The 71,414-nt window shown below is 40.8% G+C and overlaps 7 protein-coding genes and 1 non-coding gene across 8 annotated transcripts; 6 read left to right on the top strand and 2 right to left on the bottom strand.

The window, feature by feature from the left end:
- The first annotated feature begins 5,461 nt into the window (after positions 1-5,461).
- Positions 5,462-8,645, top strand: LOC122654730 (protein SIEVE ELEMENT OCCLUSION B-like). Its single transcript, XM_043848952.1, has 7 exons — positions 5,462-6,001; positions 6,099-6,209; positions 6,309-6,757; positions 6,893-7,002; positions 7,105-7,247; positions 7,354-7,845; positions 7,967-8,645. The coding sequence occupies exons 1-7, from the start codon at positions 5,480-5,482 to the stop codon at positions 8,582-8,584; spliced, it is 2,445 nt and encodes an 814-aa protein (XP_043704887.1). The 5' UTR covers positions 5,462-5,479; the 3' UTR covers positions 8,585-8,645.
- Positions 8,646-15,759: 7,114 nt separating this feature from the next.
- LOC122654024 (protein SIEVE ELEMENT OCCLUSION A-like) lies at positions 15,760-22,891 on the top strand. The gene is made up of 6 exons (XM_043847996.1): positions 15,760-15,984; positions 16,102-16,212; positions 16,394-16,972; positions 17,491-17,982; positions 20,400-20,861; positions 22,733-22,891. Exons 1-6 carry the CDS (start codon positions 15,760-15,762, stop codon positions 22,889-22,891), a joined length of 2,028 nt encoding a protein of 675 aa, XP_043703931.1.
- Positions 22,892-28,166: 5,275 nt separating this feature from the next.
- On the top strand, positions 28,167-30,184 carry LOC122654731 (leucine-rich repeat receptor-like serine/threonine/tyrosine-protein kinase SOBIR1). Its single transcript, XM_043848953.1, has one exon. It carries the CDS (start codon positions 28,193-28,195, stop codon positions 30,173-30,175), a length of 1,983 nt encoding a protein of 660 aa, XP_043704888.1. The 5' UTR covers positions 28,167-28,192; the 3' UTR covers positions 30,176-30,184.
- A 3,077-nt stretch (positions 30,185-33,261) lies between these two features.
- LOC122654020 (leucine-rich repeat receptor-like serine/threonine/tyrosine-protein kinase SOBIR1) lies at positions 33,262-35,283 on the top strand. The gene has a single exon (XM_043847993.1). It carries the CDS (start codon positions 33,262-33,264, stop codon positions 35,245-35,247), a length of 1,986 nt encoding a protein of 661 aa, XP_043703928.1. The 3' UTR covers positions 35,248-35,283.
- An 11,027-nt stretch (positions 35,284-46,310) lies between these two features.
- TRNAT-UGU lies at positions 46,311-46,382 on the top strand. Its single transcript has one exon. It is a non-coding gene; the product is annotated as a tRNA-Thr (tRNA).
- A 1,481-nt stretch (positions 46,383-47,863) lies between these two features.
- On the top strand, positions 47,864-48,277 carry LOC122654017. The gene has a single exon (XM_043847990.1). It carries the CDS (start codon positions 47,864-47,866, stop codon positions 48,275-48,277), a length of 414 nt encoding a protein of 137 aa, XP_043703925.1.
- A 5,962-nt stretch (positions 48,278-54,239) lies between these two features.
- LOC122654016 (protein JINGUBANG-like) lies at positions 54,240-55,553 on the bottom strand. The gene has a single exon (XM_043847989.1). The coding sequence runs from the start codon at positions 55,551-55,553 to the stop codon at positions 54,240-54,242; it is 1,314 nt and encodes a 437-aa protein (XP_043703924.1).
- Positions 55,554-58,119: 2,566 nt separating this feature from the next.
- Positions 58,120-65,589, bottom strand: LOC122656078 (alpha/beta hydrolase domain-containing protein 17C-like). Its single transcript, XM_043850513.1, has 5 exons — positions 65,177-65,589; positions 64,287-64,323; positions 63,939-64,175; positions 63,794-63,841; positions 58,120-58,796 (listed from the first exon to the last, which is right to left on the bottom strand). The coding sequence occupies exons 1-5, from the start codon at positions 65,476-65,478 to the stop codon at positions 58,308-58,310; spliced, it is 1,113 nt and encodes a 370-aa protein (XP_043706448.1). The 5' UTR covers positions 65,479-65,589; the 3' UTR covers positions 58,120-58,307.
- Positions 65,590-71,414: the final 5,825 nt, after the last annotated feature.

Here is a 71,414-nt window from a genome sequence, read left to right as displayed (position 1 = left end):
AAAGAACACCGAGGGCGCCGAGTTCAAATACTTAGACAAATTTTGACAAAAATAAGTTGTTTTATTCATTGTAAGTATGATCGGCACGGTTACAAAAAGAGGCACTCGGCCCCACACATACAAAAAAAAAAATAAAAATAAAAAATTTTTACATCTCCGCCTCCTCGGCGTGGACTTGGAGGCACCCTCGGGCGTCCACGGTGTTGAGCTCGGGCGAGGTCTTGAGGTCCGGCTCCCGAGGGACGACGGCGTCGGGCTGAAGCGAGTGCTTCCGGGGCGAGATTGGGTGACCTCGGCTCCCTCCTCATCTCCCATCTCCCCTGCAAAGTAGTCGCATCATCGTCAAAGCGGAGAGATTGAGATCGAGATCTGTGCCTTGATCTCGGCCAAAGCTCGGCTCGGCTGCTTCAAAACCTTCGGCGAAGGGAGGCTTCCGGATCTCGTGGCGGGATATCGGCGTACTCCTCCGATTGGAGATACTCGCTAATCGCCGCGCTCCAGAGCCGTGGCCAGATCTTCCTTGGCCTTCTCCTTCACCTCGGCGAGCCGAGCTCGCAACCCGGACCTTCTCTCTTTGCCAGCCACCTCGGCACGAGAGCTCTCCACTCGGCCTCGGCGGTGAGCTTCTCTTGGTCTCCCGACACCTCGAACGGCATCTCGGGCGTCCCGATAAGCCTTCTTGCCTGGACGTCCAAGGAATAGTTCTCGGTCGAGCCGCTCGGCGGAGCATGGTCTCCACTGCTTGGCGAACCCCTACAAAAAGCATGAGAACAAAAAATCGGGATAAACTACACATATCGGATCATAGGCAAGAGCCGACAAGGAAACTTACCATGTTGAAGTCTTGAAATAGGGTGGAGAGGAGCTCGGGGTCGGACAGCGCCTCAGGCTTCTCCTTGTCGGGGGAGCCGACCTGCATCCACCATTCCTTGGCGTGAGCGGCCGACGTCAAGGCCGAGTCCCCGGGAAGAGACGCCGGTCGGCCTCACAGGACGTTGTTGGCCGAAGCCCTCCCCGGATGTATCGGGAGATGTTGGTGGGAGAGGCCACGGGCGGAAGGCCACCACTCGTCAGGTTAACCGAGAGCTTTTGGCGTTTGAGGTCTCTCGGCGGCTCCTCTCGCCTTTCGGCCTTTCCCCTTCCTCGGAGACCGGCTTGACCGTGTTCTTCTCGGCCTCCGGACCGACCACCGCGTCCGATGGTCCCGCATCACCCCCTTTCCCTTGGAGGCCTTGGAGGACTCGCCCCGGGTCTCTTCTCGGCATTCTTCTTCTTCCTATCCGCGAGATTCTTGGCTCTCAAGCCGTGTCCATTGGAGGAATGTGGCCGACCACCGCAAGAGAAACCGAAAACATGGGAAACAAGTCGAAAAGGAAAAGAAAACTAAGTTAAGGGGTCGGCTCGGATAATCGAGATAAGCTCGGCAAGGGTTCTGCCCGGGGTCATATGCCAACTCAAAGAAACCCCTCGTCCCGAGCCGAGAACATCGAAGGGCGGACGGGGGGATCGAGTCGAGCGAGGTCATCTCGTTCTCGGTCGGGGTAGTACCCTATTTACATAGTTCGAGTTCATCTCCTTCCACTCGGTTTGGAGAGGGCTGTTGGGAATGGAAGCGAAGAAAAAGCGGGGCTTCCAAGTACTTGTTGAAGGTCGGCGTGCCACCGAAACTTGTGACCGCCTAGAGCCGCGCTCTTCCCGATCGGCGCGGAATAATACCACCCCTTCTCGGGAGACTTCTTCGGAAGAAGAGCCGAGAAAAAGCGCCACGCTAGCACCTCGGCCCATCTCGCAGCAGGCGTAGAAACCATAGACGGCCAGCCAGAGTTCGGCACCACGTGACCAGAGACAGTGGAAGTGGTCCGGATCCGTCCACCAGCCGAGAACGGGGCAGAACGCATACTGAAGGGCGTCTCGTCAGAGCCACCTCGCCGGGCCTGATGAAGCGGGCCATCTCCCGGGATTAGGAACTCGGGCGAATGTCCTCGGGGATGGCGTAGGTCGTCCTCGGATAGTCGAGGTCGGCCTCCGTGATTGTGCTCGGGGCGGTGCCGACACTGCCTTCCTCGGGCTCGGGCGTCGGTGGACGAGCTTACGAGCCAACCCCATCTCGGACGAATCTCCCTCACTTGATTCCTCATCGGATGAGGGCGACCGGAGTTCTCGGCCCGGTCTGCGGCTATGGATTGGGCCGCGTGGTCGAACTCCATGGGTAGCGGGGCTCGGCCACCTCGGCTGAGCTCCACCACATCGGGCTCGTCGAGGTCGAGCCCAACAGTCTATGGTGGGAGAGCGGACGGGGAGTTCTCGGCTCGGACTTGCGCCCTCTGCCGCACAGCGCGGTTCGCCCATAGGACTACTACCAACCGACATATTGGGCGGAGAAGACTTCTTGTTGAAGAAGAGTTGAGCGGAGGCAACGCGGCCGAGTCGATCACGAACGAAGCTTCACCGAGTCGATCACGAGCGGAGACAAGCGACGAGATCTATCGAGTTGACGGTTCCAAATCGGCGAGAAGTCAATAACTTAGAGTAGTGAAGAATGAATAGTTAGGAGTCGCCTATTTATAATCCTTGGGTTTCACGATCCAACGCGACCAGGAGCTCGGATGATCCAACGGCCCGGATCAAAGGGCGTTTAATTCCCGAGCCCGCCATAATGACTCTGGCGCGTGGCACGGACACCCAACCGTCGATCGTGCGCGTGAAATCCGCGGCAATAAATAATCTCGGCCCAACCGCAAGAATCTTCCCGACAAGCGCCCGAGAAATTTCACTCATCGTGCGAGCCGACACCGATGAGTGGGGGCTGTGATGAGGCATAAAACACCCCACCTATCGAGGCTGCCACGTGGCCGACCCGACCTCAATCCGAGAACCGAGTTGGGCCGAGCAGGAAATTGGGCCGACCCCATATCCGATAAGTCACCGACAAAGCCTCGGTTTGAGCGAGCGGCCGGTGGCTGCGGCCGAGATTATACGGGTCAGCCCGGGGACTCCTAGCCGACCTCATGGCCGAGACCAACCTCCTCTAGGGCTGACCTCGTAGGCCGAGCCCTCCTCCATTGAGGCTCCCATAGCACCCCAGGGATCTCAGACCACGTCGGCACATCCCGAGAATCACGGGATAAGGAGCGAGCCACGATCCCGAAGACAACACGAATCACACTCTACATGGACTCTTACCTTAATAAGAGTCCGACCAAAAAATAACTCTCCACTCCGCTCTACGCGAGAGAACCTTCCGAAAGAAGGACTCCTACCATACTAGGACTCTCCCAACCGTCTCATCTCCTCCTTACTCTATAAATACCCAGGTATGGAGCTCTATTCCACATCTTGCTTTTTAATACGCAGTTACGCTGTCGCGTTGAAGACCTGACTTGAGCATCGGAGAGTCCTAGGCCGGAGCCACACCGGCCCTCTTGCGCTCATCGCTTGGTTTTTGCAGGTTCATCCACGGGCGAACCACTACCGGAGGTTTTCACACGCAACAGTCATAAAGGAGAGATTTGTTTGACTTCCAATAGACCCTTTATCAGGTTGTTACCAATTCGATTTTGGAATTTTTTTATTTTTGTAGGTTGGCCAGTTTAGGGCTTTCTATTTCTCCAATTTTCTTCCCCCACCCATGCATTTCTCTTTCCTTCTCATGACCTTAATTGAAAAAATTATGGTTCCTACCATTTATGTCTCTGTCGATGCATGGAAATATTGAATTAAACACAAGCCATAAGTATAACCTGGTGGCCTAGTCTGACTTTAGGTTGACATTATCCAACCTAGAACCAGCCCATTGCGCTTAAAAGTGAAAATCCCAGTCCATCACTGAGGAACATCAGGTTTAACAGGGAACCAGCCCATACCACTAGGATGTTATACTTATACCTAAACTTCCTTGCAAGGGGTGGGGTCTACAAAAAGCTTTGAGAATAGAAAAATTCGCTTCGGCTTTACTTTGTTGCCAGATATACCTATCTTTGCTTTAATAAGGCAAATATGGTTGTTTGGTTGGTCCCGATGAATATCGGTTGCTTATGGAATTTTCTTAGGCCAAAGCAAGCTTGGTCCCACTTGTTCTTTCCTTGCTACTACAATGGTTTACCGGAGGCTGAAGAATGGATTCTCCTCCAACAGTTAACTTTCTGTACACAAAGGCATGGAAAATCATTCTTTAAAAAAAAAAAGAATAAAAAAAAAATCAGCAATTCTTCTTAATGAGAACACAATTTGGATCCCGTTTTAGTTGTAAGAAGAATCTAACCTTAAAACCGGACCAGATGGTTTTTCAAGGATCCGACTCTATTTCTGCCTGTCTAGTACTGCTGTGTGCCCCTATATACAAATGCGGTGGAAAGTACCATTTTACCCCCACTTGGATAAGGGTAAAGCAATACATTCTCCCTTGTTTGAGTGTTGTACGCAAACGGCAGTAGGGACAGGCGAAACTGCCACTACCTACTGTTTTGATGCATGGATTAATGTACCGAGAGTATCAAATGTTTCAATATCGCTAGCATCTGATATGATACTAATACAGATTAGGACTATTGACAAAAAATGGAGGCATTTTGCTGATACGACCTGATCCATATCATAACAGTATTGATATCGGCAATGACTGACTGATACATCCATTGCTACTGACACCTATAAGGCTATAACCTTGGTTTGGTTGTACATTGCACCCCATTTAAGCTGATGCTAGGCTTGCTAGCTAGCTAGACTGCTAATATGGTAAATGAGCTTTCTACCACCTATAGGAATTTAAGGTGCTAATTGAATTATATTAAGGAAACTTATTGGCCATGTGCTGGTGCAGGGCCACACAGCCTGGCAGCGATCCCCTCCTATATGATCATCGGTAAGAGACTAATAATAAAAGATCAATAACTGAAATCAATAACAAACCAAAACCGGTTTATCAGTTTCAATTTCCATTTTAAGGACCAATACATTATCGGTTGGATTTTGATCTAGACCAAATAGTACTAAGGGCCTAGTTCACTGTGACCAAAACTGAAGCAACCAGATCGTTGACACCCCATTGGCCCATTTGAAGCATATGTGTGGGACAGAAATAAAACCATCGACAGTGGGTACATCTTTCTTACTTGGTATTAGAATCTTTTGTGCATCAAATCTTCTTTACCACGAGATTATTAAATTCGGAAACGTTGCTTAGGGCCCCAATATTGAGACTTGACATTATACTTTTTAGATCAGCAAAGAGAACAATATATTTGCTTTGTGGGACCAGGGACCACTGACTAGCCCTACATAGACGTAAAGAAGTGGATTCACCCTTTGCTTTATTCCAAAATTTTCCTCTTCGAACCCGTCACCACGAGATGCATGGGGAAATCTTATTCTTTTTATGGCTATATAAGCTGGGGTACTTGGCTTGGGCAAAGTACCGAACAATTCATCCTCACCTTCATTCTTCTTGCATCAAGACAAAGAAGAAAACAAGTTTAGGACGATGGCAAGCACTCCTATTTCAAAGATGCCGCAGCAGCAACAGCAACAGCAGCCAATGTATCCTCAGCAACAACAGCAACAGCAACCAATGTATCCTCAGCCACAACAGCAACTGATGGTGCCGGCACCGCAGCCGCAACAACAACTGATGACGCCGCAGCCGCAACAACAACTGATAGCACCGGCGCCACAGCAGCAACTGCTGATGCCGCAGCAGCCGCAACAGCAGCAACTGATGGTGCCGCAGCAGCAGCGCCAACCACAGGTGAGGTTTAGTGATATGATGCAAGCGCCGGCGGCTCTTCTTCCCCCTCCTCCTGTATATGCCCCAAAGATGCAGCCGCAGAGGATGGTGAGGGGTGAGCGCCACATGTTCACCACCTCAGACGACAATGTGATGATGAAGCAGATCCATGCCACCCATGCTTATGATGGCCGCCAGGTAGAAGTCAGGCCCCTTCTCCAACTCATCGAGGAAATCCTCCAGCGCTCCACCACCACCACTCTCGATCGCGCTGTTCAAGTATTATCATCTTTTCTTGTCTCAATCTTTTTCTTTCATTCTTCCTTATGTTTTTAACGTTTGTACTCAACTTTGTATCATGAAAAAATGTCCTTAGGCCCCACTAGTTTCTTCACACATGGAGAGCTTGGACGAAAGGAGCCACCAGGACGCCTTCGTAGGCATGCTTGAAGCATTGGCTTACACCATACATAAGATCTCCTGCGAGGTTAGATAGAGCAAGCAATATATATACTCTCATGTAAAACATTCACTTGCACGGAGGCACTCACATTCGTGTTCTTCTTTTCCTTGTTTACCATGGCAGATATCGTGCAAGTGCTCTGGGGGTGGGGATGCTCACTCGACAACAGTGGCACTGTTCAGTACCCTATCAAGCTTCTCCTGGGATGCGAAGGTAGTGCTAGCTTTGGCTGCCTTTGCCGTCAATTATGGGGAGTTCTGGCTGGTGGCGGAACTCTATGGGACTCACCCGTTAGCCAAGTCCATAGCGCTGCTGAAGCAATTACCTGACGTATTTGAGCAGTCGAACTTGTTAAGGCCCAAGTTTGAAGCGCTGAGGGATCTTATCAAGGCCATGCTTGACGTGACCAAGTGCATCGTTCAGTTCAACGAGCTGCCATCTCAGTACATCTCCGCCGACCAACCTCTCATGTCGGTGGCCGCCACCCACATCCCCACTGCTGTTTACTGGACCATTAGGAGCGTCGTCGCCTGTGCATCTCAGATCATTGGCCTTATTGGTTTGGGTCACGAGTATGTCATTTTCTTCTCCCTTTCTTCCGCCTTCATTGTCCATATATATATATATATATCCCCTCTTTTAGAGGTTTTTCCCCCCCCCCCCCCTTCAATCTGATTCTCTGCTACGATCGACCACTACAATTACAGATATATTCCTTCGACCTCTGAAGCTTGGGAGCTGTCCAGCTTAGCACACAAGATGAAAAACATACATGAACACCTTACCAAGCAACTAGCTCTTTGCTATCAGTACATTGGTAAGTGAATCAACAATAAAGATTTAATAAGAACCAGGTTTAGTTGATTGAATTGATGATGTTCTAATTTTTCATTTTTTCGATATTGTCGTGGTGGTGCAGATGAGAAGAAACACGTCGAAGCTTTTAACACGCTTATACGACTCTTCGAAACTATCCATATTGACAACCATAAGATTCTCAAGGCATTGATTTACGCCAAGGATGATATGCAACCACTTCTTGAAGGCTCCACTAAGAGAAGGGTACGTTTGAGTTCTGTTCCTTTGCTAGTTTCACCTTATTGCTCCTGTGTTTGCTTTGTATGTAAATGTTTTTTGTTTTTTTTTTTTTTTTTTATGACACAAGCAGGTTGGCGTTGAAGTACTGAGAAGGAAGAATGTGTTACTGCTGATATCGGACCTAGACATCTCCCAAGAAGAACTCTCGATTATGGAACAGATGTATAAGGAGTCCCGTGAGCAGCCATCTAGGCCAGAGTCTCAATACGAAGTGGTGTGGCTCCCCATAGTGGACAGGACTCTCCCATGGACCGACGCCAAGCAGAGAGATTTTGATCGATTGCAGGTGAATATGCCGTGGTACTCGGTGCATCACCCTTCCTTGATCGATCCAGCAGTGGTCAAGTACATCAAGGAGATGTGGAACTTCAACAAGAAACCAATCTTGGTTGTGTTGGACATACAAGGCAGGGTTGTGAACCCCAACGCTCTCCACATGTTGTGGATCTGGGGAAGCCTTGCCTTCCCTTTCACCAGCATGAGGGAGGAAGCCCTATGGAGGGAAGAAACCTGGAGACTTGAACTCTTGGTTGATGGCATTGACCCACACATATTCAATTGGGTAAACACCAAACCTAATAACAAACATCATATCATAATTATAACAACACTTTCTTTTCTTCTTCTTCTTCTTCTTCTTACACAATTGGGTTTCATTGATTCTTGACGTTTGTACGTAACAGATAGTGGAAGAGCGATTCATTTGCCTGTATGGAGGAGAAGACATAGATTGGATAAAGAAATTCACGACGACGGCAAGAGCGGTGGCACAGGCAGCACGTATCCCATTGGAGATGGTTTACGTGGGGAAGAGCAACCCAAAGGACCGAGTGAAGAGGAACATCAACATCATCACTACAGAGAAGCTAAGCCATTGCTGGCCAGACCTCACATCCATCTGGTTCTTCTGGATTCGACTGGAGAGCATGTGGCACTCCAAGATGCAGCATGGCAAGACCATCGATAATGACCGCATAATGCAGGGTATCATGACAATGCTCACCTTCGATGGCAGCGAGCAAGGATGGGCATTGATCAGTAAGGGATCGGCAAACATGGTCAAAGCCAAGGGGGAAATGATGTTGAACTGCTTCCAGAAGTACGATGCGTGGAAGGAAAACGTTGACAGTAAGGGTTTCATTCAGGCACTTGATGATCACCTGCAACAGCTGCACACTCCGCATCACTGCAGTCGCCTCATCCTGCCGGGGTCCGTCGGAAGGATCCCCGAGGTGGTGGTCTGTACCGAGTGTGGCCGCCCCATGGAGAAGTTCCTCATGTACAGCTGCTGCACTGATTAGCTGCGCGCCTCTCCATCATCACCGCTACTGCCACTCCTACCTCTACCATACGATTACTACTCTATGCGACTACGGCTATACAGCAACACCCTATAACATGAATGTTGGGTGAGCAAAACCCTCTGTGTGAATTTTTTTTTCTTTTTTGGGGGAACAACCTCTGTGTGCTTTTTTTTTTTCCGGGTGAGACAACCTCTGTGTGCTTTAATAAATAATAACATGATATAAAAATAATTCATTTTAGTAGTATATTAATATGGTTTGCATTAAAGTTTAATAATCAGGTGTGGGATTAAATCTGATTCAATCCACTCTGAATCAATTGCAATTATCCTCAAATCGGTCGGACTCAGATCTACTAGGTCACACATGGTAAAATCAAAGCTATAAATGTTTTAATATAAAAAACATATGAAATGACCTTGTTGCCTTTCTATTTATGAAATTAATTTGTTAGAATTGGGATCCCCTTCAATGACATTTCACCATCAGAGCCGATCTCACACCATCCATGGAGGGTTCCTTTATACCACTTGCTCAAAGAACTGCACCCTAGCTCTCCAACATAAAAAATCAATGGTAATGTAAATTTCAATTTTTTTTTAAAAAAACAAAAAAATTAGATACAGAGAGGAAGAGCTAACATGATGACGGGGCATGTGACAAAAAAATTTGATTATGAAATTTGAGACACAAACAAACTATGAAGAAGATTGTATTGATATCAAAATTGGGTGTAAACTCTCCAGTTTTACAAGCATAATAATTATGGAACTACAACCTCTCTGATTGATGGTCTACACCAAATTAAAGGTACATTTCCTTACATTGAAAACAGAATAGGATTCAATTTTTCACTTATATTCAATGGTTGCTCAATTTTGAAGTGGAAAGAGAAGCTAAATGGGCCATAAGCTTGTCCAATGGTCTAGGCCCATTATTTATAAATGACTAATCAAGTTTTCAACGATCCAATGGGGTTGGGCCAGTTTATAGATCGAAAAATGTGGGCTTTATCGATATGGGAGACATTTTGATGGGCAACCCACTCCATACATAGGGGGGAAATAATGTCACTCTGACCCTGGCCAGCAGGGGAACGGGATACAACCAACTGAGGTAGCACCAACGGAGGTAACAGTTATTTTCATGGACCCTAAAGCTGTGTTTGGTATGTAATTTCATAATAGAATGTAGCTCCAAAATGCATTTTGAAATCTGATTTTTCTCTATTTTTTTTTCTCTTTAGACTATATTTTAATTAGACTTGTTGCACAAAGAAAAGTGACGAGGTCCCTCTCCGCAATACAAGAACTAGAATGGGAACAGTAATGGAAAACGATTGACACTCTTGAAGCTTTCTTGATTTCTCAATTGATTGAATACTTGAGTCATTACCCCCCCCCTCTTTACATGGGGCACAAGGGCCTCTATTTATACAAATTTCTCCTCCCAACTCGTTTACAAAAGACCTGCTAGATGGCTTTCCTTCTTCATCAAGCGGTTGAGTTATTCTCGGTATTGGGATCCATCGTGAAGGAATGACCCTCTCATAGCTTCTAGAGATCTGGAATCTTCTCCTACGTGACGTGGATCACGGTTAGCCATCGTAGTCTGTTCAGGTTTCTCTTTAATTGACTCTGTTGACATGTCTATACCGGTTTAACTACCACGCACGTGATAAACAAGTCTTGGACGGAATGTGTTTCATGGGGTCCAAACTTCCACGTGTCATCCTAGGATAGGGTGGATGAAATATGGTGTATCAAGACTCAAAATCTCCTTTGAAAATACAGATTAAACTTTTTTTTATTGGTTACAAAAATACGAAATAAACTGTGAACAGTAATCAAATGAGATTATAAGACTCAACTTTCTTCAATAGACGTATCCGATAATAGGGGAGAGTGAACCAATCTTTAAAACGTAAGATTGATCAACCCAACTACTGCACTCAGATATTGGACGTCTCAACCTTCAAGATAAATTGCACTCACTCTCACGATTACTCAGAGATCATAAGGAATGCTAAAAAATTCAGAAAAACGAAGTAGGGAGAAAGAGACAAAATGTTTGTGAGAGAGAAAGAGAGAGCGTATAGTCAATATGAATTTTGGGCGGTCAGGATGATATTTGGATTTATAGAGAGGAAGAGACACATCCCGGTATGTTAAATCTGAGAGAGAGAAAAGTCAATATGAAAAAGTCGCGTGCACCTTTTGTATATGTATATGACTGTACGTCCATGGTCCTGGAAGAGACACATCCTGGTATGTTAAATTAGTTTGGGCCTGAGCCCAACTACCTTAAACCCATATATAAAAAATAAACTGCGACAGAATGACCGCATCGCACCGGCTCAGCATGGCTCGGATGAGACTTCTCTACTTCCGCCTCGGGCAGTATTTTCGTGTGCCCCACATACAAGGCGGGTGGAATGTATCGCCTTAACCCTGCCAGAGCGCCTTGCCCGAGCAGGGGTAAGGCGGTACTTTCCACCCGCCTTGTGTGTGTGGGCGCACGGAAGTACTGGGCAGGTGGAAGTAGAGGAGTCGGATCCGCATGGCTCTGCGTGCAAATGTGTATGAAATGCACCTGGACCCAATTTCAGGCATCTCCAAGGAGAAAGACTTCTCCTTTAAAATGCTTATCCCCTATAGTTCCCCTATATGAACTTGGGGAAAAAACGCTGTCTGGTCTTGTGGATCTTGTGCCTACACACAGGAGCTTGCAAAATTATCACCCTGCCCCATGAAATAAAAATCTCATCAATATTGATGCCTTTGTGCACGCTCTCATTGGCCCTGTGTTGCTGCATGGCCACACGACCAGACAACAATCTCTTGCCCATAAACTTGTTAGAGTTTCTCCTACTTTTCATGTGAGACCATAGTTGGAAAACCAGGTTTTGACTCGACCGAGTCACCCAAGTCGAGTCAAAATTTTGGGAAACCTAGTCAAGAGCCACGTAGACTTGGCCAGGGGTGAAAAACGACGCGACTCGATGATAAATCAATAAAGTCAAGTAACCAAACAAATACTCCTCGAGTCCCTTGACTCCCATCTCCATAACCCTTCAACTTCCCCTCGAACTCCCATCTCCACAACCCTTCAACTTCCCATTGTAACTTTGCATCTTTCAAAGTTCATAAGCACAATGAAATGTCTCTCTCTCTCTCTCTTTGAGTTTGTGGGTGGGAGTATGGGACAACTATTTATTGTATTTAAAAGAAAATGACTCGGTCTGTCTAGGTTTGACCAGGCTGAGTCACCAGGTTTTCTTAAAGGCAAGTCCAGTAAAAAAAACTTGGTTTTCCAACTATGTGAGAGACTAACGAACTAGAAGATTTTTTGCTTTTGATAATGGTGATACAAGAAATGACTGGAGAACTACCCATTGGAAACCTACACTGAATTCTGGCCTTTCATCTGAGGCATTGCCATTAGCAAAAGGACAGACCCAGGAGGTTCAACACAGAAGTTTAAAAGCCCCAAAACCCAACACCAAAAATTAATCAAATCTGTAGTATGGGTGACCAATCGCATCCCAAGAGATAAACTTCGAAATAAACACAGGAGCAGCATTCCAAGAGTTAGTCATCTTCAACTTTGCCGCTTTATTTGCCAGGGCATCTGCTACCGCATTTCCTTCCCTGTAGCAATGCGTGATTCGCCACTGTATGGAGCCAAGGTAGTTTGCTAATGACCACCACTCTTGTAGAAAGCACCAAGGTATCTTTCCAGAAAGAATGGAGGTGACCACCACTGCAGAGTCACATTCCACCCTTAATTTTCCAATCCCTAAACCTTGAGCTTCCTTAACTCCAACAAAGAAAGCCGCCATCTCCGCCATGAAGTTCGTCCCAACTCCGGACAAAGCATCTCACAGTAACACCAAGATGGTTCCTAAAAATCCCTCCTGCACTCGAGGACCTCGAATTTCCTAGTGAGGATCCATCTATGTTAAGCTTCCACCAACCCGACATAGGGGGCTTCCACCTCACCTCCATTATAGATCTCGCCGGTGGTCTGGTGATTGCTACTTGAAGCTTCCTTGCCAAGATAAGGTCACTAACCGACTTTACTTGGACTCCATTGAGACTGATACAATTTGCGATCTCCCAAAAACACAGCCTTACTACTTGCCCCGGAGGCATTCGTAAATCATCATATCTTCACCTATTACGCTCCTTCTAGATCTGGTGGCAAATAATAATAAGGAGCCCTCCCCATATTTGAATAACAATTAAAACAAGCACATAAAATAAGAAATGTAATTAATTAATTTAATAAAATTAAATTGTGTTTGATTGACACACACGCACACATACATATATATATATCAAATGCAATAAATCCAACAATGATTAATGTTGTAAACCAAAAGATAGAGACGGTGAGGGTCAACTGGCATATTCTTACCTTGAGAACAAAGATTATAGGATGCAATTCACTTTCTGTTTCATCGTCAATTGTGAAGAGTAATTTTCCTTGAAAGGGCCCCTCGAATTGGTGTGTTCCGCCTTTGAAGACTTGATTAAGTGGCTAGCTTGAAGTTGAAGACACTCCTTGGAGAGAGAGATATGTAACCCAACTCCTATCCAACACATCAACCCCTCTTATGTGCATCCAACATCCAACATCCACCATCTGAAAGCATTTGGGCACGAACCCCAAGTACCTCCAGCCGTCATTAGCAAGTTTGAGAGGATTTCTTTCCTTCCCAATGTGTTTGGAATAATCCCATGCCACACCCATCAAGGCACGTGATCGGTTTGTCAACAAAAGTGTAAATAGTTCATGGACGGAAAATTATCTCCTCCAGTTCTCTACCTGGCCTAGTTTCCTAGTGCCTCTAAAAGGGGTGGGGGTTTGGACCTCACCTGCTGCACCCTTGGAGCTGTCCAGGAAAATGTTGATCTTAAGGGTTTCATTCAGGCACTTGAAGATCACCTGCAATAGCTGCACACTTCGCATCACTGCAGTCGCCTCATCCTGCCCAGTTTTGTCGGAAGGATCCCCGAGATGGTGGTCTGTACCGAGTGTGGCCACCCCATGGAGAAGTTCCTCATGTACAACTGCTGCACTAATTTGCTGCACGCCTCTCCATCATCACCACTACCGCACTCCTACCTCGACCATACGATTACTAATCTATGCGACTACGGCTATACATCTATACCCTATAACATGAATGTTGTGTGAGCCATACCCTCTGTGTGATTTTCTTTTTTGGCCAAATTTTCTCTGTGCCGGGGGCACAGGCTGCACCGAGGCACATGGGGGTGGGCAAAATTATCACCCTGCCCCCCTGAATGGCAGGCCCATGTATCTGGGTGTAGACTGTGCTGTGGCACAGAGAACATCTACCCTTCTTTTTTTTTGGGGGGGGGGGGGGGGGTGTGGTGGGGGACAAACCTCTGTGTGCTTTAATAAATAATAACATGATATAATATATTAATACCGTTTGCATTAAAGTTTAAGAATCAGGTATGCGATCAAATCTGATTCAATCAACTCTGAATCGATTGGTATTATCTTCCAATCGGTGGGACTTGGAACTAATAGGTCACACATGGTCTAACTTGCTGCGCTAGGAATCATGGTAAAACAGAATCTCGTAATTAGTTGAGTCAGATCGGCTAAACCTCTGTGTGCTTTAATAAATAATAACATGATATAAAATATTAATACGGTTTGCATTAAAGTTTAAGAATCAGGTATGCAATCAAATCCGATTCAATCAACTCAGAATCGATTGGTATTATCTTCCAATCGGTGGGACTCGGAACTACTAGGTCACACATGGTCTAACTTGCTGCGCAAGGAATCATGGTAAAACAGAATCTCGTAATTAGTTGAGTCAGATTGGCTAATTTGGCGTATTACAATCCGATTTCTAAAACTATGTTTGATATTATCACAATTTTTTTTTTTGGGTAAAGGATATTATCACAACTAATGGTCGTGGAGAAGGTACCTATCAAATTTAGTTCCCCAAAGACTTGAAAACATGGCAAAATCAAAGCTATAAATGTTGTAAACTTGTAATATATATATATATATTATAACATATGAAATGACCTTGTCATTTTCCTATTTATGAAACCAATGTGTTGGAACTCAGATCCTCTACAATGACATTTAACCATTAGAGTCAATCTCACACCACCATGCATTGGACCATAGAGGGATCCTTTTATACCGCTTGCTCAAAGAACTGCACCCTCTCCAACCAACATACAAAAAAAATAGGAAGAGCTAACCTGATGACGAGACATGTGACAAAAAAATTGGATCATGAATTTTGGGACACAAACTATGAAGAACATTGTATTGATATCAAAATTGGGGTGTACTCCTTCACCATGCTTACCGCACACGGGCAGTTTGCCTATTCGTCAACCTATGTTTATATATGGTGACTAATAAGTAATAACTTAATACAATAAGAGACAACAAACGATGGATTGGACCCAAAATTTAATGCTTTCGATTTTCATTTAGGGAACAATAACTTATCGGTTTGCTTTTGATCTGGACCTGATAGTGCCAAGGCCTAGTGTTGTTTGTTTATAATTCTTGATAATTAAGGTGCTAAGGCCTAGTTCAGGCCGACAAAAATAGAACTGACCAGACTGTTGATCCCTGATGATGTGGAGTATGTTTGGGACACATCAACGGCTCGTACTAATTAACTTGGTATAATTGGTATCTTCTGTGTATCAAACCGTTATTATTTACAAGATGATTCGGTCCCCAACCTTTAGAGTTAAGAAAATAATTTATTAGGGCAAAAGGGTAATAAGATTGGAATCGAAATCCGGTTGGTCCCTCCCAAACAGGAGTACTTTATGTCTATATCTCCATTGCACTTTATTGGTGCGCTCACATATATGCGGACTCGCTTTAACAACTCTCTCCCATACACTTTAATGACTTTAGATAAGTAAAGACACTTAACGGAAGTTGGTATTGTGGGACAGGACAACTGGGATTAGCAGGCATTAGCCCCGTGTTGAAGCAAAGAAGATTTCTTCGAATTCCTTTTGGGATGGTTATATATAATATATAAGATAATTTGGTCGGGTCTGGTACCGAACAACCCCCTCCTCCAATCCTATCCTCACGTTCTTCATCGATTTGGCCGGATACATACCCCACGTACACCAATAATGGCAAGCACTTCTTCTATTTCAAAGATGCAGCAGTCGCAACAACAACAGTTCAGCACCTCAGACGACGACGACGACGACGACGACGACAATGAGATGATGAAGCAGATCCTGGCCACCCATTCTGATCACAATTACCACAAGGTCGACGTCAGGCCCCATCTTCAACTCATCGACGAAATCTTCCGGCACTCCACCACTCATTTCCAACGCACAAATATTCATGTATTTCCTATTTATTTAAAATATATCATCTTTTTGTCTTATCCATCTTCCTCTGGTTCATTCTTGCTTATGCTTTTACTAAACTTTTGTATAATAAATAAATTTTGTGCTTCGTAGGACCCTGAAGTTTCTTCACACATGGAAAGCTTGGACAAGCAGAGCCAAAAGGTGGACTTCCTAGGCATGCTTGAAGCATTGGCTTGCACCATACACAAGGTCTCCTGCGAGGTTAGATAGATAGATAGATAGAGCATCTTCTTAAATAAAAAAAAGGTTGTCACTTGAAACGCATGCACTCACTCACAATTATTAACTCACATATCCAAGTATATATTGATCAAATAAATACCAGTACGTTCTTCTTAGTTATCCTTAATTTCCTTGTTGTTTACGTCCATCGGTATCGCAGATATCGTGCAGGTGCACTGGGGGTGGGGATGTGCACTCGACAACGATGGCATTGTTGAGTAATACCCTATCAAGATTCTCATGGGATGAGAAGGTGATAGTGGCCTTGGCCGCCTTTGCCGTCATCTATGGGGAGTTCTGGCTGGTGGAGGAACTCTACGGGACTCATCCGTTGGCCAACGCCATAGCTCTGCTAAAGCAATTACCCCACATATTTGAACAACCTCGGGAGACGAGGTCATTGATGAGGCTCAAGTTTAAAGCGCTCTGGACCCTAATCAAAGCCATGCTCGACGTGACCAACGGCATCGTCCAGATCAACGAGCTACCACGTCAGCATTTTGCCAACGACCAACTACCCATGTCGGTGGCCGACACCATCATCCGCTCTGCTGTTTACTGGACCATCAGGAGCGTCGTCGCCTGCGCGTCCCACATCACTGGCTTTATTGACCACTACAATTACAGATCCCTTTCATTCACCACTGAAGCTTATACTAAGCTTGTGCGACTCTTTGAAACCATCCATTATGACAACATGGAGATTCTCAACGCATTGATTTACGGCCACAATGTGAATGTATTTCTCTCTCTCTCTCTCTCTTTCTCTCTCTATCTCTATGCTAGTTTTAAAAACTCATCTATTGTTTGACGAAATTTTGTTGTTACAAGGCTGGCACCATAGAAATCGGATTTTAAAAAACATTTTAGAAAATACAAAAACCTAGGAGAGTATTTATGAAACCAAAGGGGAATCGAATTATTTCATTTACTTGGGCGCCAGTCTTGTAACAGCAAAAATTTTCCCCTAACTACGTTGCTTGAAGGTTTTTTGGAGAAAGACTCTCATTTCGCTCTATGTTCGTTTTTCATGTAATATATACATTATTACACAAGTACGTTGACATAGTACTAAGTAGCAAAGAGATGGGTGATATATATGCCAAAGATAATTCGCTACCTCTTCTTGAAGGCTCCACAAAGAGAATGGTCTCTATCTCTCTCTCTCTCTCTCTATCTCTATCTCTCTTTTCTCTCTCTCTCTCTATCTCTCCTTCTAGCCTAATTAACTATATATATACATTATGATACAAGCAGGTTGGCGTTGAAGCATTGAGAAGGATGAGTGTGTTACTGCTGATATCGGACCTGGACATCTCCCAAGAAGAAATCTTGATTCTGGAACAGATGTACATGGAGTCCCGTCACCAGCCATTGAAGCCAGAGTCTACATACGAAGTGGTGTGGCTCCCCGTAGTGGACATGACTCTCCCATGGACCGAAGCCAGGGAGAGAGATTTTGATCGATTGCAGGTGAATATGCGGTGGTACTCGGTGCGACACCCTTTCTTGATCAATCCAGCGGTGATTAAATACATCAAGGAGATGTGGCACTTCAACAAAAAACCAATCTTTGTGGTTTTGGACCCACAGGGTAGGGTTGTGAACCACAACGCCTACCACATGTTGTGGATCTGGGGAAGCCATGCCTTCCCTTTCACCAGCATGAGGGAGGAAGCCCTCTGGAAGGAAGAAAGCTGGAGACTTGAATTCTTGGTTAATGGCATTGATCTACAGATACTCAATTGGGTAAACACCAGACCTAGCAATTTACAAACAACATCATATCATTCATTTTAAGGCAAAGTACGTTTACCACCTATGTAGTTTGAATCTATTACGTCTACCACTCTTGGGGTTTTAAAAATTATGTTTGTACCCCTGAACACAAATTCTGTTAGTTTTGAAAAAAAATGACAATTTTGCCATTTCTTATTTCTTATAAGAAATAAACCCACACTCCACCCTCCCCTGTTAATGTCCATCAACCTTCCATTGCTACGGTGACCACCTGTTAAGGGTGTCAAAATGAAACCGAAACCGATCATTTACAACCACACCGAATAGGATTGCAAAAAAATGGTACGCTTTTGGTTTCATATGTTCCATTTCCAATTCGGTTCGGTTCAATTGTCAATTTTGAACCAAACCGAAACCGAATAGAAACCCAATGGCAAAAGCCCATAATTTTCTAATCCCTTTCCCCTTTACATTTTACCCTAATCGGTTATTGGCTAATTCCTTTTCCTTTTAGGCTTTTACCCTCTAGTTTTTATTACTTTAGTATATAGTTAGTTACGTAGCAGTTACCACGGCTAAAAAATAGGAAATCCTAGATTAAAAGATTTTATTTTCTTCTCTCATTCTCATCTCTCAAAGCGGTTTCCAATTGTAGAGTTGCAATAAAGTCCCTTACAAATTACAATCAGTTTTTTTTCCTATCGGCTCGTTCCTCATCAGCCCTCATTTGCTCACTTCTCCCTTCGTCTTCTCTCCGTCTCCTCTCTCACGGTGGTTTACAGCTTTAGAATTGCAAAGTGGCGGTGGAGTTCCATAAACAAACTTTATTTTTAAAAGGTAAAATCTATATCCTACTGTAATCATTGATGTGTTTCAATAGTTTATTGTTTTAGCTTGTTATGTTTTTGGTTTTGATCATTAATTTATGGAATTTAGATGATAGTGCTTGCTGTTTGTACCATTCTAGCCATTGATTTGGCTTATTATTATCTTCTTTTTTTAATTTAGTTATCATATTTGAACGTTTACTTTGATTAGTCACCACTCTAGCCACAGAGCTCTAGCTTCACCCACCAACAATGGATGAGACAACAAGTGACTACTGTTGAGCCATAGGCTACGTGTGCTTATTCATCTTACTGCTGCTATCTCATGGTCTTTGGCCAGGCACTGGATTGCTTGTTTCCTCCCCGCCCCGCCCCCCCCCCCCCCCTTTGCTTTCTTACTGTTCAGATAGACTCAAGTGCTTATTCATCTTAGTTCTCATGCTTTTGCCCATGGCCATCACAATTGCGAATTAAATTTTCATTTTTACTGTTCAGTTAGACTTTATTCCCTTTTTGGGGTTTTGATTTCTTTACACTCTTTTTGTATTGCTTGTTTTGCTTGATTTTGGTGGTGTTGAAAACCTTATGGAATCATCTTTTGAACAAAATCAATACCTTTAATTTACTAGATTGGTGTTAGTTTGTGACCGGATTCTATATTAATTATATTCTGATTTGTTTAAGAAATGGGTTAATTGAAATAGAGGGTACAAAGATGAAAGATTGTGTGTTAATCATTTATTAATGAAATAAAATAATTTCTCCCACATAACAAGAAAATGGATAATAAATTTGAAGGTTATAAAGTTAAAACTTGATGTGAACGGGTATTAAAAATCGCATGTAAACCGGTTGTTAACCGTATAACAAAAACCAAATAAAAACCGCTAAAACCGCACCGCACATAAAACGATTCTGGTTTTAGGTGATTCTTATTCAGTGCGGTTTTGGTTTTTACCTTGCAAAATGTGCACCGAACAGAACCGCACCGTATAACCAAAACCGCACCGTTTGACACCCTTACCACCTGTTGCTTAGGAAAGATACAGAGATTGTAAAACAAAACCTTGAAACTCAGTCTGCCTTTCTCTCTTTCACCCTCCTCCCGTCATAGAGGGTTTGCCCAATCTTTCCACCCCGCAACCAATTATCAGTTAGGTGATCAAAGCTCTGCCAAATCCACAGCAGAGTGAGGTGATCGGCGAAGACAGTCGTAAAGGGAGCAGCAGCGGAAGAGGTCTCTAGGGCTACTCCGGCAACAACAGGGACTTTAGGAGCTAGAGGAAGGAGTGAGAGAGGAGAGAGAAACCAGTAGGTTAGGATTCAAACAAATGGGGGTAAATATGTAAAACCACCTTCATTAAGGGTATTATGGGCATTTAGTTAATATTTGGGTGATGACATCATCAGTTAACTGTTCTAATCTAACGGTAAGGGTACGATTGTAAGGTTTTTCCAAAATACAGGAAAGGTTTTTGAAATAGATTAATTTACAGGGGTGGTAAACGTAATAGATTCAAACTACAGAAGTGGTATAAACGTAATTTTCCCTTAATTTTATGACAACTCTTTCTTTTGTTATATATATGTACGTAACAGATAGTGGAAGAACGATTCATTTGCCTGTATGGAGCAGAAGACATAGATTGGATAAGGAAATTCACAACGACGGCAAGAGCGGTGGCACAGGCAGCACGTATCCCATTGGAGATGGTGTACGTGGGGAAGAGCAACCCAAAGGACCGAGTGAGGAGGAACAACGACATCATCACCGCAGAGAAGCTTAGCCATTGCTGGCCAGACCTCACATTCACCTGGTTCTTCTGGATTCGACTGGAGAGCATGTGGTACTCCAAGATGCAGCATGGAAATACCATTGAGAACGACCCCATAATGAAGGAGATCATTACAATGCTCACCTTCGATGGCAGCGAGCAAGGATGGGCTTTGATCAGTAAGGGGTCGGCAAACATGGCCAAAGCTAAGGGGGACATGATCTTGAACTGCTTCAAGAACTACGATGTTTGGAAGGAAAATGTTGACCTTAAGGGTTTCATTCAGGCATTCAATGAACACCTGAGCACACTTCATTGCAGTCTGAGTCCCCCCAGCTTGCAGGGGACCGTCCAAAGGATCCCCGAGATGGGCCGCCCTATGGAGAAGTTGGTTCATTTCCCTCTCTTAATAATTCTCCATTGTCAATAATTAATGATTACCCTAGCTCTCTGTTAGTTAGGTTTAATTAGCTCTTTTTTCTTAAATAAAATTTGATGCATGCATGGATGGATGGACAAAATGAATCTGAATCCCTGCGGCTATGACGACCACTAATAATAATAATAATAATATTACAGATCTATTCTATCGGAGACGATTACTGATGTTTGGGAGTTGTCCAGCTTAGCACACAAGCTCAACGACATATATGAACACCTTTTCGAGCAACTCGCTCTTTGCAACCAGCATATATGTGAGTGAATTATATTATATAATATGTTAATTAATATTCACCCTCACCTCACTTCTTCCATTTGATTGAATATTGTTGCCAGTTTCTTCTAATTAATTAATTAATTTTCATTTTTGGATACCGTAATGCTGGCCGGTGTAGATGAGAAGACTAACGTCGACGCTTCTTATAACATGCTTACGGTACTATTCCAAATGATCCATATTGACAACATGAAGATTTTAAAGTCACTAATATCTGCCAAGGATGCTTCGCTACCGCTTCTTGAAGGCTCCACAAAGAGAAGGGTTTTTCTCTCTCTCTCTCTCTCTCTCTCTCTCTCTCTCTTTTTCTAGCCTAATATTTATTTAATTATATATATACATTATGACACGGATTTGCAGGTTGGCGTTGAAGCATTGAGAAGGAAGAATGTGTTACTGCTGATATCGGACCTGGACATCTCCCACGAAGAACTCTCGATTATGGAACAGTTGTACATGGAGTCCCGTGAGCAGCCATCTAGGCGAGAGTCTCAATACGAAATTGTGTGGCTCCCCGTAGTGGACAGCACTCTCCCATGGACCGACGCCAGGCAGAGAGATTTTGATCTATTGAACTGGATTATGCCATGGTACTCGGTGCGCCACCCTTCCTTGATCGATCCAGGGGTGATTAAATACATCAAGGAGATGTGGCACTTCAACGAGAAGCCAATCTTGGTGGTTTTGGACACACACGGCAGGGTTGTAAACCCCAACGCCCTCCACATGATGTGGATCTGGGGAAGCCTTGCCTTCCCTTTCACTAGCATGAGGGAGGAAGCCCTCTGGAAGGAAGAAAGTGGGAGACTAGCACTCTTGGTTGATGGCATTGATCCACAGATATTGAATTGGGTAATTAACACCACACCTAATAACTTCCTTTTCTTCTTTTTCTTCTTACACGTACAGTTGGGTGGGGGTTCCATTAAAAAGTTCTTGACGTATGTACTACTACGTAACAGATAGTGGAAGACCGATTCATTTGCCTGTATGGAGGAGAAGACATAGATTGGATAAGGAAATTTACTACGACGGCAAGAGCGGTGGCACAGGCAGCACGTATCCCATTGGAGATGGTGTACGTCGGGAAGAGAAACCCAAAGGACAGAGTGAGGAGGAACATCAACGTCATCACCACTGAGAAGCTAAGCCATTGCTGGCCAGACCTCACAATCATCTGGTTCTTCTGGATTCGACTGGAGAGCATGTGGCACTCCAAATCAATGATGCTGCATGACAAGACCACAGCGAACGGGGACAGCATAATGCAGGAGATCATGGCAATACTCACCTATGACAGCAGTCAACAAGAATGGGCATTGATCAGTAAGGAAGCTGCAATCATGACCAAAGCCAGGGGGGACATGATCTTGAACTGCTTCCAGAACTACCATGTGTGGAAGGAAAACGTTGCAGTTATTAAGGGTGGTTTCATTCAGGCACTCAATGATCATCTGAAACAGCTGCACACGGACCCGCATCACTGCAGTCGCCTCAATCTCCCAGTGAGCTTGGGAATGATTCCTATGAAGGTGGTCTGTATCGAGTGTGGCCGCAATATGGAGAAGTCAGTCACCTACAGCTGCTGCATCGATTAATTTAATTGTTAATGGTTAATTGTGGCTCTTTCTCACCGTTACCCCGCACCGATTAGGAGTTAGTTACTCATTCCTCTTTCATTTCATACATACTTCTCGTATGAAAGGAGTGTTTGCCAGGAAAACCCTCCGTAGGTCACGGTTTTTAGTAACGGTATGGGTCACCGTTGATATGTAACTATTGGTCTGATACGGTATTAAAGTTCCCTTGTTTTTTTTTTTTTTTTTTAAAGTTTAAAATTTATGGTTCTAATTAATTTATCACTTATGCGAGATTGGTCTAGTATCACTATCGGTCGCAGCTAATACTGATACAAATTGATCGATAGGATTGATATATTATTCCAACACTTAGTTAGAATCGTGTTCCATGTTCTGTAATTCCGTATTGGGCAATAGATCGATGCTTGGTCATGTTCCCTAGGACCATCATGGGACCAATGATAGTATACACATGGGTATCAATAGGGATGAGATTTTTTATTTCATTAGAGTGAGACGATAATTTTGGATGCTTTTGTGTCTGATCCACGCAGCGTTCTTTTCCAGAAAAATGTGTTAGGAATTTGATAAGTGCACGAATATTGTTAAGAGAAAATAGAGATTGAGGTGTTCCAATGCCTTACAGGTATTGTGGACAAAATTTAACTATGCGTATGAAATCAAACACAAACTATAAAGAAGATTGTTTTGATATCAAAATGCATAGGGTGTAAATTCTCTGATTTTTCAAATACGATACATGACCTTACTTTTGAAACATAGTTGGAAAACCAAGTTTTCTAACATGAATTATTAAAAAAAACAGAATATGACATGCAATTTTTCACTTCGTGTTTCACGCTTCTTCATATATAATGGGCCTAGCCCATTGGACATGCTTATGAAGAGTGATTCTCCTTGAAAGGGGCCTTTAGTTGGTGTGGAACCTCCTTAATTTGGACAGTGCTTTTCTGACTGTATGACTTTGTATAGACTGACCATCGGTATTTGCGAGGGAGATGCCTATTTTATAGGCCAACTCAGGTAATTACTCTTGTTGCTACCTTTTGTAACATTATTCCCCACATAATCTTAAGCGGAAGGAGAAGCTAAGTTGGCCATAAGCATGTCCAAATTTGCTAGGCCACTGACCGGATTTTTTATCTGCTGCTGTACTGATACGCTCTATTTTGCTGCTGTACATATTTAGATGTTTGACACGTGTCTCTAACTGATCCAACGGTCACTTAATCAAATTGAAAATTTGTTTTTTTTTTTTTGTCATTTTGCTTTTTAACTTTTCAGTTTTTTTACTTTTGTTTTTCACTTTTTTTATTTTTACCTTTCTCTCTCTTTCTCTCTCCTTTCACGAGACCTTTCGTTTCTCTCTGGTCTCCGGCCACTTTGAAGAAGTCTCCGCCGATGATGGAGCACCTGCGATGTGAAGAGCTAGGATTTCCCGTGAGGTGTTCAGGTCCGACCTTTTCTGTCTCCAACAGCTTTCGTCTATCTCCAGCAGATAAAAATCCATCCATATGGTGCTTCCCACTTGCCACTTGCCATCAATTGTGAAGTGTGAAACCTAGTTAGTTCCTTGGGGAGGGGAGGGGAGGGGAGGGAGGGCGGGCGGAGGGAGAGTATTCATAAATTCTTGGTTCTTCTGGGTTGACTTTAGGTAATATTTGACGATGATGTCCACTTCTTCTATGATAGAAGTGGTGGGGAGGAATTATTGCCTTCTTTGGTACTCTGAATTTCACTCTGCGGCAAAAAAACGATGTGGCGCTTTGCAAGAAAAGGACCCTCTGGGTTCTCAGCTAGTGCTACAGCAGAGGAAGTCACCCAAGGAATAGATGGCACTGGTCTCACTGCCATTCTTACTGGTAATATTTTATTTGGGTTTCCATTTCTTACTTTCTCAATCTTTTAATTCAATTTTTTGATCGGTTAATCTGGGTATTACAAATACTCTTTTTTTTGTTGAAAATTTTGTCTCCCCAGTTCTTACCTTGTCTCCATCCGCCCCGGGGGGGGGGGGTGTTCAGTTAAGAGGTTATTATGGTTTGTTTGGTACTTAGCATGCTGAGAACAACAGCCTCTTGTGTGATGGGAGGCAGGACTCTGTTTTCTTATTTGATTTTTGTTTTTCATTTATTTACCCTTAATTGAAGCTGGTGCGTGGTGCTGATTCTGATTTATTTTTTCCCATGTAGGAATTTTTTTTTAATGGTTTGATTTGATGGGAAGTGGTTACAATTATGGTTGAATTCTGTGTTTCATGGCTGTTGACTGCTCATAAATTTAACAGAAGGGACCATCTGTTCATTTGAATTCTTGGGAGCAGCAGAAAGTAGTTCTTTGTTCCCATCTGTTACATACTAAAATATGATGGAGTGTTAGTGGAAGGGGTTGGATAAGGAAGAGCTTGCATCAGACACATGCCGTGCAAACCAGATAGAAAATCAACTGTTAGAGCAGATCTGATCTCAATTGCAAACCAGATCTGCCGTTCTCCTCTTGAGATTGGGAAGAGTAGAGATAGACAAAAGCTGTTGGAGACGGAAGAGATCGGACCAGAACACGTCGCCAAAAATCCTAGCTCTTCACATCTGCTCCATCACCGGCGGAGACTTCTCAAAAATGGCCGGGTACCAGAGGGAAACGAAAGGTCTCGTGAAAGGGGAGAGAAAATGAGAGAGAAAGCTAAAAATAAAAAAGTGGAAACCAAAAATAAATCCCTGAAAAGTTAAAAAGCAAAATGACAAAAAGAAAAAGCAAAATTTCAATTTAGTTTAGTGTCCGTTGGATCCGTCAGAAACACGTGTCAAGCATTTAAGTATGTACAGCAGCAAAATGGAATGTGTCAGTACAGCAGCAGATAAAAACCGATTAGGGATACCTATACGAGAACTCGAGAAGGCCATTACGATTAGGGAAGTAAATGGATCGGATTCGGCTCAGATAGTGCTATATCCGCATCCGCATCTGCATCGAATAGCTTTCGAACGGATTCGGATCAAATATTTTATCTTTTTACATATAAATATAGCTTTTCGGATAGCTATAATAGCCTATCCATATCCGCATCCGTTTAGCTTTCGGACGGATTCGGATAGTGCTAAATGGATACGAACATAGATACGAAAATGGATTTTGGGTATTTATTTACACCCCTAATTACGATACCAGTACCTTGATCCATGTGGTGAAATCCAACTTCACTCATAAGGGCAAAATTAATATTTTACTTGGACCCTGACTAGCCATGGTACCATCAACTGCATTATCCTCACTAAACATGCAAGTGTAGGGGTACGTGGCTTTCATACGGCAGATCTAGAGCTTTACACATCCTCTACGGCACACATCCCACGATTGGGCTGACACAACGCGCACTGCCCAACCATCATTAGATGTGCCAGGAGAGGATCTAGTTTAAGGATGTCAATTGGGACAGTTCCCGGTATTCGGGATGGGTCTCTACCGGTACCAGTACTAAATGTGTCAATCCCAGTACCGTCCCATTTAGTTAACTAGACCAAATCTAGGTGTCGGTCTCAATTAGCAACGGTATGGGATAGTACCGGTTCCTAAACGGTTCTTCAATGGTTTCTAATGAGATGGTTTCATTAATAGTAGTGTTGTAGATGTATTAACTATTATGAGATCTATGGCATTCATTACTTTTGAAAGCAACTTAGAATATGAAACTATGATGAATTGAATTTCATGGTTTTACTTCTTCAATTTCCTTAAGATCACATATAAGTTTCTCAAAGCGACGACTAAAAATTAATAAGGATGAAATAAATAAGTCCATATACACTTTTAGTGCTATTACAAAATAAATTTATAAAAATAGAACTGAAAGTCTATTAGTTGAAACCTTCATAAGAGAAAATGCCACCCAAATACATCAAACTCCAGCCATAAAACTAGATCAAAATAACATGAAATATACTCTTTGAATGGGTATTGATAGTTATGGTCCCATCCGATAGAATTGTTATCGTCTACGGTTCCTTGACCGGTGCGATTCCCTAGTGCCTCTCACAAGAGGGGGGTGGGACATAGTAACAATATGTTGAACAGTAATCGAATGAGAGTAAAAACTTATCTTTCTTTTTCTTCAATAGAGGTATCTGGTAGTAGGGGAGAATGAACCAATCCTCAACAATGACTCAATCTTCAAAACGTAAGATTGATCAACCCTCCTCACTAAAATAAAAAAAAAGATTGATCAACCCTGTTACTGACACTTCGGATATTGTACGTTTCAACCCCCAAGATAAATGAACCCTCTTAAGAAATCACAAAGGTATTGCACTCACTCTCACGATTACTCAGAGATTCCTAAGGAATGTTCAAAAATTTTGAAAAAACGAAGTAGGGAGAAAAAGACAATCTAGTAGAGAGATTGGTCTTCAATATGAATTTTTGACTGTCAGAATGGGGTTTTTATAGAGAGGAAGAGACCCTCAACGCAACATAAAAAAAAAACACTGGGGTAACAATTAAATACCATCATCCTCCTCTCTAAACATATATCTGTGTGGGTAAGTGGTTTTCATACTTAATGTTTATCTTAATTTTCATTTTTTATTTATTTATTTTTATTTTTATATCTCCTAACCATCTATCATGTAGTGTAGTTGATAGACATCTAACAGTTGTCTGAAAGAGGGTAAATATATTGGTCCCCTCACCCTCTCTCTCTCTCTCTCTCTCTCTCTCTATACTCTTAATTATTTCTGCACTAAGAGGGGACCACTTGTGTTGCTTCCTCGCAAAATCGTTGGATTTAACATCATCACAACGCGTCGAGCTCTCTGCACGTACTTCACATTTTGGGAATTTCCAGGATATTTTTTCCAAAATCCACTCTCAATTGCTACGAAGCAGAAGCAACGAAGAACATTCACAGAAAAGATACCGAAATTCTTATGTTGTCTGCCATGTCGTTGTCAGTGGTCTACTCCAACGTCAGAAGAAGGCGATCCAACGGCACTAAATGATCCGTAGACTTTCAAACCAAACACTCCAGTAGAAATTGATTCGAAAATTCAAAGCTAATGCTGAAACCTATAATACTTTACTGTTGATTCTGTTGACTCAAGACCAACAATCCCTTGCCTTCAAGTTTTCCACCCGGGATATATCACTTTATAAAAATGATGCAAATGGAAAACACCATTGATCGCAGGTGTAAAGTGCAGAGCCCAATTCTTTTTGAATCAATTGTTTCAATTTTCAATTTCCGGGTCTCCAGCGTCGCCGCCGCGTCTGGAAGCGCTCTTGCTGCTTCAAAACAGCCCCGCAATGGCTTCCCCTGTCGCCCACTCATTTCAACTGTATCTCTTTTTCCTTGCCCTAGTTTGTCCCCTCTTTGTGGTCGAAGCTAATTTAATTCTCCACCCTTCGGACTTGGATGCTCTCTCCACACTTTGGACCAGATTCAGTTTTATCACTCCTCAACTCCATAGTTCAGATTCAAGAAATGGAAATCCCTGCTATGAGATCACAGGTATTCACTGTGAGAAGAGAATCTCCACTGAGTCGCCGCCGGTTCTTCGAGTTACTCAGATCTTCTTCGAATCTCGAGGCCTCAACGGATCTCTCTCTCCTTCCATCGGACGGTTGTTGGAACTCAAAGAGCTCTCCTTGTCAAACAACTACCTCGTTGACCAAATTCCATCACAAATCGTTGATTGCCAGAAGCTTGAGATCTTAAACCTTCGGAATAATCTCTTTTCCGGCAAGGTTTCATCGGTGTCCTCCCTCGTGCGTCTCCGCTCTCTTGATCTCTCTTCAAATAGGTTTTCTGGTGACCTGAATTTCTTAAGATATTTACCCAATCTTGAGAATCTCTCCCTCGCTGACAATTTTTTCTATGGAAGAATACCAAATTCACTACGATCTTTCCGAAGTCTTCAATACCTGAATCTTTCGGGAAATAATTACCTCCAAGGGCCCGTCCCAACAATTAACCAAATTGGCTATTTTGACTCCCCCAGGTTGAAGATCAAAACCAGAACTATTAGTCTCCCCAAGCGCTACATATTGACCGAGAATTCCTCAAAGAGTAATCATGGAATAGGAGGGGTTGCTATTGCACCATCACCATCGTCCACTAGTAAATCAAAATCCTCCAATGCCGAGGCTCCATCCACTTTTGCATCCCCCAAACATCATACGAGCGAAAGAAAACTCAAAAGTTCGATCACCGGCTTCTTTTGTGGTGCTGCTGCAGGGTTAATATCGTGGTTGACACTGTCAATTTTGTTCAAACTACTCTCGGTATGCATCAGAGGCAGAGTGAAAGGCTCAGGCCCAGTGATCTTCAGTCCCTTGATCAAGGACGCCGAGGCACTAGCCTTCCTCGAGAAAGAAGATGGGTTGTCTTCGCTGGAGCTCATCGGAAAAGGAGGCTGCGGAGAAGTTTACAAGACCGAGCTTCCAGGAAGCAATGGCAAGATCATCGCCATCAAGAAGATACTTCAGCCTCAGCCTCATTTTCAGCAGCCCACCGCTACACCTGAGCTTGTAGACGAAGATAGCAAATTCCTCAATAAGAAGCTCCGGCAAATCCGATCGGAAATCAAAACCGTTGGGCAAATCCGACACCGGAATCTCCTTCCTCTTCTAGCCCACGTGACCCGCTCGGATTGTCATCTACTGGTGTACGAATACATGAAGAATGGGAGCCTACAAGACGTATTGCATCAGGTGTCACAGGGGACCAGGGAATTAGAATGGAAAGTGCGACACCAAATCGCCATTGGAATCGCAGCTGGTTTGGAATATCTGCACATGCACCATAGCCCACGTATCATCCATAGGGATCTGAAACCTGCAAACATACTCCTAGATGACGAGATGGAGGCTCGGATCGCAGATTTCGGTTTGGCCAAGTCCATACCCGATGCCAACACTCACGTTACCACATCCAATGTGGCAGGGACGATGGGCTATATAGCACCAGAGTATCACCAGACCTTAAAGTTCACGGACAAGTGTGACGTTTATAGCTTCGGAGTGATGATGGCTGTACTAGTGATGCGGAAACTACCGTCAGATGACTTCTTCCAAGAGACGGACGAGATGAGTTTGGTCAAGTGGCTTAGGAAAGTTTTGACCTCGGATGACCCAACAAGGGCCATTGATGAGAGTCTGATGGGGAATGGATACGAAGAGCAAATGCTACTTGTTCTCAAGATTGCTTGCTTTTGCACCGTAGACAATCCCAAGGAGAGGCCCAACAGCACCGATGTTCGATGTATGCTCTCTCAGGTTAAGCCATAAACGACATTTGAAACATACTTTTATTCTTAATAAAACAAGGTAAGTAATTGTCTGATCAAAGACTCATTATATAGCTTCATAAAAATAAAATAAAAAAGTCATTGCATAGTATATTATAAATATTCACCCACCAATGGAGCATCGTAATTACTGCCCTTTTATAGTTTGAATGTCTAAAATGCCCTTGGCACTGTTCAAAAATCTAACAAACATTGGTGGATGGAGAGATTTGTGAATCTAAACTATGTCTGTATTATTCTATCGCATTATTAATCAAAAAGTATATCTTTAAAAAAAAAAATAGAAGGTTCTTTGAGCAAGTGGCATAACGGGAAGTGCACAAATGAAGAGTGACGAAAATGTTTCAAACATGGGAAGGAAGCAAGGTTATTTCATGAGAAGAGTAAAAGATAGAGACAAAATACTACATGTATGTGTGTGAGAGAGAAGGAGGATTCCCACGCTGTCAGTATGTAAGGATTCTCACACTCCACACCCATCATGGTCGGGAATTGATTTTGTTAACAAGAAGATCCACATAATTAAAGAAGAGAGAGAGTGCCGTTATCCCCACAATCTTTTTCCCTTATCTGTAATTGTGAGAGAGGTCCATTTTTAACGCCAACTCTGTGTAATTACCTATATGTAACAATTGTCTCCAAGTTTAGTAGGTCCCAAAAATTCTTTATTCACCTATGGTGAAGAGAAAATCACCTAACCATAGAGATCTGACCCTTTGATAGCATTGAAAGAAGGTCGGAGTTACATGGAATCCAATCACAATGGTGAAGGAATCCTTCCTTCTCCAAGGGTGATGGAAAGGAAAACTTAATCCAGTTTAACATGTATTTAAGATTAATTAATACTATGGGAAAAGAATGTTGCATGTTCTCGTGGCACTTACGCTTAGACACAGGAGCAGCTTAAACTACCTTAGCCTTTTCTAAAAATTTAAAAAAAAAAATCTCATTCTTGTTGATCCCCCTGCATGCATTCTCCTTGGTCTCCATGTTGGTGCAGGACTGTAGGGGCTAGCTAAACAACCAAGCAACGATCTCTTGCCCTTAATACTTATAACTAATTATATAAAGGTTGTATTATAACTAAAAATAAAAACTAAGGGTTACATGTCAAAGAAACACTTATATTTGAGTAATGAGACTTGAAGGTCCTAGATCGTTAAGGAACTGCAAGTTTGCAATCACGTTATGACATACTTACAAAGAAGGGAGAGAGAACGTTGAGAGGTTGCATAGTGTGTGCTAGCTCCTCCATGTGTCTATCTCTCTCTCCTCCCACAATAAGGGAGACTATATGTCATTTCATAGGAGGGGAGGGGAGGAGAGAGAGACAGGGAGGTACTAGTGTACACTACGCAGTTTGTCAGCATTATTTCTCCCAACAAAGAGTGTAGGGGTGTCAAAACCTACCCCGAACTAATAAAATTGATTGAAAAAATCCGGATCAATTGAACCGATTCTTATTAGATTGATTTTGGACTGGGTATGACGGGACTGACTAAAAATCGAACTGCATTGAACTGGTTGATATCTAGACTGAAACCGATAAAAAAAATTCACTGAGTATGAAGTTATGAATAAATAAATGAATTGATTATCCATTGGTTTCAATATTAGTGAATTTTTTCTGATTGTAAATGGAATTGTTCCAAAACAATAAGAATGAGGTTATGAATAGGGAAAATGATTTGTAATAATGTTTCCATTGATTTCGTTGTGTACTATACAAAACTAGTTATAGAAATTTAAATGAATAATTTGATAGCAGGATTCATTTTCTAATTTCAATATTAATTATCTTCTCACTCATTAATTATCCATTGATTTCAATATTAGTTATCTTCCTCTTACAATGATAAACAATTATTTTATTTGTAATAATGATTATGTTACAAACTCTATTTATCTATTGCTTTCAATATTAGTTATCTTCCTTTCACAATTTATTTTCCGTTGATCCGATTATAACATGAACATCAAATCAATTTCCGTATTCATTTTTGTTTACTTGTTTGATTTGGGGAAGATGGTTTAAATTGTTTTTATTGAATCTTTTCTCACTGTAGGTTATGAATGTAAGATTCCGTTGTGGTTCAAGCTCAAACATAAATCGATCAAAATCGATATTAACCCGAAATAAACCGTAATCATATTAGACTGATACTGAGACAAATTGAAAACCGAAGTTTCTTAATAGTTTGATTTTGATCTCACTTATTTGTAAACTGAAACCAATTCAGCCCAGAGGAAACCAGGCCGGACTGATCGACCGATTGACACCCCTATATGAGTGTTTGATAATTTAAGTACCCAATACCATTAAGAAATCAAAACTGAACCATCCCATTACTTGGTAAGCAAATCTTAATTTTGACACCATATATAAGAACGTGACGACTTGTCTGCTCCTTCAAGTCGTTGTAGACTTCTTTGTGGATATTTAATTCAAGACAGACTCGAGAGAGCGATGGTTGAAGACTGAGACCAGAAAGGGCTGCAACGAGGAAAAAGGGAAAAATAAAATAAAAATTGGGTCAATTGACCTTGGGACCACTGGATTTACAATCTATCACAAGTCAGAGTTCTCAGTCCAAACTGAACCGCATGCATTTTCAAAGAATTGGAGAGCATTTTTATTCCCTGCTACGAAACAATGAAGAACGCCAAAGAGAAATCTGTCTTCTCTTTCATCATGTCTTAATAAGCGGCCTGCATCAGAAGCCTATCCAACGGCTCTTAATGATTTATTGACTAACTACCTACACCCCAGTACAAAACGGATCCGGCTCCGACGGGGTTGACTGGACCCCAATAATATAACGAACCTTTACCCAGAGAATACGGCATGGTTGGGTTAGTCTCGGCCCTACTGGGCCTGTTTTCCAAGCGTGATTGTTTATAAAAATGCAAGTAAATAGAAAACACTAGTCAAAGTTTGATCCGCAAGTGCAGAACCAATCCTCTCTCTCTTTGGGTCTTTGGTTTTAATTTCCAGTTGAAAGGGAATTCTGGCATCGACGCTACCTGGAAGAGCCTTTCGTGCTACTGCTGCTAGACAGTCCGATAATGGCTTCCCTTGCAGTTCAGTTTCAAGTGTATCTCCTTTTCCTGGCCCTAGTTCATCCCCTCTTTGTCGTCGATGCCAATTTAATTCTCCATCCTTCAGACTTGGAAGCTATCTCCACACTCTCGATTGATTTTGGTTTCCCCATTCCTCAACTCCATATTTCACCTTCAAGAAATGGAAATCCCTGCCATAAAACCGCAGGTATTCACTGTGAAAGGAGAAACTCCACTGAATCGCCGCCGATTCTCCGAGTCACTAGGATCGTCCTCAACTCTCGAGGGTTCAACGGATCTCTCTCTCCTTCCATTGGATGGTTGTCAGAGCTCAAAGAGCTCTCGTTGTCCAACAACAAACTCGTTGACCAGATTCCTCTCCATATCGTTGACTGCCAGAAGTTAGAAGTCTTAAACCTCCGGAATAATCGTTTTTCCGGCGAGGTTCCATCGGAGGTGTCCTCCCTCGTACGTCTCCGCTCCCTTGATCTCTCTTCCAATAGATTATCTGGTGACCTGAGCTTCTTAAGGTATTTTCCCAACCTCGAGAGCCTCTCTCTCGCCGACAATCTGTTCCGTGGAAGAATACCAAATTCACTTCGATCTTTTCGAAATCTCCGATACTTGAACCTTTCTGGAAATAATCACCTCCAAGGCCTCGTCCCAGCAATGAACCAAGTTGGGTATTCCGTCTCTGCCCGGTTGAAGACTAAAACCATAACCAATAGTCTCCCCAAGCGCTACATATTGGCCGAGAATTCCACACAGAGTCATCAAGTAGGAGGCATTGTAGTTGTAGTTGCACCATCACCATCACCCACTAGTAAATCTAAATCCTTCGATGCTCAAGCCCCATCTCCTTCAACTTCGTCAGCCCACAAAGATGGCAAGAGCAAAAGAAAGCTCAAAGGTTGGGTCATCGGGTTCTTTCCGGGCCTTGCTATGGGATTGTTATCAGGGCTTATAGTGTCTCTTCTGTTCAAATTGCTCTTGAGATGCATCAAAGGTAGAGGGAAAGACACAGGTCCAGTGATCTTCAGCCCCTTGATCAAGGACGCAGAGGCCATAGCCTTCCTCGAGAAAGAAGACGCTCTGTCTTCCTTGGAGCTCATTGGACATGGAGGATGTGGAGAAGTTTACAAGACTGAGCTTCCAGGAAGCAATGGCAAGATCATTGCCATCAAGAAGGTTCTTCAGTCTGAACCCCAACAGCCCACTGATGCAACCGAGCTTGTCGATGAAGAAAGCAAGTTACTCAGTAAGAAGCTCCGGCAAATTCGATCGGAAATCAAAACCGTCGGCCAAATCCGTCACCGGAATCTCCTACCTCTGCTAGCCCATGTGCCTCGCCCGGACTGCCATCTACTTGTGTACGAGTACATGAAGAATGGGAGCCTACAAGATGTACTGCGCGAGGTGTCGCAGGGGACAAGGGAATTAGAATGGGACGTCCGACACCGAATCGCCATGGGAATCGTTGCGGGGTTGGAATATCTACACATGCACCATAGCCCACGCATCATTCATAGGGATCTGAAACCCGGAAACATACTCTTGGACGACGAAATGGAGCCCCGGATAGCAGATTTCGGGTTGGCCAAGGCCGTACCAGATGCCAAAACTCACGTGACCACAACTAACTTGGCAGGGACGGTGGGGTATATAGCACCGGAGTACCACCAAACTTTGAAGTTCACGGACAAGTGTGATATTTATAGCTTTGGGGTGATGCTGGCAGTGTTGATGATGCGAAAACTACCGTCGGATGACTTCTTTCAAGAAACGAACGAGATGAGTTTGGTCAAATGGCTGAGGAATGTTTTGACCTCTGAAGATCCAAGGAGGGCCATTGATGAGAAGCTAATGGGGAATGGGTACGAGGAGCAAATGCTACTTGTTCTCAAGATTGCTTGCTTCTGCACCGTAGACAATCCCAAGGATAGGCCTAATAGCACAGATGTCCGGTGTATGCTCTCTCAGATTAAACCCTAAAGCACATTTGAAACAGCATTGCATGATCAATGACTCTGTATGTTGTATAGCATCTAGTTTATCTGCACCCGCAGTGAGGACTGAGGAGGAATCTCCCCATCCAATCCCAGTAGTACTATCAGGTTGCAATTAGGAAGGGGCAATTTTGACTTTATCAATAGAGTGTGAAGTGCAATAATGATCCAAGAGTCCCAATCAGATGGTTACATCACCAGTACTATAGACAGATTTCTTCTCCACGGGTGAAGAAAAACTTGGTCCATATGTAAATATGTATATCTATATTCTCCACGGCATTATCAATTAAAATTGATGTAACTGTCTATTAGGTGATTAGCAATGATAGATGTAATTATAAAGTCTATCAAAGAGAAGTCCACAGAGTCTAAAGACTGCTCTCCAGTTGTAGACTCTTGCATCAAACTCCCAATTCACATATGCAAAATCAATCTAAACAACTTTTCAAACCATTCTATGCATGTATCATTTGCAACAATCTAGGATTCTTCATTTTGAATATGATTTTTGAGGAACAATATTAGGATAATGTAGGAGGTACAACTTCTTCATAGAGGGGGAAAGGTTCATTATTTGCGAACAGGTTCTATGGGTTTCACCTAGGCAAGAAAGAGCGAATAATTGAAGGTATGCATATGTGTATGTTGCACAGTTGAGCGAACAGCATGAGCTTCCCATCTGATGACTGGATATTTGGCCTGGGTATTGATCCATACTCCGGAAGCAAGTCCTTCCACTCCTATTTGAGTAAACGGTTGATGGCCTCTCATAATTGGATCTGGTATTCTAGTGGAGAAAGGAGAACCTGAATGCCATTAATTTATTATAGAAAAATAGTGTAATGGAACCAAATTAAGTACCAAGAGAATAAAGGGCATCTTTAGTCATTTAGAAGAAATAAAAGCCTTGAATTAAGGAGTCATTTACCAACTCAGAGAATAGAGGTGCCAGTGCCCCCTTTATCAGAAACAGGGGTCACCTATATCACGTCCCTATTAGTTCTACTTCTCTTCATTTGCCTGTAACCTTATGGAGCCTAGAAGAATCACACATACAATATAATGAGGCTCGAGAATATTTCCATTAAGAAAACATAGGAGATACAAATGATCCAACATTACAACAGAATTCTAAGGATACATCACCTCCTCGCATAAATAATTAAAACAAACTGTATATGCATGGCATAAAACCTAAACGTTAAAATGTTTAGACAAAACCTCATATGTTTGATGAAATAAAAACTGAATAGGACTGGAAATATAGAATTGTGAAATATCTTTGCTTCAACTAGAATATGTACATAATTGATATGGTAGCATTACACCAATAGATTCTGCATGTGATTATAATTTTATCTCAACAAATGCAATTTATGGAGAAAAGATGACTTACAGTTGACATAGGTACATCCAACAAGAATGATATATTGAAAACAACAAAAAATGCTTTTATAGGCTGACATTTACGAAATACTGAAATTGTCTTTCTTCTTTTTTTTTTCTTTTTTTTTTTTTTTGGGGGGGGGGGGGGGGTTTAAAATAGTCTTTGTCAATTCTGTGTGCCTTTTTTATACAGGTTTTTAAGCTACAACAATTAGTTGGAGATGTTCCAACCAAGAAAAAATTAGTTGGACATGTATAGTGGTAACTATCAGATATTTTGAAACTAGTATGCATGTTAATGCTCAGATAAACAGAGGGGTCCAAGTCCATGTGTATTACTTTTATCCTATGTATGAAATCATTCTGTCATAATTCATTGGTGTGTTCCTCTATAACGCTTGCTTAGAGAAAGTTCTCTTTATTTATTTCATTACGTAATCGTTAGGTTACAATTGATTATAACTATTAAAAATCAAAATGAATGTATGTATGTATACACACACACACACACACACACACCAATAGGAACTCAATTTAATGTGGTAATTGAAATTTATATATTAATTATATTATGTCTACATATGATAAACAATAAGAGACGGATAACTGAAACCAATAAGAAACCACAAGGGATTGGACCAATAACTTATCAGTTTCAATTTTCATTTTAATGACCAATATCTTATCGGTTTGGATTCATTCTGGACTTGATACTTCATAGTGCTAAGGGCCTAGTTCAGCCCAACCAACCCCGAACCGACCAGAATGAGGGCGAAAGCCCTCTGGAGGGAAGAGACCTAGAGGTTTGAACTCTTGGTTCATAGCATTGATCCACGCATAATCAATGGGGTAAACAACAAACCTAATAACAAGCATTGGTTTCATTGATTCTTGACATACATAACAGATAGTGGAAGAACAACTCATTTTCCTGTATGGAGGAGAAGACATACATTGGATAAGCAAATTCAAGACGAGGGCAAGAGCAGTCGCACAGGCAGCACGTATCCCATTCAAGATTTCAAGATGGTATACGTGGGGAAGAGCAACCCAAAGGAGTGAGTGAGGAGGAACATTCACATCATCATCATGGAGAAGCTGAGCTATTACCGGGATAACCTCACAATGATCTGGTTCTTCTGGATCCGGCTGGAGAGCATGTGGTACTCCAAGATGCAGCACGACAAGACCATTGAGAACGACCGTATGATGCAGGAAATCATGACAATGCTCAACTTCGACGGCAGCCAGCAAGGATGGGCATTGATAAGGGATTGGCAAACATTGCCAAAGCCAAGGGGAACATGATCTTGAACTGCTTCAAGGAGTACAATAAGTGGAAGGCATATGTTGATGTCAAGGGTTTCATTCAGGCACTCAGTGATCACCTAGAACAGCTGTGCACTCTGCATCACTGCAGTCGCCTCATCCTGCCGGGTACTGGAATGATCCCTGGGATGGTGGTCTAACGAATGTGGCAGCATTATGGAGAAGTTCGTCATGTACAGCTGCTGCAGCGGTTAGTTGCAGCTCTCACACCATTACCATGCTCCAACCTATACAACAACAATTACTATTATATGCTATTGCAGCTCTCTAAACTCGTTATGTGAAGATTGATTTGTGGATAAAAACTGTTTTTCTTTGAAATTCGAGCATCAAGAATATCCTCTCATTTGATTTTTAATTGTATTTTCTTTCTTATTACATCAGAAAGAGAGAGGCGAAGGGAAATGGAGATCAAGAGGGTCAGAGAAAAGCTACTGCAACAAGCCAAGCAAGAAGATTCTCTGGCATAATTTTCTCATTTATCAGCAGTGGCCTTGCGTGTGAACTTCCAATTTTGTAATGGTGTGCTATAGTTAGATTAAACATTTCAAACTGAATAGTTTGACAAGTCTACTGGTCCTCTTCTCTCTCCTTCTCCATAATATGTGATACAAGGAGTCCATCTGGTCCTGTAACTAAGCGATCAACGATTCGACATAAGTTACGTACCCATTTAAAGATCTTGACTTCTTCACTAAACATAGGGGTCCAGGTGTGTTGCTTCTTCTCAAAATCGTTAAAGATTTCTATGTAGATAAGTCGTTCCAGAGTGTGGGATAGAGATGGTGGGAGCAGGGAAAGGCTACAAATCAACGAAAAACCCTAAGACAGAGAAATTCATGTCTTCTCTTTCATGTCATTGTCAACAGTCAAACCACAAACCAATTAACTGAGTCCAAGCAGATCTGAACCTGCTCCACCAAGATTCTCCAATATCCACAAATCAACCCAAATTCCAATTACAACAGTGGAAAAGAAATTCATAGAATTTTAAACCCCCCCCCCCCTGCTTTGTCAAAAGAATAGTCCTTCCAAATTGACATTTCCAATCTCATCAACCCAAAAATTCTACGAGTTTATTCCTGTGGATACCGATTCAGTCAAAATAACTCATAGCAGGGACAAAGAATATGGTGAGCAAGAATATTCAAAAATGTCATTCCGCAAAGTGATGACCATATCTCAATGGCCAAATCACAACCCAAAACAATTGGTCAGGTTTTCTCAAAAGTTTGATCCTCCAGCCTACAACTATTGGGATTACCAACAAGCTTGGTACAGGGCATTTTATTACCAAAATTCACCTCTTTTTCATTCGTGGTTCTTCCACTTTCACAAACAATCCAACGTGTCTTTTCCATATTGGTTCATAACATGGTGGAATTACTTTGGGGCCACAGAACAAATTCTCCTAAAAGAAGTCCAGGAAAGATATCAAACCTTCAAAACTCATTTCAAATACACAGAACAAGATTCTGTTTTTATGCAATCTGAAAATCTATATTAAGGATCTCAGATGCAAGCAGGCCCAGCCGCCCAATAATCAAATCTGTGATCAGATCTAAGATAAAGGATGCAATTGCGTTGTTAAGGGAAGAAATCAGATCGATGCAAGGGGAGGGAAGAGAGATGAGATTGATCTTCCTCGGAGGAAGAAGAGAGTAGAAGAAAACAGAAGAGAAGAGAAGAAATCAGGTCTGGGATACCAATCCCGTATGCACTATTCAACAACACCAAAACTTAAAATATATATATATATATATATATAGACCTTCTAAAATTCCTAATTTGACTCATATTCTTCACTCAAATCATTTCTAATTGACAGGGGAGTATTACACATATATATAGACCTTCTTAAATTCCTAATTTGACTCATAAAAGGACTCCTAATCACTCTAATTCACTTAATAAAGTAAATAAACTCAAAACAAAACTCCATAGCTATTAAGTATCCTAATCTAACTCAAACACTCAACTTAACTACTAATCTCATGTACTAACTTTATCCCCACTTTATGGGCTGATAAATTAGGCCCATTATATCAATAAACCCAAAATAAGAAACCCAAGGTCCATAGAACCCAACCATAGGCCAAAAAAAAGTCTTTTGGAGGTCCAATTGACCGAATTGGACAATCTTAACTGCACCAATTCCCCCGATGTTAAGAAAAACTCGTCCTCAGGTTTTGTAGGACAAGAATAAAAGTACTCTGTCTGCAACTTGAAGAAAATCCAAAATATGAAGATTTAGAGTTGCAGTCACGTCTGAAAATTTGTAGGGAAGAACGAACTCATGATGAGGAATGGTTTTTACTCCATGGATTTCAGGCGTTGCTTGATCCACAATCTTCTCATTTTTTGTTGTCGTTTTTAGCTGTTCTTTTTTATGCTGCATCACCGGTGTTGTCTCTTTCAACTTTGAGCAAACTTCATCAACTAACCCTCGAAGAACAAATGTCTGGTGCATGTGAAAAGGTTGTAGGATACACAAATTTTTGTTGCAATCAGTGACACCTCTTCATTCTTCCAACCACTCTCAACCCAATTTAATAATGCGTGGAGAAGAATTAAACACTTCACAATAAGCACCATCAGAATATTGAGAAATGGAGAATTCAACAAAGACGTCATCCCCAAACTCAATGATGATCTAGTTGGCCTTTGATAACATCTCTACCATAGATCGCGAGACGAAATTGTCGCTTTGCCCTCCATCAATAAGCAAAATACCAAGCTTTCTGTTGGGCAAGCGAACTCTAAACTTTAACACAAAGAAATCCATGGCCAGGTTTGCTTTAATTCCAATTATGCAATTTGAAAATCCAGATTAAGGATATCAGATGCAAAAAAGCTCAATAATCAAATCTGTGATCAGATCTGAGATAAAGGAAGCAACAGCATTGTTAAGAGAAGAAATCAGATTGATGTAAGGGGAGGGAAGAGAGATGAGATCGATCCTTCTGGGAGGAAGAAGAGAGAAGAAGAAACCAGGTTTGGGATACCAATCCCGTATGCACTCTCAACAGCACCAAAACTCTAGGGAAAAAACCCATTTTCTTTACTCAAATCATCTCTAATTGATGAGGGGATGTATTACATATATATATATATAGACCTTCTAAAAATCCTAATTTAACTTATAAAAGGACTCCTAATCACTCTAATACACTCAATTCCTAATTTGACTCATAAAAGGACTCCTAATCCTTCTAATACACTCAATAAAGTAAACAGACTCAAAACAAAACTCTATAACTATTAAGTATCCTAATCTAACTCAAGCACTCAACTACGAATCCCGTGTAATAACTTGATCCCCACTTTATGGGTGTATGAATTAGGGTGATAACATCAATACACCCAAAAATAAAATGCCCAAGGTCCATAGAACCCAACTATTAGCCAAAAATAAAGTCTTCTGAGGCCAATTGACCCATAGACAATCTTAACTGCATCAGTTTTTCCTCTTCTTTTCTTTTCCAACCTTTTAGTAGCCTGGATCCTATGTGGGACTACAGACTCTTTCACAATACTCCTCTTCTACAACCAACATTCGTATAAAAGTTTAAGATCAAATGATGGCATTCCTTCGTACCAGACTAAGAATCCATCACGAATTAGTTCAAGCAACACCCAAACAAAAATCACAAAGGAATCAGTGATGATGTAGAGTCCTTTATTGCTAAAAATCATAGTTGTCAAGGCATTGTCTAGGTGTCCAGGCAGCTTTGACTGGATTGATACCTTGGAAGCCTAGTCGCCTTCTTGGGTCGCCTTACTTTTTGTCCACCTCAACCACTTTGGTTCGCCTAAGCGCCATGACGACTATGCTAAAAAGTCTCGTGACGTGGCAAATATTGCAAAAATAATGAGTCACTGACCTGCATGGGCCATTAAAATAGAATTTTACCTATTTAAAAAAAAAAACAAAAGGACAATACCTCCTAGAGACACTCATGAGACTATATAAAGAAGACAAGAATGACGAACCCACTACAAGTGGCAATAGCGATCATACAGAGCAAATGACAGATAATGAGGATCCAACTAATTATTTACAAAGCAATAAAGATGACTGCTATGGGATCATGTTCTCCATAGCAGGTTCTTTTTGGGGATAAAAAAATGATGAGCACACACCACAATCACAATCCACACGAAGCACAACGCAATCACTTAGCACTGCAAATCATCCAATTGAGATCTCTGATCCGGACCCTTCATCAGACTCAGATGATTCCTCCTCAAAAGAAGAATTTTAATAAATTGACTACAGTCTTCCTATGAGAGTCTTCATCTTAATGGATCCCTAAAAGACAAGAGTCTCAAATGAAGTCATCAATGTCCAAAGGGATTTCTATCTCTACAATGTCCTCAATATGAAGCCAACAAACAAAGAACACAAAAAGGCCATCAAAGTCTCTGAACAAGTTTCAACAGCATCCTTAGCACAAAGAGAGATAACTGGAAGGTGGTCCCCATCGAAGAATAAATAGAAGGGAAGAACAAAATTATTTGGAGAACTGGATCAAAGAAAATTAACAACTAATCCAAATAAATCATGATCAGGTGACATGGATAAAAGACAAAAGCACAAAAAGAGGTATAAACAAAAGAATGAAGGTGAATCAGCAATTACATCAGCAAATGACGTTAGCAATGACATCAACAGGGTTAGTTGGTGCAACCACCAGTTGGCACTAAATCATCTCAATCTACCAAGCATGTGGCTATAGTGGCAACTAACAAGCAAGTTACATGGTTGCCAGCAACCAGTACAAGATTCTCTAGCTACCAGCAAGTTCACATGGTTTCCTACCCGTAACCTACCTACCAAGGATTACATGTCCACTTATCAAGCCTCAAATGTCTACTTATCAAGTCTCTAAAATGCCTATAAATAGAGTCTTCATTCTTTCACACAAGTAGAGGAGAGATCAAAGACTCGAGTATTCAAGAGCCTTGAGAGCATTGTGAAAACGAAGTATGAGAACAAAAGAATTGAGCGATTACAAATCCTTCTCTATCCATCCTTCCATCCCATCGTTGTATCTTCAAGTATTAAAGGAGTCATTCCAAGCTGTTTCAAGGTTTCAGTCAAAAGGTAGTTTAAAGTTACATTTCTTTTAAAGTTTAATCACCCAAGGCTAGGACATTCTAGATGTCTTGAAAATCCCTCGTTCAAGCGGTTTTGACCCTGGCTGAAACCGAGATTTTCCAAGTTTTGATCAAAACCAAGTATTTTCTGGGCAAAACTCGACATGTCATGGGCTGATCAAAACTGGTCGAAATTGATCTAAACTTGGTATTTTTCAGTCGAAACTATCGAAATGTGTGAAATATGGTCGAAAGTCGATACGAATTAGCGTCAACTCAAGGTTTCGTCTCGGTTTCTATAAAAAACGAGATATCGACGGAGATTTAGAACTATGCCTTCATTTTACCTGTCTTAAGAAAGGAACAATACACAATGGATCTGTCCATCAACTGTCATGCTATCAGGCATATGGCAACAAAAGAGATGTCAGGATCTTTCAGGACAGATCGCATGTATACAAGAAAATAAATACCATACAGTTTACAAGTATTGATGTCGCTCATCAGGTTCCTGCAACTGATATACTAGCGGAATACTTGGGGATAATATAGTTGTGAAGAAGTTTAGGATTGCTTAGTCTACCCTTAAAGAAATGATTGGTGTCCTTTCCTATTCTCCTCCCACTTCAAACTTAACTTTGATGGATTGTGCATTGGGTACCTTCTAGGATCAGTGGAGCATTCAAAGATTGGAATGTAAGTATCATGGGCGTTTTTTTTTACAAGTTTTGGAGCTGAGATTCGATCCAATGCCATTACACACTATTGGTTTTGGATATCGTTAAAAAGAGATCCCAACAATATCATCAACAGCATGCTCCTTAGCCTCCAAGTCGAGAACTTCTCTCCTAAGGGGCAAAACATTAAAACGTGATGTCCTAAATACATATACTATCTGTCCATCTTTAACAAAGTTGTTCTATTACCATCAAGAAGGGAAGAAAAGGAATTTGACTCTCGAATTTCCAGTTTCCAGATTCCACAGAAAAATGCCATGAACTCTTATGAGCATGAAATGTAACAAAGGCTGGAAGATTAACCTAATACAATAGATGGATCTCTACATAGGCATAAAATTAAAAAAAAAAAAACATCTCGACAACAGAATTACACCAAATAGACATGAAATTTAAGAATAAAAATAAAAGCCTCGCCACAACAGAATTAAGCGAAACGTTTTAGTTGCAGTTTAGCGTACCGATCCAAGCGGCGCAGAGCGTGAGAGACGAAAATTAAAATTATACCGCGCCGTCCATATTATCGACACTTCCATTTCCTTCACGTTCTGCGCATAAAGGTGAAAACAAAGCAAGAAGATTGAAAGTGGAGTTGGAAGTTGGAAAATGACTACATGAGAGATACCCGAAAAATAGGAAACAGAGAAAATTGGAGAGAAACTGACCTAGGGCTCTTCTGCTCCAGACGAACTTAAAAATCGAGTCATCTCCTGGCAAATTCAATATATAAAGGGTTTTTTAGAATTACCACCCCAAAAATTTTACTATTTACTATTACCCTCCCCCCAAAAACTTTCAAACAACTATTACCCCCCATGTTGTAAACTAATTACTAAATGGACCCCACTGTTACAGACCCATAACGGTGGGGGTTAGTAGTGATACAAAACCGTTGTCACAAATTTTTTAGGACGAAAATACCCTTGGTCAAAAGTGAAATAAACCTGTGGAGTTTATCCCTTCCTAAGCAACAGTTGCAGGCTTGCCAGTGCGAGTTTGACGAGTTTCCACTCTCCATCTAAAGGTATTTGATTGCAGCATGTCTTCTCCCTTCTCAGTTGATTGGAAGGCTCATTCAAGTCTTTGTGAAACCATCTTCTCCAGGTTTGCTATTTTTTCCTTTTCTGGATCGATCCATTAACTTGGGTTTTTTATGATTCTTATTGAATGAGTAGTTCAGATTTTTATAGTAACAGAGCTTGATCAAAGAGGGTATCTCATGTTCATATTAACATTAATGGAGATCTGTGAAATGGCCGACAAAGTAATGAATCTCTTTTACATCCCTTTTGATTTTTTTTTTCTTCTACTTCATTGAAGACCTACTGTACTACACAACCCACGGTCCACATGTAGATATTCCTCTGCTCTCACACTTCTAAAGGGAAGGAGAAATGAACAAGCCATGATAGAATAGAAGAGCAAACCTGATTATCGATTCTCAAAGTTCCAGGTTGCAGATCTTGTGATTCTCGTCTGCAATTACTACGTTACTTCCGAAATAAAACAGATCTGCTTGTGAAGATCGATCATCAACGGTTTACACCAGATCTAAACCTTCAATCCTCTACCATATTTGAAGTTTTATTTAGAACAATAGGGCATTGCGAGTCACGGTGACTGAAAATCAAGTTTGGGATTTCGGAGTTGGGAGAATGGAGTCACGGGGACTGAAAATCAAGTTTGGGACTTGGGCGTTGGGAGAGTGGAGAAGAAGAGTCACGGAGAATGGAGAAAATCGTGTGAAAATGTTTCACTGAAACCCTATTTAGCCATATATGCCCTTTTTATCCATTATTTATTATTTATTTATTACCGATGCATTTGATCCCTTCCAAGCGGATGCAGCTTGCGGCAGCAGTCTTGCGAGTCTCCACTCTCCAATGGATGCAGGCTTGCAAAGGCATTTAGGGTTCGAGCTTGGTTTGGGAGAAGAGGAGGGCTGAGACGAAGTTCTTCTTCTTCCTTCGGTTTGCTGCAATAGGTGAGGTGGAGAGGATGAAGTGAAGAGGGCTGAGACGAAGCCGAAAATCAAAGGGTTTATTTCACTTTTGACCAAGGGTATTTTCGTCCTAAAAAATTTGTGACAACAGTTTTGTATCACTACTAACCCCCATGTTATGGGTCTGTAACGGTGGGGTCCATTTAGTAATTAGTTTGCAACATGGGGGGTAACAGTTGTTTGAAAGTTTTTGGGGGGATAATAGTAAATAATAAAGTTTTTTGGGTGGTAATTATAAAAAACCCATATATAAATCATAAAACCAACCTCACGAATACATGGAATCCAAATGAAATTAATTACGTCTACGAAAGAGTGACGTTTAACGGGATCAAAGGTGTTCTCTATTGATTAATGCTCTACCCCTACTCCTATAGTCTTGTGGAGTGTGGAGGGAACTTCGACGATGTGGATTTCTGATAAGAGAATTTGAATAAAAAGAAATAAATTTTAGATTATTGTAAGTAAATATATTCCTTCTAAAACATCTCCGCCCCTATAGCTCAGTGGTAGAGCGTCAGTCTTGTAAATTGAAGGTCTGTAGTTCGATCCTGCATGGGGGCAATTTGATTTTCTAGTTTTGAAATCGGCCGCTTTGGGTAATGACTCATTTTAGCCATGGTTGAAAATCCCAGGGATTTAACTGGGGCTTGTCAACTTGAGTCGAGTCAAAATTTTGAAAAACATGGTCAAGAGTCATATAGACTCGACTAGAGTAAAACAAAAGTATTTTTACCCACGTCATGATAAACTTGGCAAGTTTTCTCCATTTTTTAAATAAATCAAATTCACTTAGAAATCGAGTCGAGTAAAATAGCAAATCCATATTACATAACATTATGAAAACCTCAACTCCCTTATCTTATTTAGTGGTACAAATTCAAAATGCATTGATATGTGATTCCTTGATCTTGTTTTTCCTGAGTTTTCAATATTTTTCATTTATTTTAATTAAATTATACATAATTATTACAATGGGGAAAAAAAAACTCATCTTGATCAGACTTTATAAGGCTGAATCACTAGGGCTATGTTTTGAAACAAAGAAAAGAAAAGAAAAAATTCAAAAAAAATTGAATTTGAGAGGAGAGATAGACGCATAAATTAGGGCTGCAATAGGGTCGGGTTGGATCTGCTTTATAAAACCCTAATCCAACCCTAAGCGGCTAAGCCCCTTTAGTTGGGCCCAAGCCTGACCCGACCTTGACTCAAGGCCTGAAAAATCCAACCCTAACCCGCCCTCAAGGTTAGGGCGGGTTGACCCTGATTGGCTCTGATTATGGGGAGGGGAAGGAAATGCATGGTCTGGAATGGACCAAGGAGAAAATGATCAATTTTACATAAAATAGCACTATAATAAAATGTATTGTATCACTTATTATTTTCATATATAATATATTGTATAACAAAATGCGGGTGATGTTTAAAGTTTATAATATATAATTGTATATATTATATATTATATCAATAGTCCAACTTAAAACAGGGTCAGGCCGATCGGGTCAGGTTTAGCCTGAGGTCTCAACCCTGGCTCAACCCGACCCTAACTCAGAGCCAAAAATTTTCAGCCCTAACCCGCCCTCAATGCCAAATATCAGCCCAGGCCCTATTCAGGTTCAAGGTGTGCTCGGGCTGATAGGGCCAAATTTTTTTTTTTTTATGAAAAAAAAAAAATTCATATATTGTGATTTGTGTCAACATAATTTTTGTCTTTTTTGTTTCCTCGGCTCCCAAACACAGCCTAGATTTTTTCTAATTGACGATTCAAGTCGGAAAACCTGTTTTCCATCTATGTGGATCGCAAGTTCGCAACTCGGAAGTCAATTAAATAGTGAACCACTGTACCCGTATTCGGAATGTATCAAAATTGAGGCAGCCTTTTCCTTCTTGGCCTTGGAGCCTCAGACCGGGGTGGAGTAGCTCCGTAATTGGGAGATCATCGTAAGGTCAAACACCGAAACCTAATTAAATTGGTTCGCATAGGAAACAGGGATTAATACACATCAGTGTATTACAGTGTGAGAGTCTTCGTTTCTAATCTCACAATGGCTGGTTTTCTGCATAAATTCGTGAAGAAACCTTCGGCACTGAGAATCATCTCAAGCTTCAACAGCTCTCAACCATCAAGCCTGGCGGCTCCTTTTGTGCTTGATCAAACCGATCATCGTGAAAGCAAACCTGAGTATCTCTGTAATTCACACCCTATATTGGCATCTATACGAGGAGAGAAACCAACCAATGCGCAGCCCTCCTGGATCTACCCTAGTTTCCCGTTCGGGTATTGCTTAAGTCATGTTTCACCGACAGTATTCGATACTGTGGTCTCTGAGGATGCAGAGGACGTCGTGCCTGGTAACGATCATTCTGTTTGGGCTGATAGTGTCAAGAAGAAGAGGAAGAGGAAGATGAACAAGCACAAATACAAGAAGTTAAGGAAGCGTTTGCGTCGAAAGACCTAGTTTCATATGGTGAGAATTGATTTTTTTTTTTTTGAGAAGATGGGGGATGTTTGGCGGCCAAACTTTTGCTTATTCGTTTATTTTATGTACTTCTGATTATTGGTTTGTGTTGGAAAAACAATTTGGTTCTCTGCTGCCCTTATAAGATGGAAAGGAATTCTGCTAGTCTACACAGAGTATTCTGTTTTTAAGGAGTGACTGTTTGGGAATATTTCATTTAGTTTTGCCCATAGCTTTTGACTATTTTTATGGGTTGTTATGATTATAGAAAGAGGTCTTATGCTCACTTAGGTCACCTCAAATTCACCTAAATTTAACCCAATTTGTGAGTTTGTACTGGCATTATGCTTGCAATAGATTTGTGCATTTTGTGCCCTCTATTGCATGAGATCAGGAAGAAAGCATGTCTATATAGTTATAAACGCAACTACTTGTACATGAATGAGCGACTATACTAGTACTCATGTTCAATGACAGGCATTGTAGCTTTTGCAAAGTGGGGGTGTTGCTCTACTAGTATCTGCAGATGACTGGTAATAGTAATACTGGAATTTCTTCTTTGGTTGTGGAATATTTTTTATCTACCTAACCTTTTTCTATGCGTAACAAACTCCATGTTTTCATAGATTTGTCAGGTCTCTAGGATTCGGCTGTGTGTAGTGGGTGATGCGCACATAAGTCTCTTTGTATTAATCAATTAACTAAGATAGTTCAAAAGAGAGGCTTTGTCACAATGGTTGAATGTTTTATTTTGCAATGTTACCTATATGGGTGTCAAAATCTCCATTCATGATAATTTCTAGTTAAAGCCATCTCTGCAAGGCATATTTTCTTCTTGTTTGATGATATTTGTTCTGATCATCAATATTATTTCAGACCTTAGGTTTTTGTCTGGATGATAAATATGGTTATTTAATTTGAATGCTGCGGCTGGTACAGTAGGTAGCATTTAATCCTAGCAGCCATAACTGATTTGTGGATGGACTTGGACCTCCCTTAGTGCTATTAGAAAATCAACTTGCTAAATTCAGTAGACACACCCTTAATAACTTGGCAGGGTATAATCCTATTTGTAGTTATTTCCAGCTATTTCAAGTTGGAAGAAAAGGTGATTCACTGATTTTATTTGGACTAGCATGTCATGCAAACATTAAGAAAGCTGCTGTCCGGGGAGGGTAACAAGCATCCAAACATGACTCCTATTGATGATGTCAAGTTGGTGCAATGTTTCTTTATTTTTTAAGAACTACCCCTAGTAACAGGCTTAAATTGCTTCCTTCCATCTCTTTGAGTTGTTGGAAGGTGAATTTTAATTGTGAGAGTGAAAGCAATACATGGGAAGTTTTATGGTGGGGACTTTCCTATTCTTGAGTTTATTTGGTGGAAATTCTACATCACATATTTGTAATTCAGGGCTTCGCACTATTGAATGGGTGAGAAGTCCTTGTGTCATGCAAAACGGTAAAGAGCTGCTGTCCATGGGAACAGTTGGGTTCTAAACATTTAATGAAACCCTGGGGTTCCAAGTTCCAAATCCCTAATTCTGGGTTGCTATGGTCCCAACCTAATGTTAGACGCCCAAATAATTAAGATAATGACAGTTTTGTAAATTGAGAAACAGTTGAACGCTTAAGAAAGTAAACTAGTATTAGGCCAAAAAATGGCTTTTCTGAAATTTAAAATTAGAGGGGATAAAACAGTAGTAAAGCTCAGGAACTAGTGGCTTTTGTGTAATACAGGAAGAATATAGTCTTCACTGAAATCCAGAGATAGAGAGGGAAGAGAGAAAGCAGTCAACCAACAAGCTTGCTCCGCACGCAACTCAGCAACTGTTCATTTATTCACCTTCAATTCACTGCTCCATCACTTGGTTTACATTCATATATATAAAGAGAAAAAAAGGGATTCCCAATCACATTCTAAAATAGGAACTGAAGAACTGAATTGAATTCAAACTAGGGAACTACTGAAACAGACTCTCTTACTAGTTCCCATAATATAAAATAAAAATTTGACTTAAAAAATAACCCAAACAAAAAAGTACATCCCCTAAGTATTTTTTATTTGGGGACCAAAATCCTGGTTTGGATTGGTTTAAGTTTCCAAATTGGGTCATACCAATCTAGCCACAATAATGCTACTTCATCAACATTACTCCTATTGACAATGTCAAATTGGTGTCATGTATTTTTTTTTCCTTCAATAACTGTGGGTTTGAATCTACTGCAGGGAAAATGTAGATCGTAGTACTTTGTACAAAATTCAATACCATATAAAAATTAACCCTCAGCAATGTTGATTTTCATGCTTTATCCTCCTTAAGGTACTCATATATGTTTGTAAGACATCCTCTTAAGAGTTTTGTTCTCCAAAAGGATGGATCTTTCATTCCAATTCTTGGATTTCAACTGGTGAGTTTTTTCCCTTGAACTTGTAATTGGTCCTTTAAGAAGCTTTCAAGCCATTTCCAGCCATGTTCTTCGATCCAAATGGAGCTTGAAATACCTCTTCCAGGTCCTGTGATCCTCTATCTCTCCAAGAAACCATCCAAATCTCTTTCAGGATCAAAAGTTTCCCAGTTTATAGAGATGACCTCTCCAGACTGTTTTGTTGATATCTTGTGTTGCTCGTGTATGTTACAATGTACAACAATGTTAAAACTAATGCAGGATCTTGGAAAGATAAGTGTAATTATGGTAGTGTTTCGAAGGTTAGGGTGACAAGTGGTTTAAAATAAATAGGAGTGTACTGTTGGTATTTTGGTTAATTGAGATGGTTGTGGTCTCTGGTTTGAGAAGACTATAGGGTAGGTTAAGGGATAGATTAACAATAATTGGTTGGTGCTTGGGAGGGTTAGGATTTGGAGGATTAAAGGGATTGTTTATTGGTGGTATATAAAGTGACCTGTTTGATAAATATAGGTTCTTAGTGTAACCCCTTCTACATAATGTAGGAGGGGTTCAAGTAAGAACCACTCTACAGTAGGATTGTTAATAGTTGCAGCAGATCATCGTAATGGAAGAAAATCAGATTTAGGAGGTAAACACCAAAATAGAAGGTAATAAATACTAGGCAAATCAGCGGTGAGAATGGGCTCTAAGGTTGATCGAGTGGAGTAGGCAATGAGGAGAATCTTTGCTGAAAGTTTGGTTCAATTCTGATGGACAGAAGTGGAAATATGAGTTGAGGATGAAAATAGAAGGTTTGTGTTGTAGAACAATCCAGCCAATAGAATGGGCTTGCAACAGGGATCGAGTGGAGTGTCTGGTGGTGTGATTCAGCTCTCCAACTCTCAACAGATTCTGATGGAGGGTGGTGAAGATATGGGATTCAGAAGTTGCTGGAGAATTTTGGGCAGACAACTGATCTACGGGGTTGACTCGATCCTTTTGTGGTTGTGATCAACAGTTTCTAGTTGAATATGGGGATGTATTCTGGTCCTTCACTGATGCAGCAGCAGCAGCACTCGATTATGGTCTCAAACAACAGAGAACGTGGAGTTCGAGTGGGGGAAGAAGAGAAAATAGAAGAGAAGGGGGTCGGGGAATGGCTCACTCAGCCTGGGACTCTCACTCACAGCTATCTCAGCTGTTGAAACAAGGAGGATCTCCCATAATTCGATGGCTAAATTGGCCAGAAAATTCTTTTCTCAAATTCTGTTCCTTCATTACAATGTATGGCCTATTAATAGCTTAGGCAAGCTCACAATAAAAATAGAAACTTTCCAAAATAGAAACTACTAAATCCTAACTAAAAGAGAAAGTAACTAAAATTAGAAACTACAAGGCTTCATATTCATAGTTCGGACTTCTGAACAATCAAGGAAACCAAAATAGAAACAAACTGAAATTAGAAACTACCTAATATACTTTCTAAAACTGAAAAAAGAACCTAAACTATGGTAGCATTAGAATAGAATCTTTCTCTACTTGATGGGCCCACAAAATCTTCTAAAAAATATATCCACACAAGGAAAATATGGGCTGTGACACGTGAACAGTAATTGCTGACTCTTCTCTTCTTCATGCTTCGATCTACATCAAATGGTCCTTGACATATAATATATCGTGGCATATAACAGTTATATCCTTTTTGCCCAGATGGGGGTTATCTAAGGAAAACACATATAACCGCATTCGGTGAAAGCTTGTCCCAGCTGACAGGTGGAAAAAGAACAAAATATCGGCATTCAAAGAGGATTGGGTGCTATTTTTTTTTTTTTTTTAATAATGAATATGATAGCCTTCTTGTTGTAGCTAGGAAGTCTAATTTCATCCACATGCACTGAGAGGAAGTACTTAACCAGTTTGAGGGATTTCATATCCTACTTTCCATAGCAGGATGAGAAATGGCTTCATTCTTGATCTGGTACGGATATTGTTCCTCAGCCTATATAAAGATAGACTAATAGAGTTGTGTTGTAGTCATTCTTGTTTAATGTTATTAGTTGCATGAAGTCTTGCACAATGATTCTGGTTTTTTCTTCTTCTTGCGGGGGTGGGGTGGAGGGGGAGGGTTGGATTTGATGATCATCTAGGAGTTGTTCTGGTGCCCATCCCATCCTCTTTGTGGAGTTTAACCCTCATGGTAGTCTTTGGTGACCAAAGTTTGGTCTACTGCTAATTTTTTTTTGGTTTGTCTGTTTTAGCATTTTAACTAACTTCACTTGGAAATCAGCAGTATGATCAATCTGCTGAGAAATTTAGCTACTGGGACGTGGTTATAATGGTATGCATCCTATGTCTAAGTCACCTGCTTGCATTCCTATTGAGCTTTTACCAAGTTGATTTGCTACTGTTTACCAATCCTGGAGGGATGATCCTCACTCAGTGCATCTTAAGCAGTTTATAAAAAATTGGGAAATTGGTAGGGATTGATGGAGACGGGACTCCCAGCTTTAGGCAGAGAAATTAGCAGAAATTAAACCTTTGCATGTCTTTCGCATGTTAACCTATTTGATCTGGCAATCTAGAAACCATTTGGACATGTAAGGAAGGAGTAAAAAAAGAATCCAAAGGCGATTTCTCGAGAATTTAATTTTTGGACCACTGGTGGGTTAACATTCCAGCGTGGTGGGAGGAAAACTGTCGCCAATGCGGTGCGTGAACATTCCATTATGGTGGAGAAATGACTACACTAGTTTCTGATATTTAAATTCTAAGAAGAGTAAGGTCATATCTTACACTGTTTGCAAGCCCCAACTTCCCTCATGAAGTCCAAATTTAAGAACCTTTCATGTAAGCTTTCACCCAAACACACTTGTACTAGTGTAGTTTCTCTATATTGTTAATAACTTAATAGATGAGGGTCTAAGCAAGTGTAGAGGAGCACGCTACCGAGGTACGTCAAAACGGTATCATGCATGGAAGGTAGAGCAAGATCATTCCATGTTTGGAAGAGGAGAGCGATAAACACAGGCATGCTAGTGTACTCTGCCCATTGAATCAAAAAACCTTTTCCCTAAACTTAATTTAGGGATTGTTTAAATGACACTTCTATAGCTAAGAGTAGTTAGATTTTAACACTTTAATTCTTCCTTGTCTTATTCTTAAAAGTTATTTAAATTGGGATTTAAAAGGGTTTTCAAAAATAGTTTGTAATTGATTTATCATAATATAATTATCAAAAGTTATCATTGTATTACACGATTTTTTAAGTACATATGTGTAATTGAAGATTAACAAACATAATTGGTGAAATTGGAAAATAAAGCATGGCTGCCCTAAGAACCATCCAACTATAATCTGAACTCAACTTCGAGTAATGATCTTTGGGCAAGAAATTTTGTGCACATTCTCTTATGATGCCTTTAGATGGGAATAATGGGGGCCGAAATGATCAAAACCCCCTATTTTATGAATCGTTGTGGGTACGTCCGTGCACGAATACCTCCCCCTAAATCTTTGCAAAGAAATTCCAGGAAGAATCAAGAATTTTTTATTTTTTTTGGTAGAAAGAAGAATCAAGAATTAAGAGTTATGTTTGTTTGATCAGTCGGGGAAGCGTTGTGAGTGAGATTGGAAACCGTGACCTCCCATACTCTTACCTCTCCATCCAGACTTCCACTACAAACGGACAGCTTCTCCGACCCGGACCCGGACCCGGACCCAGATGAGGACGACACTACTACGCCGCCCATAACGGCTACCAACGACTTCACCGGTCTCTCGTGTCCTTCCAACACCACCAAATGGCTGTACCGTTGATCCCCACCGCCGCCTCTTTTCCATATCCTAACCGTCCGATCAGCTGACCCACTAACTAGAATCTCAGATACGTTGACCAAGCACAGTATCGCACCCTTGTGCCCTCTCAATGCTCCCGTGACACCCATATGGTTGGCACTGTCCTTCCTCTCCCACACCAATATGGAACGGTCACCGGCACCGGAGAAGAGTACCGATCCGTCACTACTCAGCGCGAGCGCGTTCACCGCCGAGTTATGCTTCTCCAACGTCGCTATCAGCCTATGCCTCTCATGTCTCTGACTCCTCTTCCCAGTCGTTCTCCCCCACACCCTGATCCGTCTATCCGCTGACGCCGTGTAAATGGTTCCGTCAGCCGACACGGCAACGGCGTTAATGGCGTCGTCATGCGCTTTCATGGACTCCAAGCATCGGAGATTCCAGGTGCGCCAGATCTTCAAACTCTTATCCCACGAAACAGAGTAGAGCAAACCATCCGTCAAGGCGAGACCAGAGACGGCGTCCACGTGTTCAATCCAAAGCCGTTTCTTGTGCCGCCTGAGGCGCACGTAGTTCTTGGGCATCATAAAACGGCGCAACCAGTCCTTGACGGTGGGAAGTGTCGCCACTAGCTGGTGCTGTTTCGTGGGTGTCATCACCCAAACTCGGATCTTGCAATCTTGATGAGCTGAGAAGACCTTTCCCTCCCCAAACGCTAAGGACTTGACGGAGCCCGAAGAGGAGTCTTTGACGTTGAATGCGTCGATATGTTGGTAGTTCGTCAGTGTGAAGACATTGATTTCGTTACCGGAGGCGGCGTAAAGAAGATCACCGGAGACGGCGAGGCAGCTGACTTGGTGGGTTTGGGGCTTAAGGATGGAGATGCAGAGGTAAGAAACGGAAACATTATCCTGGGTTTCTGAACAGGTGGTTTGAAGAGAAGGGACGGAGGGTAATGAGAGAATTTCGGAAGAACTGCTAGCGTCAGAAGCTAAGAGATTGGGAGATGGCAACTCCACATGTTTGGGATGGAATGAGATTGCTGCGCCGTCGGCGGTGGAAGTAGTTGAGGCTGACGAGCAGGTTGCCATCCAGGTTCGGACCATCACTGCCTTGCCGTTGTTGGAACAGAGAATTGTAAGCTATGCTATGGCTTAGTGTGTTGGAGACGGAAGGAACCACGCATCCATGCAAGAAGAGGAAGAAGAAGATAGAACAATTAAGAAAAGTAGCAGATTCGGGTTGTCGCAGGTTGACGAAGGGGGAGGATGCTCTGGGTGGGCTCACTCTTACCTAATTCGGCCGACGTGGGCTTCCTAGTTTTATTTTTCTATTTTTGTTTTTCTTAATTTAATTTAATTATTGGGAGTATCCCAAATGGGGATGTGGATGCAATCATGCAAACTACCTGTATAATGCGAGGGAGAATCAATAGAAAAAGACTAAAAAGCACGAGGCACTAAAGAACCAATATTTACATACTTTACAAGAAGAGAAGGCCTAAAATAGAGTAATAGAGGCCCATCTCAGCTGGTAACTACACTAGTGTTTGTTGGTACTGTTGCTTCTTTGGAAAAGAGAGAACTGAGGATAGGGCCCCTTGCAAGAGAGGCAAGAACTGGAAGTAGCAGTACAACAAGTATCATTCTCAGGTCTGAGGTTTAAAAACTCAAAATCGGGTAAAGGATCGGTCTCTATTGATTTCAATTCGAATCATCTTAAAATTGGTCAGACTCGGCTTAGTTTGATCCAACGGTGGATTAGAGTTGATTTTTTAAATCATGTTTTGGGTAAATCAATCTTTGACTTCTTTTTCAATGGATTAGATTAGATTGATTGTTTAATGTAGGAATCATATACTTTATCCTTATTAAAGATAATACATTATTACAATTGACCTTTGGCTAGGTCAGAAACTAGAATAGAGATATGTAGAATCATATCCTACATAGTTGCAATCAAATCCCCTATATCCTTGCATTCCAATATAATTGTAAGTAATTTATCCTTAAATAAATTTGACAAGATGCTAGTAACCCAGAAAATATGGTAATGATAAGATAAACAAAAAGGGGAGGGAGAAATCTTCCCTCTCTACATCTTTGGCTGGTTCATTCCAATTCTTGTTTAGGGCTCTTGGATTCCATCTAAACGGTTGTTTTAAGGTTATACCTCAACTCCATTGGGATTTCATCAAAGAAAAACAGCCACAAGACTCTCTTCTTGTTTTAAGCTAGTTTGCTAATGACTAAACTGATCAAGATGCCTACAGGAAACCATAACTCTCAATTGAAAATGAAATCCACAATGGTTTCCATAGCTCAATGAACTAGTAGTGGAGGGCAAAAGGAACTGATCAGGTCAGGTGGTTTCCGGTTTTTGTCAGATGTAAAAACTCTTATTACTTGATGAATTTTCACAGATTAATTGAATTTGTGAAGAATTATCTCTCCAACTCCATTTTTCTGGATTCAGAACCACTCCTACAAGAAAATTCAAAAGTTGCATTAGGTTTGATCACTCCATGTCTTGTGGGGTCTCAGGTAGAAAGCCTTTTTAGTATAATCTGGGTGGCATTCCACCTTCGTGAAGAAGCAAATCTTTAAGTATCTGATTTTGGGAATAGAATTGGCAGAATGGTTTGATTTACTTTCATTAACTATCACGTGTTGGCTGGCACTAGGCGCTAGGCAGGTTGCTCTTTTAGGTGAACAATATCTAAAAATATAATCCAATCCTGGTTTCCTTGATTTTCTCTTTTCTTCTTTGATCTTTCAAGCATGGCTAACTCACTTGGCTGAGTGTCTCATACTCTTATCTCACCTGCGTTGGTCTTCCTCAGACAGCTCAGGTCTGTGTGGAGCTGGATCTCAAATCTAAATGGGCTATTCCACTCTGCCCCTGGCAGGTTTATCCTTGCATGTGCTTTTGTTTTATTTCTCATTTTCGTTCTTTCTCTGATAGATTATAAATATGAATTTATGTACTTGACTTGGGCTTGCTGTCATGGTTTCAAACTCATCCCTCTCCAATCCCACATCGGCCAACTTTGACGGGTCTTGGGTTTATAAGCAGAAAGGTTTCTTTCCCCTCAACCATACTTCTTATGCAGTGGTTCCGCCAGACCATGACATGTAGTATTAGCAACGGACACACAGACATTGGGGAAAATACAATTGTCATTTTCGAGTTTTCCTATTTGATTCTTTAGTGACGATTCTAAGCTTGTATTGTTATAAATTGTTTGGTACGAGGGTCCCGCTTCATCGCACGTCACCCTTGGGATCGAAGAATTCATCAACCGGCCTTCCATTTCCGTTTCGGAAAAGGGATAGACCCTCATCACGAATGAATACTCCGTCCACGAGGACAAGCTTGATGAAAGCAAGTTTTGTCTCTGACGATAATTCCCCAGGTAACATTGCCTATGAAAGATCCGCCTCACTGTAGTAGGGCCTCAGGGATTGAACAGGGCACTGCAATCCAATTGCAGATAAAAGTATGCTTGGACTGATTAGAGTTGATGTTCCCTCCAGAAATATTGCATTCACAACTGCTTACCTAGAGGGAAACCGTTTTAACTTGAAGAATTGCATCACTTCTTCAATGAGATGATTAAGCTACTTTATGCTTTGAGATAACACCATATGTCGATTATAATCACTAGAAATTTCTTTCTTTCACTGAGGAAAATTGTCAGTTATAACACCCGACCAGAGTCAGGATCAAAGACAAAGAATGACACAATAACAAGGGCTTCTCATTTGGAGCCACAGTCAATACAAGCAAACACCACAACCGGAAACGATAAATAAAAATGCCCCAATAATTTTTCCACAACCACCTCATGTACGTATTCTATCCAACCGATCAACGCTTTTCCTTGCTCTCTCCAGCTGTAAGTCGACGCTTTTTCGAGACTTCTCAAGACAGTCTACACTTCTCCTAGACCTATCCATTTGATCAAAAGAGATTCTTAACTTTTCGAGCCTGTCAATATTATTAGATTTGTACTCGTGGCTTTTCAATTTTTCAGCTCTATCAGTGCTCTGCCTTGGTTTTTCTCTTCTATCAGTGCTCTTCCTCGAAGGCTCAAAACAATCAGTGCTTCGCCGGGATTGTTCAAACCTGTCTGTGCTCCTCCTTGAACTATACCGTTCAGAAGGTGATTTCTCAATTGTGGATATGAATTTCTTGAGGTGCCTAATATATTCTGGATAAAGCTCTAAATCACAATGATTTCCACCTTTGAGCCATAATGGTTCATACTTTTCCTTACACAGCTCCCAAAGCTGCTTACCGTGAGAACAATCAACAACTTCATCAGAGGTACCCTGCAAAGCAATATGGAAGAAGTTCAGAGGAGCAGGAATGTACTTGTTACGGAGGAGCAAAGATACCCTTTAACAAACAACATGCACTTTCAACCCCAGTATAGACACAAAAATAAAGTGTTCCTACTGAACACTAAATAAAGAAAACAATTTAAGCAACATGCATCTCTCTCTCTCTCTCTCTCCCCCCCCTTCCCCCACCCAGTGTTTCATGTATGTGCCTGTATTTTTTTGTCTCAGCATGTGTCACAAGCTCTCTCACAAGAATGTCACAATAATAAATTGTTCGAGGCTTAAGAAAAGCAAAACATGAAGGTTCTAAATTCTCTTCTTTTTCTATTCCCATGTTTCTTAAGCAAAATGTCTAGAATTTTAAGAGGAAGCCAATGTGTTACTACACAGATGCACATACATAAGCACTTCAAGAGGGGATCCTGTTGTTGGAAGATAGAAAAAAATGAGAAGATATAGTGACAAAAATAAAAGATAAAAAAATAAACCAAATAAACAAATCTATGGAAACTGATCCCCAGAACAATGAACCAATAAAACGCTCTTTTGCTAGTTTGGTGCAGTCCATTCTTTGTTAACAAGATCGGTGAGGATGGTTGAAGTTCAAATACTTTCAGTCGGTGCAGGAGCTATTCCCCCCCCCCCCCCCCCTCCGCTCCTTTTTGCCAGGGAAATATAAAGGGATCCAATCATGTACCCACTTTATAATAGGAAAACAAATTAAAGTTAAAAGTACATGAAAAATGCAAAAAATAACAAGTATAAATGTTTCATTGACCCATGAAATTTCATGATTTTCATTTAAACCTACTTTATCAAGTACCCGGTGGACCCAAAATAGAATTAGTGACAATCAGGTTAGAATGCAAGGAAGCGTAACCTCTTATTGATAAGACCCCAAAATACGGTTCCAAAATATACTAACGATGGTCATCCACTCATCCAATAATCGAGAAACAAGGTACCAATTGAACTTGGCATAGCCAAGGAGACAAATGTAAAAATACCATAATTACTGTAGTACTGACAAGCCATAAAGATGGGACGCTCTTAGAAGCCAAAAACAGAGAATCTTATGGATACTCCATTTGGTTGTAGTATGAGGATAATTGAGAGTTATTTGAATGAAGTTCTAGATATAATTTGCAATGAAAGAGATCACTTAGGTTGGGCATAGCATCAACACTTTCTTAAATTCCTTCTGGATGTCACTCCAGGATGATGAAAAAGCTCATATGATTGCCCTGGCTATTCACAAGAGAATGGAGTTACTGAGCTATGAGAGTACTTGCACTTGTAGCTAACATAGCAGGCATGGGCATACAAGAGAAGTGATGTCCATGCGACTTGGAGAAAATTCCCTCTGCCTTGTTTCTTTTACTCGAGTACTGTTCTGGATTCTCTACCTATATCAACCCAAATTCAGAGATAATTCAATTGTAAAACTTGGACAATCCTTGTAATCTCAGCGGATTCTTGCCCAGGAATTACTCAATACACCACTTTTTCCCAAATGGACACTTTGCTCAATATCTTTACAGAGGAATATCCTTATTTTGTCATTCCATGTTTATGAATGATAACCATGAAACTACAGTTGATTTATTTTATACATAGCAAGAAGAGCAGAAGAGTAGGCAGAACCATAAACTCTTTCACCCTGCCCTGTGACCAGTAATTTATATAAAAATGAAACACTGATGGGGAATGGGGTGTAGGTAGGATTAACTCTAAACCCTCCCAGATAGGATCCCAAGTAAACCCAACTCAAACAGATAACCCAAAATTAACCTAAAATTTCAACCTTCTCAGATGAAGGTCAAACTTCAGATTTCAATCCCCCCCCTCCCCAACAATGAGTGTTAGCTCCCTTCAGAAGATGAGAGAGAATGGTTGGGTAGTTCGAGAGTAATTAGAGAATTCCGGTTTTGAAGAAGAAGTTTCAGAATTCAATCAAACAGAAATTAAATTCAATCTACTGGTCAGATCTTCCCCAAATTTGGATCGAATTCTTACCCAGGGTAGCTTTAATAATCCCTGTTGAAGACTATCGAGATTGGCTAACAGATTAGACAGCCACCAAATCTGGTCGAGTATAGGTCCAGGGAAGGACTTTGATTCCCCAAAGTTTGGGTGGAATCAGATTAATGGATCAGGTTTAATAACAAATCACTAGGTGCTGAAATAGCCTGAAATAGAGTATAAAACAGAGCAGCCGCTGGTTGGATAAATCAGAAATTAAAACTTTGATTTGATCTTACCTGTTGATAGGAATCTGATATGGAATGAAAGAACAGTCGAAACTCTATAAATCTGAGATTAAACACACCCAGCAACTATAGCCATTGATGATCAAAACTCAAACTCAGAATATGGTTGGCGGTAGAATGGAGAAAAAAGAAGAAGAAAAGAGAGGAAGAACCCATCTCAGGTTCTAGGCTTCTCACCTCAGCTGTATTTATAATAACTGAAACAAAATCCTAGTATGAATAGGAAACTATATTAGCTAAGTAACTATTACTAATTACAACTGAAATAAAGTTAGAAATAAACAAACTATCCTAATGGGACTACGAATCAATTAAAGCAACTAAAAGTACAAAGATTAAACCCCATGAGTTGGCTGGTCCATCCAAGGCTAGCTGGCTCGATACTCCCCATGAACCTGGTCCACTTTGGGACTAGGTTCTTGCTGGTTAGAGTGGTCCAATCTACATCAGACACCCATAACGGTTACCAAGCCCATGCAACATTAACGTAGACTACTAAACAAATATTATGGCCACTCCAAGGACTAAGAATGACAGTCATTAAGGATCCGTAATTACCATTTTATTGGATAAAGATGCCTTCCTGCCTTTTGCAATCTCTTTTACATAATAGATTTTGATAATCTAGACACTCAAGCCTGTCATACCAAGGATTTAGAACTTAGTATTGAAGATGGGATTGGGCTCTACCAATGCAGCCTGATCTTTGGCCACCATGGTGAGGCGTCAACAAATCTCTAAACTGGAAACCTTGAGTCTTACAGATGCCAAAGCAGATAACCTGAGTAAATCAATTTCAATTCTCAATGGACAGAAGGGTTACATCTTCACAATAGAAGGTTGTACCCAGTGCATGAGGCTCCCACCACTGTGGGGTCTGGAGAGGGTCATATGTATGCAGCCTTACCCCCACTTTGCGGATAGGCTGTTTCCCGACTCAAACCCATGACCACTAGGTCGCAATGGAGCAATCTTACCGTTGCGCTGAGCCTTGCCCTATAAGCGTTACATCTTCACAATCCTAAAAGAAAAATAAATAGACATATAAACCTTCACAACCCTACCCGCTACAGGAAGACAATCAAAAGCCTCACTCATCTCAGCATCAAGGGTTACAGTCTCAGGTTGATGTTGACCATTGTGAAAAATGGAAATGTGATGAATTCTACAGATGTAATGGTTGGACAGATGCAAGGATAGAAATAAACTTCTCATTCACTTTATTTTTTCTTGATAAATACTTCTTATTTACCATTCTAAATAAATGAAAATGTCAAAACCGGAGTACATGAAAATTAATAAACAAACTAATCAAGGGCGTGTGCATTGCAAGTAGGATAGGAGTGTTAGCAGGCTGCGTTTGATGGGGTGAGCCATCAAGCTGAGAAAATTTAAGTTGATGATATGTAGAATTTATGTGATTCACTTAACAAGGTATATTAAAGAGGGTTTTGAAAGAATAAAATTAGAAACTGAGAGAAACTGGGCTTTGGAGCACTTCAGAAGAATAGACAACAATCAAAGTAGAGGGATATTTTTCGGAATAAGAAAATGAGATTACAATAGGTTGGATGATAGAGCACAAAGAATCAAGGGTTTACTTTAGAATAAGAAATTAGACTAGATAAGGTGGCAATCAAATGCATAGGATTAAGAGGGAGAAAGATCCCTGTGCAGACAGTTGGGTGGGAGGGGGAATTTCCCATGCCACACCAATCACAGTGCAGGGAAGGGTTTCGTCAACAAGGAGCCCAAATGTCAGGGAAGAGACAGAATGTTAGTGCAAGTCCATATGTTCATGGGAAAAGATGTTACCCATGAACTCTCTCTTTATAAAGGGTTATAAATATCAAAGACTTCAGAAACCAGAAATGTGTTTAAATGCCATAAATGAAAAATAAATAGTTAAATAAATAAGAAGCACAATGAAAACCCAAAAGGATTTATACCACATTCACTGAACAGAAATCTTTTTGCCTAAACTAACAGGAGTGGAGCCACAAAAGAATATCAAGATACTTGAAAAAAACAAGGACAGTTACCAAGCTCAGTTTTTAATATGAATGGATCCTGATCAAATGAAATGAATGACCACATAGGATGGTACATCTTAATTTGAATAAACATGACAATCAGGAACTTTACTAGTGTCTAATTATCACATAGTTTCATTCCTCATTATATTGCTGAAACAATGTGATTAGGGTGTCAGCTGAAAGCTTATAATGAAATAAGAAAAAGAGACAGAAAAGGTTTCATGGGTGCTTTTCAAATTTCCAAAACTAGAGTATCCAATAATCAACTAGCCATGGTTTCCCATGGGAAGTGCTCAATTCAGTCAATTAGGCAGTTGATGAAACATGCTGCTAGTAACGGAAAATAAGAAATGTGGGACAATACATGGCATAGGACATGCATATAGAAGGTAATCAGAGCATCATCTGATCTTGTTTTCATAACTGGCAGTCTTCAAGTAAAGTTCATTCTTTATAAAAGGGGGAAATGGTACAAATGAAAGTATATAGCACAGTCATTGCATCTCAGTCACATAGGAGCTTATCATTATTGTTTTAGGATCGATTTCAAATTATATGCTTGGAATTACTTAATACTAATTCAAGCAATATTTGTATAACCTGAAAAGACCCATTGTATCTAGTTTCAAAAATCATCATGCAATAATCAAGGGCAAAAGAACAGAATAAGAATACTTACATGAATAATCAGAACAGGACAGTTAACCAATGGGATTTTGTCAATGTTCTGCACAATATGACACCAAACAATGTTCAAGACAAAGAACTATGCATGAAAGTTCAACAGGTCAACTCTTAAGATTAACTGGACAAGAAGAATGTACCTTATAGATGTCAAACCAATATGTGCGTTTCACAGGATACATGACCCGTAAGCCTGAGAGTATAGGACTATGCAGAACAACAGCTTTTAATTGGGGCAAGCGAGCAGCGAGATCCAACGTGGGGCCACTTCCAACGGATTGACCATAAAGGATTATCTCCTCCTGCTTAGCTCCATAATTCTCTTCAAGACACTTATAGGCAGCTTCAATATCCGCATAAGTGTTCTGCTCACTTGGCTACAGAACAAGAAAAACGTGTACTTGAGATTTGATATGAATATGTAATTTTTTGTCAAATAATTTGTAGAATGGAGATTATGACAAGGCAAAATTAAAACTAACACTAACCTTTCCAGTTGACTGTCCATAGCCAGAATAGTCGTACCTGGATGAAATTAAAATGTGTGAGGAACCCCCCTTTTTTCCTTTAATACGAAGAAAAGATTAAGACCATCCAAGCAATTCTACTAGACAAATTTTAGGACAAGAAAAAGATTATCAATCCAAGCCATCCGGAAATAGCTAACTTCATACAGTGGGCACCCTTTACTCAAAGAATGCTTTTTGCAATCAAGCACAGATCCAAGAACCTCAGAGCTACAAAAGTAAAAAAGATACCCTACAATGGATCCATCTCTCAAATGGCAGGAACAGACTTATTCCCTCCCTTTGTTTAGTGCAGATCAATTGATTTAGCTAAAAATACAGGTGAGTAAAGCTAAACCAAATAAGTACGCACCCACTTCACGCAGGAACATCATTCCCACACCAGCCTAAGTGCTAAACCTTGCAGTCACCGTAAAATGAAAAGCTGATACCTCGAGGAATGCTCCACAGCTAAAAGCTCAAAACAACTACAAAGCATCAAACAATCCAATTGTGAAACAATTCGGCCGCAAATTCCAGAAGAAGAAGAGCTCAATTCACCGAAATTCAGTACATTTTACTCTAAATATCACCACGTCTAATAACGCTGGGTGGTTGAAAAAACTACTGCTGCTTGTTTTCCAACTGATCCCCAATATCCCAAGATGACCCTCACAAAATTACAACATTCTTGAAGACGAAAGAAAAAGGTAAAAGAGTATTAAAGTGGGCATAGGTAAATTCACCAGAATTTCACCATTTCCCACTCTCTCCAATAAACCCATGGCTTGAATGATTAAATCTCAAACAGAAAGCCGGACATACAACAAAAAGGCCAAAAATACCAGAGACAGAGAAAGAGAGAAGCGTACCCCATGAGATTGACGCGTAAATGGATGCTCAATTCAATAAAGAGCTCATACATCTGGCCCAGATCAGCGGCGTTACCGTGAGAGTAGAGAAGAGTTGAGGTCGCCATGGGGTGTCGGACGTAGATAGCTACAATCTCGGTGCCCCGACGAGTGGGCAATTTGAGAACATCGACGTTCTCACGGTGAGGGAAAGGACTGAGGATTAAGAGACCAGTGACTTCGTCTGTTACCACCTTGTAAGAAGGAGGATTAGGTGGGAAGAACGCGAACTTGGCCGCCATGGATGAAGTCACTCCACCCATCACTCCCACTCTGTGTTTCTCTCTCTTTCACTCCCCTAGCCAATCACTCTGTCCAGTGCTGAAGATACCCTTTTACTTCTAAGTGACTCAGACCCAGATCGACATTCCTTCTTCTTCTTCTTCTTTTTCCCCCCCCCCCCTCCGGCCCTCCCTCAGTTCATGAAGAGTGAAAGATAAGAATTTCCTCCACAGGTGGATTACTTCTACTATTCTAGTTCCTACTTCCTAGTTCCCCTCTCTCCCTCTCTCCCTCTCTCCCTCTTTTCTGGAGTGAAGATAATCCTTTCTGGGAGGGACAGCACACCACCCTTTCCCAGTGAAAAGACAGTAAATAACCCTAATCATCTTTAAATTCATAAAATTTCGTGATGTCCAGAAGAACATTCTTGTCTTTTCAAGAAGAGGAATAGGATTCACTCACGGTGCGCCACATGATTACTCATCTGCCTTTACAGCCCTTTTTTTTTTTTTCCTTCTTCTTTTTCATGTTTCAAATTTCAATCCCCAAAGAAGAAGAAGGAGAAGAATTGAAATTTTATCCAACTTCGTGTTTGATTTGTATCTTATTATCTTAATGATTTTATAAGTAAAGAGTAATAATAAAGTGGTAACGGTTATAGTGAAACGTAACGGGAAAGGCGGGGAGCCCATTCCGTGATATTCCCAACTGTGCTTTATTATGGATTTATTAGTAATGGAGGTGTGAAGCAGCCGTTATGCAAAGATTTGATCACAGTCTCATTCAGTGGGAACACTGTAAACAAACGTCAAAATGAAGTCTTACCCTAAAGTCCCAAATCCCTATTTATGAAAAATTATGGGGAAGAAGCCATTATGGACCCGGCACAGGGTTTTAGAAGCATAATCCAAACCGGATTGGCCCCAGCCCATTCCAATCCGATTTGATTCCAAATCAGCTAAAATGGGTTAGGAATAGACCAGTTCTTGTACGATGGGTCGCTCTGGATTGGCCGGAATCGGGATCAGCCCAAATTTTAAAACCCGCATTTTTCTTTGATACCCAAAAAATAAAAATAAAAATGTATACCTAATTTCAAATCAAACACTAGTGATTTGTGAAAGTGAAATTGTGTGAAAAGTCAAACATTTTGGCAGAGGAAAAGAGGACAGGAGAGGCAGATGAAGGAAGGGTCCCAACTCCCAAGTCCCAACTCACATTCCCAAATCTCCAAAAACAAATCCCAAAACCCTTTTAGGGAATACAAAGAAAGACAGGGTTCGCTGTACCCACAAGGATGGATTAGAGGAGGTGCAGTACTGAGTATTGACTAGTGAGTACTAATGGAAGATGTGGAGAGAGTAACAATAGACCCACACCTACCCATGTGATGAATTACTGTTGAGAGTGTTAATTATTAGGTGTAATAGGTGACTTATTGTTTTTCTTTTGGTGCAGAGAGTAATAGGGAACTGATGGTGGTGTAATAGTTAGGTGTAATAGGGAATGGATGATAATGTTGTTCTTAGGACTAAGGGAGGGTTGGAGAGGATTCAACTTCAGCTTTCAGTAGCCAATCCTGCTATGGTTTTAGGAATCGATAGATTAAAAAAGGCCTCAATGTTCTATTTAGTTAATGGGTCATCAGTACGAGTTGGAGAATCTTTAGAGCAGGTGTAGCGGGCCAGTTTAGAGCTAACAGTTGGAATTGAAAGAGCTGCAAAAATTGGGATAGAATCACCCAAATCCAAATACGACAACATAATCCGGGTACATCCACAAGGAGTCAAGCTCTTACCCCCAGCCATCGCAGCAGCAGTCATCTCAACCCCAGCCGCTGAAGTTTCAATCAGCCCCGGATCAATAAGGCCACCTCCAAAACATTATCAGAAACATGATCCTAAGAATAGGTATAATATTGTATCGGTCTGATATGTATAGATATAATATTGTCACTGATACTGTGAGCTAAATCCATGAAATCCGTCTAGTGTCGTTGGTTCCTAAAATCTTAGTGGATCCCATACACCATAATTATTGGGACAAAGATTTCCATGATGATAGAGGGGATTCTTTCTCTCATCAGGCTTCACATTGATATTCTCTCTCCTTATACAAGATGTGAATTATTTACTAAAAAATCCATCATCTACCCTTTTAATGGTGCAGTTTCTCATTTTTTACAATGTGGGATTTATCGACATGTTACGATCGTGTACCCTCTCACAAGTCATACTAGGGAGTCGAAATGACCAAATGCCCCCAATTTGATGCCATCGTAACCACTCCCCTCCTAAATGTGACTGTGCATGAAAATCGCTCCCAATAAACAAATTAAAATAAGAGAGCACAACCACGAGGAGTGTCCCTAGTTGTTAGTTACATACATATGAGGGATGTTGGGGTGTAGCAAGGCATTTGGACAATTGGTCCCCTCCCTTTCCCTGTTTCCCATTCCCCAAACAAAGCCCCGATTTTTTTGCAATTTGAAAATTTACGTTTTCCCCCAACAACAGCACTACACATGTGCTGCTCAGCTGCTGCATTTCCAAACCCTCAGATCATACTCTTTCTGACCCCACCCTACTAAGGATTTCAAAAACTGAAATGTGATCCGTCCATTCTGCGATTCTATAACTTATTGTTTTTGTTTTTTTCCCAAACAAAGATCATTTATTATGGCCAGCCCGATCTAGACAAACTATATTATGGAACTGGTCTGACTTAACTGGGAAAAATGGAACAAGATCTCAATCTAAATAAGGATTTGAAATCAGGAAGGGCCGGCAAGGATCAATGTGATAGCGAGGGACACTAGCGAAGGCATGGTTTATCCTCCAAGACAGAGTAGATGCGAAGGTTCAGGTCGAAGTTCTTCGTGAGACAGCCCATAAGTCTCAAGAATCAAACGCGGGGCGCATTAACCCTACCACATTCTGGTCCCGAGGCTTGAAATTGGTCCTTTCTTGCTCTTATCTTTTATCTATTGAACAATATTCATTGCCTTCGGAATTGGCCGAGGCCAAAATGGCCAATTCGACTCGATTAATCCTCATCTAAAAATTAAGGTTAAGGCATATTTGAGTTGATTCTTTATCTAATCCTGATAGATTGTGATAAGCTTCGATAAGTTTCGATTCGATTTGGATCAAAATCAACTGGAATCGATCTGGATCTCAATTATGAGGTTTTAAGTCTGACCCCACCCTACCCCACCCCCAAAAAGAAAATCTGAAATCACTCTTAATTACTTCTTGTTTGAAAATTGAAAGGAACCAAACAAAAACAAATTCAAAGGAAACAGTATCTAACTATTTTCATTATCACAAACCAACAAACTAATAGGTTATTCAGAAGAAGAATGAAATCAAACAGATGGATCTTATGGAGAACCCGAAGTTGACTTGTCACTAACCAGATGTTTGTGACAAAGGGACCCACTTTGATTCATTTATTCAAGAAGAAAAGTTTACAACAACAAAATACAAGTCAACAAGAAAAAGGAAGAAAATGGGCAAGGTAAGGTCGGAGAGAGCAAGAGAAAGAGAAAGAGAAAGAGAAAAGGGAAATGAAAGCGAAAGAACAACAACTACTCTCTTATTAAGATCATCAATGAGTCCCAAGTCCCAACTCCAAACCTCAGCCATAACCCATGTGAGCATTAGGCATTTGGCCATTACAGCACTTTGGCACTTAAAGACTGGAGGTGGTCCCCCTTGGATTCTCATCTATATTTCAATGATAAGTTAATTACTGTCCTTTTTTATGAAATTCTTTTTTTTTTTTTTTTTTTTGGGTAGAATCCCTTTTTTATGATTTAAGAGTGGCTATATTACACCCCCTTTCTTTATATGACTTAGGATAAGAGAAGAATTAAAGAAGACAACTCCCAAGATTTCCTTCTTACTACTTTCATGAAAAACAAGTCTTGTTTTAACATACTTAATTAGGTATATATTTTTGTACAAATTTAATTGGGTATAAATATTGTTGGGATAAGTTTTCCTTCATCACACAGTAAAGGATCTTTGCACCCCCCCCCCTTCAATGGCCATAAAAATCTGTCCCCTATCCATGAATGATCGAACATACTTCCTATTGTCTTAGCCTTTCCTTTGTAACTTAGATTAGGATAGACCCAAAAAAAAAACATATTTTCTATTGTGTACAATCCTCTATGGACTCTGATCGAAGGCCTTGATCAATGGATACCCCCATTGAACATGATTGAAGGAAAACTTGATCCTATATTGTTTATATGGAAAACCACTAGTTTGGAATATTTTTCATCTTGCAATTTTTTGATATACAATAAAAATGTGATTCTACACCATAATATTCCTACACCGTATGTAGTAGTGGAGGATCAGAACTCAAAAGTGTGGGTGGTAGAGGGCTGGAGGCAAATCCAGTCATGCCACCATTGTTCCTAGAATATGGGTGTTAACTGGTCGGTCTTGGTTGGTTTCAATTGAACCTAATTGGTCTCCACCAATTTAAGCCCCTTCCCGTTATCACATCATTTAGTTACTAGACTTTAATAGGTGAAGCATGGACATGTTTATATTCTGTCAACATGGTATGTTTGATGTTAAGAAAAGAAAAGAAAAGAAAAAGTAAAAAATAAAAAATAAAAAATAAAAAATTTGAATTTGAAGAGAGAGATTAACACATAAATAAAACATTGCATCATCATGATTTTTGTCTCATTTGTTCTGATCAGGTTTACAAGTGTGGGTTAGCTTCTGACACCCTTACCTGAGAAAACCTATTATTCTACTTACTTGGTCTACATGTGTAGTTGTGCTACATGAGAAAATCAATACTCGTACACAAAAAAAAAAAAAAACATGAGAAAACAAATACCTATGGTTGCTCCAATGGTCAAAACTCCTCAGTGCTGCCTTGGAAACCAAGGATCAAGTATTGGTATCTTAGGCTATTGGTTATCTATAGAAAATGACATGGATCAGTCATGTGTCCCTTCCCTATTTTTATCCATGCATTATCTTGGTAACTTTGTCGTTTTGTATTTTATTTTTTTTGGTTTTTTTTTTAGTACTTAATTTGTCATATGACAATTCCATTTCAATTGAAACTTAACATGTGAGCAAAGGATCTTAGGATTGTGTCTACCAAATTTTAGCCTCACTTGATCCACCATATGATACAAAATGAGTGCAGATCTAGGAGGGTTATATGGTTTTTGCAGATCAAAAAATCATTATACTTGTAAATTAATAATATTTTGTAAGGGTTTTTAATTTGGCTTTTTGAACTTGACCCTGATACTTCCGTTGTAACCCCAAAATGTTATCTTGAAAATCATTTTCATATTTTTTTTAATTTGCTAACTTGGTCTTCAATCTTGAATACAAATGATAGGCTTATCTATATTAGAAAATATCTTGTTGTAACCAAAGTTAGTGGAAAAAATTTGTAATTTTACTTTTTTTTTGTCCTTTTAATATAACACACTTCTTCTTTAAATGGGGGTGAAATCTTGTCATCTCACATGTATATTCGAAAAACATATAAGATAATGATAAAATGATATCAAATAATTTTGAAAACCTTTTTTTACCTCAATTTAAAAAAGTTTTAGAAATAAAACAATAGATGATCGAAAGAATATTACAAATTTTATATTCACCTCTTTGATTACAACAAAATGCGCCCTTTATATTATCACACATATTAACAATTTAAAAAAAATGGTTGATCCAATTTTTTTTTTACCATAAAAGCCTAAGCTTGCAATCCCATTGGCAGTCAAAGTAACTTTTCAATCTCATCACTATAATATAGAGCTATATTTTTTTTTGGTAAGAAAATAGAGCTATATTATGGCGAGTTAAAACTGGTCTGATTCGTCCAATTTATTTATCATTAACAAGTCCAAATTTAAATTGGGTCCAGTTATATTTATAACGATCCAGTTTGTATTTACAGTTGGATTCTCAAGTGTAGTGCAATG

Source organism: Telopea speciosissima, chromosome 3 (assembly GCF_018873765.1).
Source record: "Telopea speciosissima isolate NSW1024214 ecotype Mountain lineage chromosome 3, Tspe_v1, whole genome shotgun sequence".
Classification (NCBI taxonomy): Eukaryota; Viridiplantae; Streptophyta; class Magnoliopsida; order Proteales; family Proteaceae; genus Telopea; species Telopea speciosissima.
This window is presented reverse-complemented; position numbering and strand designations above follow the sequence as displayed.

Coding starts and splice junctions, on each gene's coding strand:
- LOC122654017 (XM_043847990.1), top strand. CDS start 47,864: ATGGCTGGTTTTCTGCATAAATTCGTGAAGAAACCTTCGGCACTGAGA.
- LOC122654016 (XM_043847989.1), bottom strand. CDS start 55,553: ATGGCAACCTGCTCGTCAGCCTCAACTACTTCCACCGCCGACGGCGCA.
- LOC122654020 (XM_043847993.1), top strand. CDS start 33,262: ATGGCTTCCCTTGCAGTTCAGTTTCAAGTGTATCTCCTTTTCCTGGCC.
- LOC122656078 (XM_043850513.1), bottom strand. CDS start 65,478: ATGGGTGGAGTGACTTCATCCATGGCGGCCAAGTTCGCGTTCTTCCCA. Junction 64,176..64,286: donor ATGGACAGTCAACTGGAAAG/GTTAGTGTTAGT, acceptor CTTGTTCTGTAG/CCAAGTGAGCAGAACACTTA. Junction 58,797..63,793: donor GTCCTGTTCTGATTATTCAT/GTAAGTATTCTT, acceptor ATTGCTTTGCAG/GGTACCTCTGATGAAGTTGT.
- LOC122654730 (XM_043848952.1), top strand. CDS start 5,480: ATGGCAAGCACTCCTATTTCAAAGATGCCGCAGCAGCAACAGCAACAG. Junction 6,002..6,098: donor CTCTCGATCGCGCTGTTCAA/GTATTATCATCT, acceptor AAATGTCCTTAG/GCCCCACTAGTTTCTTCACA. Junction 6,758..6,892: donor CTTATTGGTTTGGGTCACGA/GTATGTCATTTT, acceptor CTACAATTACAG/ATATATTCCTTCGACCTCTG.
- LOC122654731 (XM_043848953.1), top strand. CDS start 28,193: ATGGCTTCCCCTGTCGCCCACTCATTTCAACTGTATCTCTTTTTCCTT.
- LOC122654024 (XM_043847996.1), top strand. CDS start 15,760: ATGGCAAGCACTTCTTCTATTTCAAAGATGCAGCAGTCGCAACAACAA. Junction 15,985..16,101: donor TCCAACGCACAAATATTCAT/GTATTTCCTATT, acceptor TGTGCTTCGTAG/GACCCTGAAGTTTCTTCACA. Junction 16,213..16,393: donor TACACAAGGTCTCCTGCGAG/GTTAGATAGATA, acceptor TCGGTATCGCAG/ATATCGTGCAGGTGCACTGG.